Here is a 60948-nt window from a genome sequence, read left to right on the forward strand (position 1 = left end):
ACACATGTTTCTTGCCTGCAATATAAAAATTGGTTGTTTGCAATGAAAGACGCGTAAAAGAACAAGGAATTTATAAGCTCCATAAATAAATAAATAAATAAATAAAAATCAAGCTATATGTCTGAATTTTTCTTATAATCAGTGAACGTAAGAATTTACCGTGGTTGATCTTGTGATTTAAAGCCAAGACATGTAAAGCTGTTTCATTATTCTGATCATCACGTGCAAAAGCTAGCTCTTTCCACCGTTCTGCCATCATTAAGGCCATGCCTGAAAAATATTTGGATCAATGTCTAGTCTACTTCATCTTAAAATATATAAAAAGAAGCGTTACTATAGGTAACACAATTTTCAATACATTTTTAAAAAATGAATGAAAATTATAAAATTATTATTAATATCATTAAATAAGAAATAAAATCCATATAATTTAGTAATTTTTAATAAATTTAAACTAATACTTAAAAGTATATTGAACAGTGTATTATTAGTATTTATCAAATAAATATATAACTCATATAAACATGCTAAAATAATTTTAGAAGATAAGTATTAGCAACATAGAGTTTCTAACATACTCTCAATATTGAGGACCAACTCCATTAGGTGGCTCACTTCATCCGATGCTAAGTAGAGCCTAATTCTTATTAATGTTATATATCGTACTTTTCTCTTGTAAGAAAAAAAATAACATACCCCTTTCCGTGTTTCATTTAAAAAAAAAAAAATCCAAAATAAGTATCTTACTAGATGTTCAATACAGAGGACAAACTTTTTTTTTCTTCACTAACTTTCCAAACTCCCTTCGTGTGAAGGATAAGTGGAATGTTTCTTTTCTCCAAATTTTGCCAACTGATTAAGGCTTACATCCCAAACAGAGGGATCGTTTTGGCCATAGATTTGGGTTTGTTAGATGTTGGAGCGTATCTGATATTCGTATGTTAGGGATGAAGTTAGACAACATTTTTATTGGAGATTGGAAATTGAACGTTCATGTTACCAAAATTGTTCAAGGGGAGGTGAAAGTGCAACGACAGGTCAGTGGATATGGAAAGAAGGTGTGTCCTCCTAATGAAATGGATCTCGAGAAGGTTGGATCTATGGTTAATGGCGCTAAGAAGGATAAGGCTTTGTCAAAATAGCAGAGAGGCGATCAGTTTATTAACACAGCGATTGTGAAAGGAAATCTCAGGTTCAGCATTTGATAGCAATATCGGACCCATCCCTCCAGCGCCAGGCACCATTGAACCAGCAACTTGCAGACCCACACGTGCCACTAACAAACCGAAGTATCTAGAAGACTATGCATGAGCACAGGGACCCATTTTGGAGATATTCTGTTAGTTGTGTCGCTGCTTAGGGGACCGGCATAGAATTATATACTCTCTGTTATATGAGACTATTATATTTGAAAATTATATAGCTTTTGTAATCCCTATAAAAGGGATATTCATGTAAGAAATAAAAGCAGCGCATTACTTCTTCCTTTAGCTTTCTTCTATTTTATCTTTACGTAGTCAGTAGTTAACATTTTGGTTCGACCTGCATCTTCCGGCCACCATGCCCGAACATACCACACGACAAACCACCCTCGAATGTCTCGAGGAAGCCTTAGCATGGTTAACCCAAGCCCAGGCCACCCTCACCCATAACCACGTAGCCCTCGCTCAAACCCAATCCTCTATGACCACGAAGATGGACACTATGCTGGAACATCTAGCAACCCTTACCGTCCACTCTTCCTCTTAACCACCACCTCCCCCCCCCCCCCCCCACCCTCCACCCACACCTCAGAACCCCAAACCTCACATGAAGTTGGACGTACCACGTTTCAATGGCCAGGATCCAGTTGGTTGGATCTTCAAAATTTTCCAGATCTTCAAAATTTGCCAGTTCTTCGATTACTAGGGCCCCCCAGATCATGAGCGCATCACGGTGGCATCGTTTTATATGGACGGACCCGCACTCTCATGGTACTAGTGGATGACTTGTAATGGGTTCATCTCGTCTTAGTCGGCATTGTTAGAGGCCTTGGAGTCCCGTTTCGCCCCAACGTTTTACGACGACCCGCAGGGCACCCTCTTCAAACTCCAACAGCGGGGGTCCATGAACGAGTACCTCACCAAATTCAAACGGCTGGCAAATCGTATCATCGGTCTCGCTCCACCGGCATTGCTCAGCTGCTTCATTTCGGGTCTCCATCCAGAATTACGTCGGGAAGTACAGGCGCTTCAACCCCACTCACTCCTTCAAGCTGTTGCTCTGGCCAAGCTTCAAGAGGAGAAACTCCATGACCGGTGTCGCTACGTCCGACCTCCAGCTCCAGTTGCCATTCTTGCACCTTCCTTAGGGCCACCAACAACTAATCCTCGTTCCCCTGTCAAAAGACTATCCCCGGAGGAACTGGCCACACGCCGCGACAAAGGATTGTGTTATCACTGCGAAGACAAGTGGGTTGTCAGTCATAGGTGTCGTCCCCTCCTCCATCTCCTCATCGCTGATGATGAGACAGACAACCCGGACACCTCGGCCCCGCCTTCTTCGCCAATTGTGCGTGAACATCTTTCTCCTGACGATCCACCCAATGTCTCCCACATCAGGCTCAACGCACTATCAGGCATGCCAGTGCCGAAAACATTCCGCATCTATGGCACGATAGCTCACCATCAGGTGGTAATTCTCGTCGACGGCGGCAGTACACACAATTTTATTCAACCTAGACTTTCCACATTCCTTCACCTGACCCATCTCCCTGCCTCGGCGATGCGCGTTATGATTGGTAATGGCAGTACCATCGCTTGCGATATCAAATGCCCAGACGTCCCTCTCCTTCTTCAGGGTCATTTCTTCTCTGTTGACCTTTACCAATTTCCCATAGGTGGCGCCGACATCGTTCTTGGAGTTCAGTGGTTGAAGCTCATTGGCCCCGTTACCATAGACTACACATCTCTAACCATGTGTTTCACTTATTTGGGTCAGCCCATCACACTGAATGTCGATGTTCCTCTTTGCCCGAGCCCCGCTTCAACCCAACAACTAAAGCGAATCGCCCAAACCCTCGGTATCGCGGCTTTATACCAACTAACCCACACCCCAACCCGAACCACAATTACCCTTTGGACACCTCCCCAACTATAGCTCACCCCCACCCTAACTTAACCCAGCTTCTTCTCCGTTACGAGCCACTCTTCCAGGACCCACAACAACTGCCACCTCCTCACCATATCTCCCACCGCATCCACTTTCTCCCAAACACCAACCCTGTGAATGTTAAGCCGTATCAATACCCATTCTCACAGAAGAACGAGCTTAAACGTCAAGTCAGCCTCATGTTGGAATCCGACATGATCCGCGCCGGTGTTGCTTGTCAAAAAGAAGGACGACAGTTGGCGTTATTATGCTGATTATAGGGCCCTGAATGTCGTAACTGTCAAAGATCGTTTTGCCATGCCAAGGATAGATGATTTACTGGACAAAATCGGCGGGGCTTCCTGGTTTTTGAAGCTTGATCTCCGGCAAGGCTTTCACCAGATTCGCATGCATGAGGACGATATACCAAAAACCGCTTTTCGCACACATCAATGCCATTATGAGTTCACGGTGATGCCTTTCGGGTTGTCTAATGCCCCCTCTACTTTCCAAGCCACCATGAATGATCTTCTCTGGTCGTTCTTGCGACGGTTTGTGGCTGTCTTCTTTGATGATATACTCGTCTATAGTCCCACCTGGAACACTCACCTCGAGCACTTGGAATAGGTATTCTCCATTCTAATGTCTGGTTTTTATTCTTACGTCGTTCCAAGTGCATCTTTGCAGAGCAACGTTTGAACTATCTCGGGCACATCATTTCCCCACAAGGGGTAGCACCAGACCCCGACAAGATACAGGCCACGACTGCCTGGCCAATCCCCGCCACCGCGTCTGATCTTTGCAGCTTCTTGGGTCTTACAGGCTTTTATCGAAAGTTCATCAAGAATTACGCTGCCATTGCCGCCCCCTTAACGACACTATTATGCAAGGATAAGTTTGTTTGGAGCCCGACAGCACAAGCCGCCTTCGAGCAACTGAAAATTATGATGACTCAGGCTCCTATTCTTGCCATCCCTGATTTTCCATGTCTTTCACCTTGGAGACGGATGCTTCCGGCACCGCCATAGGTGCTGTTTTGCTTCAGCAGTCCTGTCCAATTGCCTTTTTCAGCAAACAATTGTGCCCGCAGCTTCAGAAGGCTTCCACTTACGTCCGCGAACTTCATGCGATAACCACGGCCGTGCGCAAGTGGTGCCACTACCTGTTAGGGCACCGCTTTGTCATCATGATAGACCATCGCAGTTTGAAGGAGCTTATGACTCAAGTCATACAAACCCCGGAGCAGTAGATCTACCTCTCTAAGCTACTTGGCTTCGACTACACAATCCAGTATAAGCCTGGACCATCCAATGTCATCGCGGACGCTTTGTCTAGAATTCTGGCACCCACTTCTTCCCTCATAATCCTATCCATCCCGCACAACCTTTTTCTGGACCAATTGACGCAAACACTGACGCGGGATTAGGCTTACCAAACTCTCCTGCACCAAGTCACCACTTCCCCTCAGAACCACCCTGGTTTCACCTGCAACTCACACTTGCTTTTCTTCCACAACAAAATCTGGTTACCTGCCGGCCACGATCTCACCAAGGTACTCATGGATGAGTTTCACCAAACATCTATGGGCGGGCATATGGGTGTCACAAAAACGCTCCATCGTATCCAACAATATTTTTCATGGCCACATATGCGTGCCTATATCCGCCGCTATCTTGCCCAATGCACAACATGCCAACAGATTAAATACGAAACTCGCAAACCCGTCGGCCTCCTCTAGCCACTACCGATACCTTCGTCCATCTGGGTAAACCCATCCATGGACCTCATAACTAGCCTTCCCCCTTCGCACAGGTACACCGCAATCATGGTGGTTGTTGATCGCTTTTCAAAAGCCACTCACCTTGGTCCTTTACCCACACACTATACGACCCATAAGGTTGCCCTCTTATTTTTCGACTTGGTCTGCAAAATCCATGGCTTCCCATGCAGTATTGTATCAGATCGTGATGCTGTTTTCCTCAGTACATTCTGGCGAGAATTGTTTCGGGTCAGTGGCACAAAGCTCCGCTTCAGTATGACGTACCATCCACAGTCCGATGGTCAAACGGAGGCCATTAATAGGGTGTTGGAACAATATTTGAGAGCTTTCGTTCATGATCAACCACGACACTGGTTCAAATACTTATCCCTGGCTAAGTGGTCCTATAATTCCTCTGTCCTCAGTGGCACAGGTTTCTCCCTGTTCGAGGTCATGTTTGGCAAACCTCCCCCAAAATTTCCCTCTTATGCGGCAGGAGACTCCCAGTGGAGGCAGTAGACACGTTGCTCACCTCACGGCACCATATTCATCTCACACTACAACGTCGTTTACCAAAATACCAGACCCTCATGAAACGTATGGCTAATAACCACCGCAGGGATCTTACCTTTGACGTAGGCGATTGGGTATACGTCAAGTTACGCCCTTACCGCCAAACTTCACTCCAACACACTTATTCTAAGTTGTCCAAGTGGTTCTATGGTCCTTTCCGCATTCTAGAGCGCATTGGTGCAGTTGCTTATCGCCTCTAGCTGCCCACCACCTCTAAGATACACAATGTTTTCCATGTTTCCTTGCTTAAATCTCACCATGGGAAGGACCCAACAGATAGCCAGGCACTTTCGCCTTCTAGCTGGGACAACCACCCCGTCCCTCACCCCTTGCACATCCTGGATTGGAAGCTTGATGATAGTGTTACTCCTCCCACCCAATTATTTTTGGTCCAATGGCACGGTTCGCCTCCAGAAGATGCAACATGGGAACGCTGGACTAAGTTACAAGCTGCTTACGACCTTGAGGACAAGGTCTGTTTTCAGGGGGAGGGAATTGATAGCAATATCGGACACATCCCTCCAGCGCTAGGCACCATTGAACCAGCAACTTGTAGACCCACACGTGCCACTAACAGATCGAAGTATCTAGAAGACTATGCATGAGCACAAGGACCCATTTTGGAGATATTCTGTTAGTTGTGTCGCTGCTTAGGGGACAGACATAGAATTATATACTCTTTTTGTTATATCAGAATATTATATCTGAATATTATATAGCTTTTGTAATCCCTATAAAAGGGATATTCATGTAAGAAATAAAAGCAACACATTACTTCTTCCTTTAGCTTTCTTTTATTTTATCTTTACGTAGTCAGTAGTTAGCAACATTATAGAGGAATCATTGACTAGATTGAAAAAATCTAACATGGGGAGGGTTTGCAAGGGCAAGGGATACATATATCACAACAAAAGTTGCACACTGAAGGAATCTTCTTGATTAGGGCTATAGCTAGCTCTTGGGGCAAACCTTGTCCTGCTTGGACCCAGATTCATATGATGTGGAGAACTTGGTTGCTTGCGGAAAACAATGGCTAGAAGATTGGTTTAAGGAGATTTAATTTCTGCTTGGCATCCCAGCTTATGCTTGGTCAGATAATTTTTTTAATTTAGATGCTAATTGTTATGGTGATTTTAAGTATGTGGATGATTCAGCATCGAGTAGGGCACATATGGGTATGGCTCATGTGTCGATTAGAGTCAAAGGGCAAAGTATAATTGATTGTAGAATTACTTGGAAATTAATCAAGATTGAGGATGCACCCCATGAGGTGGATCACTTCATCTTATATGAGGTACAGTCTGATTCTTGTTAATGTTATATCCCACTTCTCTTTTGTAAAAAAAATAATAATAACATTTTTTCATTTCAAAATAAATGTCGCATTAAAAAAAATGTATTTGTCTTCTATATGTAGAAAAAAGATTGTGCATTACTTCAAATTCTAGTTCCTATGGAGAGTCTTCTGATGAGGATTATGGAGAGCCACGACGTGTGGATGGGGTTGTGCCTACGTCGGAGGTGTTTCAAAATGCGATTTTGGAAATGGTTAAAAAACCGAATTTGAATTCTGAATGAGATGAGAGGGAAGATTGGGGGCGAACAAAAGATGGATTAATTTGTTTCAATTTCAATTCCTAAAGATCATGAAAAGGATAAGGATGTGTCTATTGAAGAAATTAATGAGTAGTAATGACGTTGGGGTGGACCCTAATAAAACATACCTTTGCTTCTAAAAAATTAATTATTTTTTCATTAATACTCCTAATAAGTTATTTTTTTAGAATTATATATTACTCTCACTCATTTATCTATTAAATTTTTTTAACTTGTGTAAAACAACATAAAATCTTTTATAAATTTTTTAAAAAAATCTTATATCACTTGTTAAATGTTGTTGAAAATTGAAAAATTATGAGTGAGGCTTGTTACATAAGAAAGAAGTGAGTCAACACAATTATGTAATTTTTAGTTAATTTTAATTTTCAATCAATAATAATATATTAAAATTGTGTAAGAAGAAAAAGTAAATGCTTACGGTAGTTGCCAGCCTTGATAGCAGTGAAGAACAACGAGTTCTTGTCCTGATCATCGAAGTCTACTCTATAATTATTCAGCATTTCGTATAGATACCATGCCACATTGGATTTTCCTTGCATCAAAGCAAACTGTAGAGGGGTATTTCCATTTTTATCCCTGATCATTAGCAAGAGTTGAGTTCTTCTCCTCAACAAATCAACAATCGGCATGTTCCCAGATGCAACAGCCAAGCAGAAGGCAGTCTGGCCCTTGCTATCTTGCAATACAATGTGTTCATCATTGATTTCTTGCAGCAGTTTCTCCACAAAGTCAAATTGGTTTGCACCTGCAGCAATATGCAGCAATGTACTCCACTCTTTTGTTATTGCGGCGTGCTTTAGTCTATGATCTTCATCTTGATTTAATATGCATTTGGCTTCTGGCCAATTGCCTGTTAGAGCATACTTGTGAAGGGGCACGCAAAACTTCAGAAATTTGTCCATCGATTCCCCTGAGACAAAGCTAATATTTGTTACACTTGCAAAAGTCTTTTATTATTTTGTTCAGTATAATACTACCGCTACTTATATATAACTCTCTCTTTATTTAACTAACTCACAATAATTTAAAAATTGGTTAATTTAATTTTTGGTTGAATTTAGGATATTTTTTAAGTAAAAATATTAAGATTCATTTAAGTTATTTCTTTTCTCAATAGATGTTTTTTATTTTGAGAAATCAATAGATGTTTTTTTAATCACATATAAGATTAAACTTTTGATTATATTTTTATGAAATAAAATTATTTATTAATCATCTCACAGTCACTTTCAGAGTTTTAGTAATTGATTGATTTCATTATTTCTAATTATTTTTTATTTAATTAATTGGTATATGCAATGAGAATATAACGTTGTTATGCAATTTTATTTTATTAATTATTTGTAATTAATTATCTTTCTCGGTTCTTCACAAAAGAATTTTTTTATTAATTATCATAATTTAAAATATTTATTATTTATTGAAAATGTAATATAATTAATAATATTTTAATAAAAATTAATGAATGTAAGAGATGATTTAAAAGAACAAATAGTTTTTACCGTACTTGTTTCATCTAAAAAGTAGAGATCTGGATAATTGAATGGAAAGCTTGGATAGTGGCTGATGAGTTCTGGTGAGGGAGTTGGAGAGTTGGCCCTTGTCATTTCCCTATCAAAGCAAAGATTGCAAATGGTGTAAAAATGTAGTAGCTGATTACGGATAGTCCTTTCTATTTTATATGCGGAAATCAAACACTAGGATTTATAATAATTTACTTATTTTTATTCAATCAATTGAAAAAATTCTTTGACTGATATCCCTTTTTGTTATGATGAGAAATATTATATTCATAAAAATATAAACATATACAATAATTCATATAAATAAGAGAGAAAGGAGAAGGAGTAACAATAAAATAAATGAAATGATAAAAAAATATTATATAAATTAGATTAATTTTTTTAATGATTAATAAATTTTACTTAATTTACAATTATTTTAATATTTCCAATAATAACAACTATTAATTAATAATATATAAAAAACATAAATTCATAAAATTAGAGAAACCAAATATTACAAATAAAAATTAAAGGAACCAAAATCATGAATTTGGAAAACAAGAGCAATAAAATTCCAATTGAAGCTGACCTATAAATTATTTAACTCTTTGAAATCCATATTTAATTTCTGCATGAATTACTAAACGTCATAAACTATTTTATGACACCTCAATTACGTAATTATGTAAGTTTAGAAATCTACAAATGAACAATGCGTGCACTAAAATTAAGGAGAAAAACTTCAACGTTAATTAGCATTCAACAATTATCAAATTTCAAAATTTTGAATCTACAAAACTATATACTTAACCTGTCAAGCTCGTCCCAAATTTGTTTGGCTGTTTTGTGGCCCTCTGAAAATATTTTAGGGGCATCTGCATACAAGGTACAATATAAAATATGTCTTGCTTTGGCCTCTAATTCCAAATTCTTCATGTCTTCTTCATTGTATTCATATTCATCGTATTCATCTTCACTTTTCTTGTATATTAGCTTTGTTGGAATGTTTGGTCCATTTTTAATCACAAGCCAAAGCTTGAAGTTAACAGATTGTATGAATGTTCTCATACGCTCCTTCCACTCAGTGAAATTTTTGCCATCAAAACGTGGTGGCCACAAAATAGAATTATGTTCCGTGATGATATTACTCGTCAAATTTGAAGCTGTTGAAGTTGAACCTGCAAGGTTATTTTTCAATCCATCCAAAGAAATAATGAGTATCTATAAACACCTATGAATATTTAATAATTCAAAATAAAATATTAAAATAAAACATAACATAAATGAATAAAATTTAACAATGAATTAACTTAACTAATAATTTAAAAAGTTTAATGTTTATGTATTTATAATATAAAATTATTTTATATTATTATTTAATTATAAATTATTATTTAAATTATTTTAAAAATTAATAAATTTATCATTCTTGATGGATTATGATTGAATGATTTTGTAAAAACAAATTATATTATCAGTATATAACTTTTTTCTAATTTAAAAATGTAATATATATATATATATATATATATATATATATATATATATATATATATATATAAGAATTAAAGGAATGAGACAAAAAAATGTCACATGAAATTTGAAATTTGATTTTAATTTTTTTTTTCAATTTTATATCAGTACGAAATATGAAGTATTAAATTATATTTAAATTGTCAAGATTTAAAAAAATCATACAAATTGTCAAGAATAAAATTTATTTACTGGTCAAATTGTTATGGACTTATGCGTCCTACTCTAAATTTTTTATTGCATAAATTTTCATAGCTTGAGTCTTAGTCAGCTTTTTATTTTTGTTTCGCTTTTCTCTTAATACACCTAAACAAACACACAGTAAATCATTCCGGTGAATTCCCAAAGATGACCAACAATTTTATTTCATATTTAGACCCTGAAAAGAATTGAGTTCTAAATTCATACGCGAAGGAAGAGTTCACTGCGAAATTCACACAAAATGAATACATAAATGACGTTTCTAAATGGACAACTTTATATTACCAAGAAAAAAAAGTGAAATTTATAAGAACCGTAAAATTCACCTCAAAAGAATAGACTTAATGCTATTTTAGTCCATTAAATTTTACTTAAGGTATATTTTAGTATATTAAGTTTAAAATTTTTTATTATGATATTTTATATTTTTAAAAAAATCATTTAAATTTATTTTCCATATTTTAATTAATAACGTTAATAATTCTTGTTAACATAAAAAATTGAAAATTACTAATTTAAATTAGTAAGACTAAAAGTCGCCATTATATTTTATTTCAGTATTTATAAATCACCAACAAAAAATCCTTATTTTCCGTGGCTTTCCATGGCTTGCTTCTTTCTCAGCAACATCCATCCAAGTTTTTTTTTATCATTATTATTATTAATTTGTGCACCTTTCTCTCTCCACCTTACGAAATATGGAAGAGGAAGGAGGGAGGGAGACAATGCTTCTGAGGTTTTCTTTTAAGAAACACGTAAAGATTATTTTTATTTTAATTACCTATTTAAAAATTTAAAGTTAACCAAATATAAGAATATCAAAACTAAACTTTCGAAATTATAAAGGATAAAAGTTAAACTTTTTAAGTTTAATATATAAAAAACGAAATTTTAATAAAACTTAATGGACGAAAAATGAAATTAACCCAAGAGAATATAAAAAGAAGTACGTGCAACACATGTTGGGGGCATAGGGCAAACCCACTCGTAAGAATAATAGTCCAACGTTACCCACTTACCTTTGATTTCTTTTCCCATTTGCCCAATTATCGTACGACAACTCTTGCTTCCTAACCTGTACCTGAAATTTGAACCTAGCTATGAAGAAAATGTTAAGGTAAGTACCCGAAAAAAGAACTTCTAAAATTAAAAGGGAAATATTTAAAAATCGTAAGGGAAAGAGTAATTATTAGTTCAAAGATCTGGATGGGTTGATTGAGTTGTAGTAGAAAAAGACAGAGACCCCGAGAAGTATATACAAAGGGAGTCTATAACTAAAGGAGAAAAAGAGCAGAAAATAAAACCTGAAGAACAAGAAGAAGAGACGGTGGTTGGTGTAGTGGGTAACTCAAGGAGTGGATAAGCCAATGACAAACGCAATACGATAGACTGTACCAATAGACGCCGTGTTAACATTGTATAGTAAACTAATTTTTTAATGGGTAAATAGTTATTTTTTTTTATAAATATCTAATTTGGTGATAAATGTGTATCTTAAAGATAAAAATAAAAAATTTAATCATTAAAAGTATAAAAAGTATGAAAAATATATCAAGTCATTAACTTTCATTTATTATCGTTAATAAAACAACTTACTAACATGATATCTCTAATTGTCTATCATACAAGATATATTTGTTCCATAATATTTTTTTTAATTCTTTGTTTTCCCACAATTTTGAAAAATATGTTCCTCAAAAATGAAAATACAAAATTTAGTCCCTAAAAGTATAAAAAAACATGACAAATATATCTGGACATTAATAATAAATTATAAATCATTATTATAATTTAAAAAAATTTATAATAATTGTGAAAAAAATTTTAACAAATCATAAATTAAATTAAGTCTAAAATAAAAAAGAATACTCATTTTATAAATTAAAAATATTTTTTTATACTCCCATGATGAAAGATTCAAGTAAAATAAATACTTATGGTAAAGCATTATGATAAAATTATATCCATGAATGATTTTTAGGAAAAATTACAATTGTAATGACACTTTTAATTTGTAAAAGACATTTACCTCTTTTAGAATGATTTTTTTAGGTTATATTTTTCTAAATGACCAGTCAATAAAAAAATAATTGTGTACAATTTAAAAAAATAATTTATAAATCAACAAACTTTTATTATTATAATTTGTAATTCAACATGTTGGATCAAGTGACCTCAGAATAATTAAAAAGGGGGTTGAATTAATTATTACTAGACCTTTACTAATTAAAAAATTACCCTTCTTAGGTTTTTACTATGTTGTTAAGAAAATAAAGAATAGAAAAGAAACTTAACCAAAAGTAAAAGCGGGAATTAAAGTGTACAGCAGAAATTAAAAGAGTAGGGAAGAAGACAATTACATAAGAGTTTTATACTGGTTCGGCAACAACCTATGCCTACATCCAGTCCCCAAGTGACCTGCGATCCTTGAGATTTTTTTTCAACCTTGTAAAATTCCTTTACAAACAAAGATCCACAAGGGATGTACCCTCCCTTGTTCTCTTTGAACAACCTAGTGGATGTACCCTCCACTAGAACTGATCCACAAGAGATGTACCATCTCTTGTTCTTAGTCACAACAACCCAAGTAGATGTACCCTCTACTTGTACCACAAAGGATGTACCCTCCAATGTGTTAAGACAAAGTTCTCAGGTGGCTAGTCCTTTGAAATCTTTTGTTTATGTGAAAGGAAAGAATCAAAAGAATTCTTAGACTGTGTCGTTTTGAATTCTTTGATAAGGGAGAAGGAAGACACAAAAGAATTCAGGCGGTTAGTCCTTTGTTCTTTTGGAAAAGGGAGAAGAGAGACACAAAAAGAATTCAGGCGGTTAGTCCTTGATGAATTCTTTTTGGCAAAGAGAGAAGAGAAAGAAAAATGAATAGCACACTTTTGTTTTCAAGATTTGGAAAACCAAAAAACTTTAGAAAGCTTTTTGCAAAGGAAGAAGAATAAGAAGTTCAAAGAGATTCAAGGGTTGTAAAGGATTGTAAGAATGTTTTAAAGGATGTTCAAGATAATTGAAATGCAAATCAAAGTCTTGCTTTTATAGACTCTTCATATCTGGTCAAGAGAACCATTAGAAGAGTTATAACCTTTAGAAAAACTTGAAAACCATTGGAAGAGTTACATCTTTTGATTTTTGTTCAGAACTTATCACTGGTAATCGATTACCAAATCATTGTAATCGATTACACAAAGCATTTTTGTGAAAGGATGCTACTCTTCACAATTGAATTTGAATTTCAACATTCAAACACACTTGTAATCGATTACCAAATCATTGTAATCGATTACACCATTTTGAAATCAATTAGAATATTGTAAATTCAGTTGAAAGCTTTTTGAAAACTAGTATTGGTAATCGATTACAATAAACTAGTAATCGATTACCAGAGAGTAGAAATTCTTTGGTAAAAGATTTTGTGAAAAATTCATGTGCTATTCAAAGTTTTGAAAAACTTTTTAGTACTTATCTTGATTGAGTCTTTTCTTGATTCTTGAATCTTCAACTTGTCTATTCTTGATTTTTTATTCTTGAAACTTAACTTTGAAACTTGATTCTTAAATTCAAATTTTCCTTGATTCTTGAAGTGTTCTTGACTCAATCTTGAACTCATTCTCTTGAGCTTTTTGTCATCATTTTTGTTATCATGAAGTAATCTTGACTTTTGAGCTTTTTGTCATCATCTTTGTTATCATTAAAACTCCTTGAGTCAATCTTGATTCATCATCATGAAGCTTGCTTCTACACAACATAATTGCATATACTAATAGATATTTAATTTTATTATGAAATTTAAAAACAATTAAATAAATAGTGTTTGATTAAATAGAAATAATAGTTTTTTTTATAGTTTTACAGTAATTTCTTTTTTTGAATTGATAACATTTTTTCAAGAATTAAAAATCAAAGGATTTATTTTTTTTGTAATTGAAGAAAAGTAATTAAAATTCGCTAAAATGATAAAAAATTATTTCTAATGATAATATTTTATGCATGTTTCAACCATTGACAAAACTTAAAAATTATATAACGAAAACAGACACTTATCAATGTGATATAGCTCTCTCAAAATTTTGTTGTAAACATTATAAAATTTTTAAAATTATAATAATTAGTCATAATTTATTATTAACATCCGAATATATTTATCGTATTTTTCATATTTTTAGGGATTAAAATTTATACATTTATCTTTCAAAGATGTAATTGTGAGCGGAGTAAAAAAATGAAAAGTAAAAAAATATTATATGACAAATATATTTATATGCTGACAATTATTTTAGTAACAGATTGCACGTAAATTATTTTATTAACGGTGACAGACGAGAATTAACACTCAGAATATATTAGTAACACTTTTTATATTTTTGAAGATTAAATTTTATATTTTTATTTTTTAGAGACATATTTATAAAAAAAATTACGAGACAAAATAATTATTTACCCCTAATTCTTTTTTTAATCCTGCTTTTTCTCACTTCTTTTACATTTTGTATTTATTTTTCTAAGATGAAATTTCACTACCCAGATGCCCAATGCTTTGCACGGGTTCAGTGTTCTAGTTTTTTAATAAAGACGCTCTCGTAATGTAGCGAAGTCTTCGTCAACGGAAATGAAAATAAATACAAACAAGCTTATTAATATATTGGCTCAACGACCAATGAGTACATACATTCAGTATCAGAATATTGCAATTAATGAAATGCAGGTACTTCTTTGTCGCAATATGCGTGGTGATTTTTTTAATATAATTTTGTTGTGTACATTCCTACAAGCTAGTTTCACAAGATCATATCATGGTATTTGATCATTTTGGGTGATTTAAAAAAATATTTTACTAAAATGGATTGTTCTTTAATTTATTTATTTATTATGAGTGATTCTTGTCACATCAAAATTGAATAACTTTAATAAAAAAATTAAAATAATATATCTTTTGTCATGTAATGGGTGATATCACTTTATTTCATGCTTATGCTTCACGTGAGGTTATCAGAATTAGTGACACCGCCCTGCTTCATACTACTGGTTTGTATTTTGTTAATGAGTGATGCCACCTTATTCCAATCATCCTCTTTAGGTGCAAGAAAAATGTTAGTATCATCCTGTTATATGTTACACGAGAGATGTTACTCTAAAGATTATTTCTTTTATTTTATATTTAATAGTTATAATTAAATAATTTTAATAATTAATTTAATTTAAGTGATTTTAGATTTCAATAATTTTAATTTAAGTGACTTTAATTAATTTTAAATATTATTTTTACTTTTAAAAATTATTGGTCTTTAGTTTTTATGTCAGGCTTTCCAATAGTACTATTTGTGCAACTAGAATAACATTAAAATGAGTAAAAAATTAGGCTAAAATAAATAAATAAATCTATTAATTATTACCTCAGGAAAAAAAGTTTCAAGGGGGTATTTTTTTAGTTCAAATGTGTCATTTTTTTTCATATAATAATAGTGATTTAGTTAGTTTTTACTTCAGTCTTTCCAATGGTTTCATCCATACAGCCAAAAAACAATATCAAAATCAATATAAAATGACCCAAAAAATCGAAAGAAGAAAATATTATTTTAAACAATTATTATAAATACATCATATATGAGTTAAACCCCAAAGGTCATTAACCCTAAACCCTACCAATATTTCCAAACCCTAAAGCTCAACAATTTATAAAAGTAAAAACAACATTCAAAATTAAATAAAGTCACTTAAAAAAATTAAATTATCATAACCTAAAATCACTTAAATTATTTAATTATTAAAATAATTTAATTATAATTATTAAATACAAAATAAAAATGACATCTCTTGTATAATATCTAATAAGGTGACACTACATAATTCACAAGCCCACTTAAAGTAGTGGCATGAAATAGGATTACACTATCCACTACATGAAAAAATATGAGTTGATTGTATCATTTTGACTGACATCACCTAAATTTAATGTGACAAAAATTATTTATGATTGATAAATAATTTGAGGACTAACCCTTTTCAATAAGTTATTTTTGAAAATCATCCTAAATGATCAACTTCCCATCATATCATGAGGGTTATATCGCATAGGGGCACCTGTTTAAAGTTGGATACCAACTTTGACAACAATTAATTTTGTTAGTTTCTTTATTTGAAAGAATATAATATCAAAAAATTTATAATAGTTACACATTTTGTTCAATTAATTAAGTTGAATTTTCCTGGTATTAACTCTATTAGCTAGATATGTACAATTCTTGTACTTTTTTTTTATCATTTGAAAATATATATTTGTAAATTATCAATTGAGATAATTTTTTTAACTTTTATCTAAAGATAAGTCGTAAATGTAATTACGATTTTGTGAACAAAAGTCATAAATTTTTATGACTTAAACACAATAGTTGTAAAGTGAAGTCTAATAAAAGTTTACAAAGTCTATTTACAAAGTCATTTGATAATTTGGAAAAAAAAAATTCCCCAAATGGTAAAAAAAAACCCTCCTTGTACAGATGCCATTTTACAAAACTTGATAATCTTTGTTAGCTTGGTTTATACATTAGTGACGTGTATATTTGGTTCTTAGATAGGTAAGAGGAGATGTGTTTGTAACATTTTAGCGGTGTTTGATTTAGAGGAGGAAGAGGAGATAGAAATAGAGAAAAAATAATTTGAAAAAGTAGAAATAAGTGGATATAAAATAATATATTATGTTTTTTGCTTTAGAGAAATAGGTGAAAAATAATATTTTTTGTCAAAAAAATCATTTTTTTAGAAAATTGATTTTTTTAACCTAAAAAGCAGTTATTTTTTGCCTAAAAATCAAGAAATTTGTAACTTTACTTTCTCCAAATTAAATTGTACTAATCCACCCAATTTCCGTCTTTAGTAACTTATTTCTCTCTTTGGAACCAAACAGCTTGTGGGATCATTTGGACAAAACCACAAAATTGGTTTATAAGGGTAGGATATCCCCTGTATCCTAACTCCTCTTTCTTACTGAATTTCTTTAGCAGGTAGAGATTTAATTGAATAACATCAATATATTTTAGTAAAATAAAAAAATACATAAATAATACTACATCATAATCGTAGATCAAAAGAGTCTAACCACTCATAATCATAATAAAACTAAAAATTTTAAGAGAAAGAAACTTTACAAGAAAAATAAAAACTAAGAATAAAATTGCTAAGTTTTCACAAAACCAATTACCTAAGAACTACACAACTAGTCTCCTACAATGATGCCAAAAACTTAATGAGTAAAAATAAAACTAGCACAAAGACAAGTAGGTCTTATGCATAAGTGTGACAATGGACCATAAGTTTAGACATTAAATCCTGATAACTAGTTAGGATGTCAAATAATTAATTTAACAAATAATTAGATAAATTAACTTTTATCAATTAAACAAAGGTTTGTGATCAATTACTCTTGAAAAAAAAAAGAATAATTAAAGCAGAAAAATTTGTGAGAAAACAATTATAATGAGAAGCCTAGGATTATGAAAAGGACGGAACGAAGTAAATGATAAAAAACGAGAAGATATATTTAGTTGAAGAGTAGGACTATGTCATAATCGTACTAAAGGGTCTAGCAACTCGTGTTAATGATAAAGTTATAAATCATAAGAGAAGACATTTAAATTACAAAGAGGAAGGGACTTTACAACAAAGGATCTTAATTGTGATCTTCAAGCTCCTCTGTAGTCAAAGATGCTCTTAGAGTGTTATTCTCCCTTGAAAAACTCCCAAAATCGTGCTCAGAGAAAAATATAGAGATTTCTGTTTTAAAAATCACTATTTATAAGGGAAATTTTAAGTGACTGACAACACTCAAAAATTTTGTAGAATAGTCTCGCTTGGCCGTGGAGAATGGACCGTGGCCATCTCAAAAATTTTGTAACACAACAGCGCTTAGACATGGTCATACATTTTTTCACTTACACATCATTCTAAGACTAATTTTAATTAAGGATAATTTTGTGAAAAACTAATTTGCCTCAAAAAAATAATTTAGATTAAACCTTATAAAATTAAACTGTCAAGTTACACTTTTAACTTGCATTGGACCTTGTAACGAGGATAGGAGGCAGTAGTTTTTTAACTCGAGATAATATATCACAACTTTAACAAATCAAAATATGGTCAGATAATATATTACAACTTTAATAAATCATACGTTTACTTGGCTTAAATAGATTCCTACAATAGACTGTTGAGTAGATGATATCCGACCATAATGAAAATTGCAAACCTATAAAATGACGTCTCTTGTGTAATATCCGACAAGGTGATACCACATGTTCTCACGCCCACTTAAAGTAGTGGCATGAAATAGGATTACATTATCCAATATATGAAAAAATATGAGTTGATTTTATTATTTTAAATGACGTCACCCAAATTTGATGTGACAAAAATTATTTATGACAAATAAATAATTTGAGGATTAACTCTTTTCAACAAATTATTTTTGAAAATCACCCTAAATGTACCAACTTTGACAACAATTAATTTTGTTAATTTCTTTATTCGTAAGAATCAAATACAATATCAAAAGATTTATAATAATTATACATTTTTTTCAATTAATTAAGTTGGATTTCCTTAGTATTAACTCTATTAGCCGGATATATATAATCCTTGTATGTTTCTTTTTATCATTTGGAAATATATATTTGTAAATTATCAATTGAGATCATTTTTTTAACTTTCATTGTAAAAGTAGTTACGATTTTGTAAACAAAAGTCATAAATTTTTATGACTTATACACAATAGTTGTAAAAGTAGTTACAACTTTGTAAAGTGAAGTCGTATAAAAGTTTACAAAGTCTATTTACAAAGTCATTTGATAATTTGGAAAAAAATTTACCCCAGATGGTAAAAAAAAAACCCTCCTTGTACAGATGTCATTCTACAAACAAAACTTGATAATCTTTGTTAGCTTGGTTTATATCTTAGTGACGTGTATATTTGTTTCTTAGATGGGTAAGAGGAGATGTGTTGGTAATATTTTAGTGGTGTTTGATTTAGAGGAGAAAGAGTAGATAGAAATAGAGAAAAAATAATTTGAAAAAGTAGAAATAAGTGGATATAAAATAATATATTATGTTTTTTGGTTAGAGAAATAGGTGTGAAATAATATTTTGTGTCAAAAAAATCAATTTTTTTTCTAGAAAATTAATTTTTTTTATACCTAAAAAGCAGTTTTTTTTTTGCCTAAAAATCAAGAAATTTGAAACTTTACTTTCTCCAAATTAAATTGTACTAATCCACCCAATTGCCTAAAAAGCATTGGACCTTGTAATGAGGATAAGAGGCAGTAGTTTTTTAAGTCAAGATAATATATTACAACTTTAACAAATCAAAATATGGTCAGATAATATATTAATGTCTCATGTGAGAGGTATGTGATTAATGTAGGGACTAATAAATAAATAAATATTAATTAAGGATTAAATTGTAATTGGACTTAATAGAAGAAGTTTTTAGAGTTAACTGCTACTTGATAAGAGTAGGGTTATAAAAGGGTGTTAATACCCACTAACGTGAAATAAAATCCCCTTCCTGACAAAAAAATGTTCTCTCTCACCCATAGCCATCATGAACGGAGAGAGGTAGAAAATAAAGGTCTAAGGAAGTGAAATCTTATTTTTCTCATTTTTCAAGGAAATCAAAGTACACCGGAGAAAAATCTTCCTATGAAGAAAGATACGCATTATTATCTGTTTGTTTATTGATTGTTTGTGAGAATTATGAGTTTCAAGATTCTATTGTTCCCTATAATTGATAGTCTATGAAATCCCTTAAAGAATTTTATATGTGGTATCAGAGCGTGTATGAAATTTATGATTCTCCTAAAATATTTAATTTCTCCTAATTGTGCATGAACCCTAATTATGAAATTTAGGGATTATTTAATTTCTCTCAATTATGTATGAACCCTAATCATGAAATTTAGGGATGATTTAATTTTTCTCAATTATGTATAAACCCTAATTATGAAATTTAGAGATTTTAATTTGTATTACATGTATTTTCAATTAGTTGTTTTGATAATATGCTTTTGGCATTAATTATATTTTTTCGCTGCAAAGTATGAAATTTTGTATGAAAGGAATATTATACAAAAAACTTCAAGAGAAAGCTTCTGTTGTAATTTTTTTTAATGGAGAAAGCTTTTATTTTTTTAATGGAAAAAGCTGCCCAGATTTAATTCCATTAACGTTATCTATATATATTCATGGAGAAAGGTTCGCAGCATGCTTCCTTTGCTACGCCTGCTAGTAAGTTTAATTCCAATGTTTTGAAAAAGCTACGCGTGGTTTTGTTGTAGGAGAATGAATATTTTAGAAATTGCCATTTGCAACCTTTATTTGTTATTTTCAATCCCACTTGCTCTTTTTTTTCCCGGATGTTATTGCTTAATGTTATTGAAGGATTGAAAATTTATGTCTCAGAATTAAACTAATGTGAATGTTTTGAAATTATTGGTAGTATATATATATATATATATTCCTTTGAATGTGTTTGAATGCAAAACACAAATAAATGCAAATATTATTTTATGGTCTGGAATGAAATTAATAAAATGGCTATGAATTGTTGATAGCAATAAATATGTGCAGACCATATATATTTGGTTAGAATTAAATGTATATTGAATTTGTTAGTCACCAAAGTGGTCAAATTTGTAAGGTTATTTAATTCCAAATTAATGATTATTTCAATTACTCATAGAATAATGGATGTTAAATTATATGATTATTGGTTTATGGGTAATTGAAATTCATTGTTATAAGACATTTATGGATCGCCCAAAAATTAGTTGTTCTTATAATTAATAAATATAATTGTAGGCGATTTGTGTGTATCATTAGTTTTATTTATATACCTAAAGGAAATATATACTACTAATTGGTGCATATTTAATTGTCAAATAATGTTAAGAATTTTATTAGTATCATCATGTTTGTATGTTATGTGTTGGTGTATCACTCAAAGAAGAACATCAATATACATTAACCGTTATTTGAATGAATCATATGTATGACATGTATTTTATATCTCAAAACACTTATGTGAATTTTATTATCTAATACATGTTCTGAATTCATTGAATTCTTATGTGTCATATGTGCCAATTTTAATGGGCTTGATTTCTCTTACTGAAATGAGCAAGTCCAATTTCACCTTGATATTTTGGATCATGATCTTGCTATGTTGGAAGAGAAGTTTGTTACTATTAATGGTGCTAGTAGCAATGAAGAGAAATCCATTATAAAGCTTGGGAAAGACCTAGCAGACTCAGCCTAATGTAAATGAGAATGACTATTTCAAATAATATTAAGACAACTCTCCCTAAGATCGATAATGCTAAAGAGTTTATGAGATTAGTGGGAGAGTGCTCTCAAATAGCTGATAAGTCTCTTGCTGGGACATTAATGAGTGCACCAACCACCATGAAGTTTGATAGTTCGCATACTATGCATGAACATGTCATTGAGATGACAAACATTGCAGTAAGACTTAAGACCTTGGGAATGGTTGTAAATAAGAACTTTCTTATTCAGTTTATTCTAAACTCATTATCGTCTGAGTATGCCTTGTTCCAAATGAGCTATAATACCATGAAAGATAAATGAAATGTACATGAATTGCACAGTATGTTAACTCATAAAGAAATGAGACTTAAGAATCAAGGAAGTCACTTAGTTCATTACATAAGCCACCAAGGAAATCAATGAGCTGAAAAGCAATTTATGAAGAAACATGATAAAGGCAAATGGTCATTAAAGATCAATGACTTTGCAAATTCAAAAGAAGGTATCAAAGGACAATAATCGTCAATTTTGTAGAAAATCAAGACATTTCCAGAATGATTGCCTAAAGTGTAAGTCTTGGTTTAAAAAGAAAGATGAGCTTAATGCTCATGTATGTTTTGAATCAAACTTAACTGAAGTTTTCCATAATACATGGTGGATTTATTCTGGATGTACGACTCATGTTTCTAACATTATACAAAGATTCTTTACAATATAAACCATAAGTCCAAATGAGAAGTTCATCTTCACGGGGAATAGAGTGAAAGTTCCAGTGGAAGCAGTTGAGACTTATTGTTTAAAACTCGACATCAGACATCATTTAGATTTACTGGAAACTCTTTATGTACCTAATTTATCTAGGAATTTAGTTTCATTATCTAAACTTGATGTTATTGGATACTCTTTTAATTTTGGTAATGAATGTTTCAATTTATTTAAGCATAATCATTTCATTGGTACTGGTTTGTATGTTGAAACCATTTTAACTTTGCATCATAATGTTGTCACTAAACTTAGTTTAGTGAATGAACGATCCGCTTTCTTGTGACATAAACGTTTTGGTCACATTTCTAGAGAAAGGATGGAAAGATTAATAAAGGATTAAATTCTTCCTTATCTAGATTTTATGGATCTAAATATTTGTGTGGGTTGTATTAAGGGATAACAAATAAAACACACAAAGAAAGGAGCTACAAGAAGCACTTAGCTTCTTGAAATTGTGCATACTAATATTTGTGGACCTTTTGATGTTAATTCTTTCGGAAAGGAATGATACTTTATCACCATTATTGATGATTATTCATGTTACGATTATGCCTACTTACTGCCTTATAGAAATTTACGAGAATGAAGTAAAAAGGCAATTAGACAGAAATGTGAAAATTATTAGATATGATAGAGGTGGTGAGTATTACGGAAGATATGATGAAACTGAGCAATACCCAGGTCCATTTGCTAAGCTTATTCAGAAACGTGGCATTTGTGCGCAATACACAATGCTCGGTATACCACAATAAAATGGTGTATCAGAAAAACGTAATAGAACTTTAATGGATATGGTTACGAGCATGTTAATCAATTTGACTTTACCCATATCTTTGTGGATGTATGCCTTGAAAATTGTCATGTATTTGTTGAATAGGGTTCCTAGTAAGGCAGTTCCAAAGACACATTTTGAACTATGGACAAATAGGACACCTAGTATAAGGCACCTGGATGTTTGGGGTTTCCAAACAGAAATAAGGATTTATAATCCGCAAGAAAGAAAATTGGATGCAAGAACAATCAGTGGATATTTCATTGGTTATCCAGAAAAGTCAAAGGGGTATATGTTTTATTGTCCTAATCATAGTATCAGAATTGTCAAAACTGGAAATGCAAGATTCATTGAAAATGGTGAAATCAGTGGGAGTACAATTCTACAAAAAGTGAAAATTAAAGAAGTTAGAGTACAAGTCCTTTTTGCTTGTGCCTCTAGCAGTAAGGTGATTGCTCCTTTTAGTTATTGTTACAAAATTAATGAAGAAGAGCAACACAATAATGGACCCATGATGCATAATAAACCTATTATGGAAGAACCGCAAGAAGTAGCATTAAGGAGGTCTCAAAGAGAAAAGGAAACCAGCTATTTCGAATGACTATGTGATATACTTACGTGAAACAGAAACAAACTTAAACATTAATAATAATGATTCAATTTCGTTTTCATAAGCTGTAAGTTGTGATAGTTCTGAGAAGTGGTTAAATCCCATGAAAGAAGAGATAAATTCCATGAAACATAATGATGTTTGGGACCTTGTAGAATTACCAAAGGATTATAAGAGAGTTGATTGTAAGTGGGTCTTCAGGATCAAACGTGACTCTCATGGTAACCTTGAATGTTACAAGGCTAGACTTGTTGCTAAGGGATTTACTAAAAAAGATGACATTGATTATAAAGAAATGCTTTCATCGGTCTCACAAAAGGATTCTTTCAGGATTATCATGACATTAGTGGCCCATTATGACTTGGGGCTACATCAAATGGATGTGAAAAATGCCTTGCTTAATGGAGATTTAGAGGAGAATGTTTATATGGACCTACCAACAGGGTTCTCAGTTGAGGGAAAAGAACACATGGTGTGCAAACTAAAGAAATCAATATACAGTCTTAAAGATAGCTTTCTGCCAATGGTATTTGAAGTTTAATAATATCATTGTTTCCTTTAGACTTAAGGAAAATACCGTTGATCAGTGTATGTATCTGAAGGTCAGTAGGAGTAAGGTTATGTTTCTAATTATGTATGTTGAGGATATCTTGCTTGCAACTAACGATCTTTGTCTTCTTCATAAGACTAAGAAGTTTCTTTCTAGTAAATTTGAAATGAATGATATGGGTGAGGCAAGCTATGTGATAGGGATAGAAATATTCCGCATAGATCACAAGAATTGTTAGGCTTACCTCATAAAGCATATATCAATAAAGTACTAGAAAGATTCAAGATGGAAAGGTGTTTAACATCACCTGTTCTAATTTAAAAAGGAGACAAATTTAGTCTCGCCCAATGTCCTAGAAATGATATGGAACTAAAACAAATGGAAGCTATTTTGTATGCATCAGTTGTTGTTGCATCTGAAAGTTGAATTTGTAGTATGTTTTGAGGCTACAATTCAGGTTAATTGGTTGCAGAACTTTATTTTAGGGCTTGGAATTGTTGACAGTATTGTTAGGCCGCTGAAAATGTATTGTGATAACTCCGAAACAATATTTTTATAAGAACAACAAGTACTCTAAAGGTGCTAAGCATATGGATTTGAGGTACTTTGTCGTGAAGGAAGAAGTTCAGAAACAAAGAGTGTCAATGGAACATATTAGCACAAAGCTTATGATAGTTTACCCTTTGAATAAGGGATTACTGCCCAAGACATTATAGAACATGTTGAAAGTATGAACATTATTGTTATTGATGAACATTAAGTGTAATTTATCTTATGCATTTTAGTGACACTCTAAGCTCAATTATGATATGTTTCTGATTACCTGTTCTCTATGTTTTCATGCATGTTTGTGTTAGAGTAATGTTAGCAGGTTTTGTCTTGAATGAAGATATTATGTTAGACCAATTATGTACTCCTAACTAATGATCATATTAAGGAGAAGACTAATTTGTAGTACATGGAAGGGACTATGTCGATTAGATGATGTACAATCGTCATGACTCGAATTAATTCATATTCTTAATCATGAAATTATGATGTACCCAATGTATAGAATAATTTAGTCATTTTTTTAATGCATATTATGTTAGTTAATCTATTTATTTATTTAGTCCATAATGTTTATTAAAGTCACATGAGCCAAGTGGGAGAATGTTATAATTAATGTCTCATGTGAAAGACATGTGACTTATGAAATGACTAATAAATAAATAATTAGTCCATAATATATATTAATGTCACATGAGCCAAGTGAGAGAATGTTAGAATTAATGTCTCATGTAAGAGGCATGTGACTAATGTAGGAACTAATAAATAAATAATTACTAATTAAGGACTAAATTGTAATTGGTCTTAATAAGAAATTTCTAGAGCTAACTGCTACTTGATGGGAGTAGTGATTATAAAAGAGATACCCATTAACGTGGAATAAGGTCCCTTTCCTGACAGAAAAGTGTTTTCTCTCACTCATAGTCATCACGAATGGAGAGAGGCAGAAAAGAAAGGTCTAAGGAAGTAAAATCTTATTTCTCTCCTTTTTCAAGGAAATCAAAGTACACCGGAGAAAAGTCTTCCTATGAAGAAAGGTACGCATTATTATTTGTTTGTGAGAATTATATGTTGCAAGATCCTATTATTTCCTATAATTGATAGTCTAGGAAACCCCTTAAAGAATTTTACAAACCTATCTTTCAAAGATGATCATGATATAAGCAATGACTTTGAAAACACGCATTCTAAGTCGTTGCTGACGTCACCACCATATTCGAAAGTCACATTTTTACATCGATGGTTTGATACCACCGATTTAGAAAACAATGTATTTCTATAACGATTTGTTGTTGTTGACTGTTGTTGAAACTTTTTGCTTTAAACAACGTTACAATAAAAAATGGTTAATCACCGTCTTTGAATATTCATTTTGACTAATGTAAAAAACACGTTTTCTAGTAGTGAAATGAATATCTAAATCACATATTTTTTAGTTAACATAACATTCATACAGAATATCAACCTATGAAGTAAAACTTTTAACACAAATACATGATACGACATAGACATTTAGACTTGGTTAATGTCTAAAATCTATGACATAGGGACACCGCATACACACACAACACAAAGATACTCCAATGAAATGAAATACGAGTAGTATATAACAAAATATCAAGTGATGATATATTTATGTTTTTAAACCAACCTTTTATATTTTTTCAAATTATAAGTTGCCTAAAGGTAACAATTTTAGTGTTCAAGTCAAAAAGAAATAATTTTTAAATTAGACACTTAATAAGAAATGTCAAACAAGTATAAAGTAAGTGTTAAGATATTCAATACAAAAAACGTGTATGACACTGATAATTCGAACAAGAGAAATGTTCATGCTTCAACAAGCATCAACCATGCAGATTTATCAAATACTAATCTTTGTTTAAAAATTTAGCTACCTTTAGTAAAAAAATTATTTTCAATCACATTTTTCTATCAACAACACTTGAATATAAGATCTTGCTTAAAGCATGTATCAAACAAATAAGCATCATTGAACAAAAGAATTGTATACCACAAATAAAACCTCCTTGCTTCCTTAGTTTGTTAAGTACGCAATTTTAGATTTTAACTATGGTTATATAATTGTTCACTTTAGGCTAAACTTTATAGAATTTATTGATATAAAGATACAGGGATAAGTTGAAAAAATGTAAAACTAAAGAAAAGAGTAAAAAATACTTTATCCTAAATGCAACGATAAAAGAATTTTCAAACACATGACAATGCAGATGTGCTGTGAAAGCAGAGTGCCGTGTGAAAATGCAAAGCATTCAAAGTCAATGAAATAAAGGGGTTACCTCAAACCATATGATCTCGAGGCACATTTGGAATGCTGCTCCAGAAACTATTTCAAGTCGATCTGGTGGGGCTAACTTTGCAGCCAAATGCAATAAAGTGTTGTTCTTTGTTTTTTTTCGAAAACACGAAGGGTTGTGTTCTTTGACAATATATGATATTATAATATCCTTAATGAACCCTATTTCATGTACGAGATTGAAGATGCTAGCATGGCGATATGAAACTGCTGTGTGAATTATACTTTGCCCTTTGTCGTCCACTTCCCATATGATATTGTTAGGGTAAGTACTAATAAGCTCTGACAAGAATCCAAAAATACCAACTTCTGCAGCATCGTATAATAGTTGAGAAGGCTCGCTTATGATTCCCATTGCCTGCGAGTGGCCTTTGTGGTGGAGAATCGTTTTCCAGAGAAAATTAACCAATTGAAACATTACATGTTTCGTGTCTGCAATAAAAAATAATTGGTTGCTTGTAATGAAAGAAGTGTAAAAGAGCAAGGTAATCTGGAAAACTCTACAAATGAATAAATAATTCAAGCCACTTGTCTGAATTTACCAGGGTTGATCGGGAGGTAACCGTCCATATCTGGACAATGACAACACGAATCCAAAGGGTTTTGATATTTAGCCAAGAGGTGCAAAGCTGTGGCCTTATTATGATCACGTGCATAAGCTAGCTCTTGCCACTGTAGTGCCATGTCGAAGGCCATGCCTGGAAGATATTCGGATCAATTGAAATTATTTTAAAATTTCAAAGGACCAAAGTAACATCGTTGGAAACTACATCATTTTAATTAAGATGCATGTTATATCAATATTCTAACAATCAGTATTAATAGATATGTCATGTTTTTCTGTCAACATATTTAATGTTGTTGTTGAAAATAATAAAAATAAAATCTATTAAAACATTAAAGATTAAAACTAAACTTTTAAAATGACCAAAACACTAAAACATAAAGATATAAGGTGGATTAACAAATTCTTACAAAATAAAAAGAAATTCTTACAAAATGTGTTAATAAATTCTAGCAAATGTTTAAAACATGGATTAATAATTATATTAAGATGGATTAATAATTATATTAAGATAAGATATAAGGTGGATTAAAGGATGAAAAAATTTGTTAATAAAATTAATATTCTAACCATTAATATTTTCATGGATAAAAAAAAAATGTGTTCATTAAAATAATTAATGCTTACCATAACTGCGGGTCTTGATAAGAGTAAAGAACAACATTATCTTGTCCTTATCATTGAACGCTTCTTTGCTGATGTGGTATAGATAGCGTGTCATGTCGCATTTTGCTTGCATCGCAGCAATCTGAATAGGGATATAATCATTTCCACCCCTTTTTGTTGGCAAGTATGGATCTCTTTCCCGCAATAAGTTAACAATTTTCATGTTCCCAGATGCAACAGCGAAGCAGAAGGCAGTGTTGCCCTGGTAATCTTGCAATGAAATGTATTGATCGTCGTTGAGTTCTTCCAGCAGCTCCTCCATAAAGGGAGCATGGTTTGCACCTGCAGCAACATGCAGAAGTGTAGTCCAACCAGTTGTTATTGCTGCGTGCTTCAGTCTACCATCTTTTTGTAAAATGACTTTGGCTGCTGGCCAATTGCCTTCTAGAGCAAGCTTGTGAAGGGGCACACAAAGCTCCATAAATTTGTCCAACGATTCACCTGAAACAGATCTAATGTTTATGACACCTATAAAGTCTTTCAATACGTTTATATTTGTTTTTTTTAGTGTAAAAGTACTCCCTCAACTTATATAAGACCCAAATATGAATTGGTGTTTGTTGTTTTCTTATAGTAACCAATTTATGATACTTATTGTATAATTAAAGGAAGAGAGAAAATATATTCAGAAGCAATAGTTAGAGTGGTGAGGAATATTAATGAAAATGATAATTTTAAAAAAATTATAAATTTAAGATAAATTTATTATTATCAAATAAACTAATCATTTTTTTTTAATTTTAAAGAATTTGATAACTAGTCTTATATATAGCAATGAAGAAAATATATCTTTTAAAACAATCGGGATTGTTTTAGCTAACTTAATGGTATAAAATTTAAATCTTAGATATTTTGGAAGGAAAATTATTCACCCAAAGTTATCCATAAGGCTTAAACATAATTTTTACAATGAAGAATACACATGTCTATAAAAAAAGAATATATATATTTTTAAACTAATTCAAAAAAATTAAAAAAATTGGTTAATTTTTATTTTGTGTGAATTAAGATTCATTTAAGTGGTTATTTTTTCTTAATTGATGTTTTTTCACACACAACATGATTATTGAATCCTTATGCACATACATAAAATAAGTTATCTATAAATCATATCATGTCGATAATTAATTATTAAGTAATAGCATTTAAGATTGTTGGGACTCATCATCAATTCATAATTTTCACCCAATTATTTTATACACTTAACGAATAATGTATGCAAAGAGAATAATAATAATAATAATTTTTTTATTTTTAATTTGGAGCTAGTTATCTTAATTATAAATAAAGAAAAAAGATAATTTATTTTATTAATAACATTATTTTTTATTGAAAAAAGAAAAATAAGTTTAGAAGTTTTTAACAAAAAAAAAAGATAAATTAAAAGAATAAATAATTTTTTACCGTACGTACTTGTATCCTGTAAAAAGTAAAGATCAGGAGAGTTAAATTGACTTGTATCTGGTGCCGTTGGATCGCTGGAGAATTGTCCTTGTGGAGTTGGGGTGTAGTCACCTGTCCTTTCCCTGTCAAAGCGAAGGTTGCAAATTACGTAATTAATTAATTATTATATACGTTTAGAAATCTATAAACAATATTAGCATTCAGCAATTATCAAAATTCAAAATTTTGAATCTACAAATTAAATATGCTTAACCTGTTGAAAACCCTGTCAAGCTCGTCCCACATTTGCTTGGATGTTTTTGGACCCTCTGAAAATATTTCAAAAACATCTGGATTCAAGGCACAATGTAAAATATTTTTTGCTTTGGCCTCTAATTCCAAATTCTTCATGTCTTCTTCATCATATTCATCTTCACTTTTCTCCACTTCTTCGTTGTCTACTAACTTTGTTGGAACTTTTGGTCCATTTTTTATCAGAAGCCATAGCTTGAAGTCAACGGATTGTATGAATATTTTCATACGCTCCTTCCACTCGATGTAATTTCTTCCATCGAAATATGGTGGCCTCGAAATAGAATGCCCTTCAGTGATGATATTATCCATCAAATTCACAACTGTGGAACCTACAATGATATATTTTCTTATACTATATTATGTCCAGGAATATGTCAAGAATAAAATTTATTTAGCGTCGTCATATAACTAATTAAAAAAATCATGTGTATTTTTCTACTAAATCTTCACCACTCAAATAAGATTTAATTAATAGTTTATCTTTTGTAGTTACACATAAATAAAGTATATGAAATATGATCTTTTGTCCTAACCCTGCTAAAATAATAAATGCATGATTGTCTCCCAAACCTATACTAACAAAGAGTGAAATATTAACAAAGAAATAAATGAGAAAAAATAGGAAGGATGTAAATGGAAAAATATGTTATTTAGATGGATAGGATATGAAAAAAAATATTATTATTTATTAATTTATTTATTTAGATGAGTAAGAAAGAAAAAAGAAGTAAATAAATATTACAAAAAAATATACTAATTAAAATCTTATATTTGATGCAATGTGAATTTTGATTATATTTTTTTTCTTAATACACACACAATCATCATCCTAAAATGCCCCCTTCGTAAGTGTTTTTCTCTTATTCCTTCTCCACTAAATACATTTAAACAAATACACATTAAGAAATTCTTGTGCGAGAATCCCCAGATGAGTGGAAATTTAATTTGATTCATATTTAGACTCTGAAAAGAATTTAGTTCTTATGCTGCATATTAGACTCATAGATGTGGCTGAGAAATCATTACTTCAACATTAAAAAACCGTGAAAGGAACAGTCGAGTACGGAGTTCGTACAAAGTGAATACGTGTTAATTTTGACGTTTCAGACACTTGTATCGTGAATAGGGAAAATGTCTCTAGGAAGATGAGGATTTTCCAAAGAAAATTGAATACCTAATTGAAGTGAGACAGGAGTCATTAAGCTAGTATAATTTTGTATAACAAAATATATAAATATTGAAAAAATCTCGTAACTAATTAATAATTTGTTTTTTTATAGGATTTTTCAGAATATAAAAACTCTGTTAACTGAAGGAAGAACAAGAAAAGATAAAGGTCAAACAAGAATAATTGATGATATATTGGTATGGACGGTTTCTTTTATTTTTTTCTATTAGGACCACTTGCACATCTAAGAAATCAAAAGACATTTAAGTATGATTAACCCTTGACTAGTACTTTTAATCTTACCGAAGTTGGATCACGATCATTGATCTCTTAACATATAAAAATAGCCCTTAACGCACACAAGTAGCTAGCTAGCTAGCTAGACAAGGCCACAAAGGGTTAAATTATTCCTTAAACTTTAAAATTATGGACTAGGAGCCGGGAGGAAGTAAACCTAACGGGACAACTCCACCAGTGAGAATAATCAACAACACCAATAAGTGTATTGTGGGAAAATAAAATTAATAAATGGGAAATATTTCAATAAGGGAAGTTAAGAAATGAATGCATATATAGATCTGGTTGAGTTCTTGATGGAGTAGTACGTAGATGAAAAAAAACCCTGGTAAACTCAAAGGGTGTCCATAATATGTAGGGAAAAGAGAAGAAAATAAAGTTGAAACAAGTGCAGGTTAAAGTTATACACCACAGTTAAAAGGAAAAAGGAATGGAGAAAAGGAGACCTGAAGATGGAATTCGGAGCTTTTGATTAAACAGTCTTGGGGGAACCCCTAAAGAAAATCAAACAAGCACGAAGAAGAAGATGATGGTGGTTGCTGTTGTAGTGTTAAATGAGAAGGAGTGGAGTTGATATTTATAGGATAGAATAGAAAGAAAATGGCTCTAGGGCAATAGAAGAAATGATGAAGAAGTGGTTTTTTTTTTTTTCAAACTACACCTTCTCTCTTATCTTTTCTCAAGATATTCTACTTTTTAAAAAAATTCTCAAATTGCACTACTTTGATGCAAATCTAAGTAACCCTATATTGATTTTTTTTAAATTATTAAAATAATATAAATATTATATTATATTATATAAATATATTTTTAATTAATTTTAAAAATAATTTTTTATTAAAATATTATTAGTTCATAATTTTTTTCTAATTTAAAAATGTGATATATATATATATATATATATATATATATATATATATATATATATATATATATATAACAATTAAAGGACTGCGACAAAAAATGTCACATGAAATTTGAAATTTGATTTTAGTATTTTTTCAATTTTATATCATTATGAAATATGAAGTATTAAATAATTTGCAACGGCACTTTTAATTTGAAGTATTAAATAATTTGCAATGAATCTTTTAATTTGTAAAAGACATTCACCTCCTTTGAAATGGTTTTTTTTAGATTATGATTTTTTAAATAATCAGTCAATAAAAAATAATTGTGTATAATTTTAAAAAATAATTTATAAATCAACAAACGTTTATTATTATAATTTGTAATTCGATATCATTGCATATACTAATAGGCATTCATATTTTATTATGAAATTTAAAAACAATAAAATAAACACTGTTTGATTAAATAGAAACAATAAATTTTTTTATAGTTTTACAATATTTTTTTTTAATTAATAGCATTTATTCAAGAATTAACAATCAAAAGATTGATTTTTTTTTTGTAGTTGAAGAAAAATAAGAAGAATTCGCTAAAACCATAAAAAATTATTTTTATTGATAATATTTTATGTATGTTTCAATCGTTGACAAAACTTGAAAATTATATGTGACATAGCTCTCCCAAAATTTTATTGCAAACATTATAAATTTTTTAAAATTATAATAATTAGTCATAATTTATTATTAACATCTGAATATATTTATCGCATTTTCACACTTTTGGAGACTAAAATTTATATATTTATCTTTCAGAGATGTATTTGTGAGCGGGGTGGACAGACGAAATTTATATATATTTATCATTCAATAACAAATTTATCACTTTATTTCACGTAGATTACTTTATTAACGGTGACGAACTAAAATGAAGTTAATGATTAAATATATTGGTCGCATTTTTTATATTTTTTAGAATTACACCCCCCCCCCCCCCCTTCTTTTTCTCACTTCTTTTAACATTTTGTATTTAAAATATGCTTTGCACGGGTTCAGTGTTCTAGTTTTTTTAATAAAGATGCTGTCGTAATGTAGCGAAGTCTTCGTCAACAGAAATGAAAATAAATACAAACAAGCTTATTAATATATTGGCTCAACCACCAATGAGTACATACATTCAGTATCATAATATTGCAATCAATGAAATACGGGTACTTCTTTGTCGCCATATGCGTGGTGATTATTTTAATATAATTTTGTTGTGTACATTCCAAAAAGCTAGTTTTTCACATGATCATATCATGGTATTTGATCATTTTGGGTGATTTAGAAAAATATTTTACTAAAATGGATTGTTCTTTAATTTATTTATTAATTATGGGTAATTCTTGTCACATTGAAAATTGGATAACGTTAATAAAAAAACAAAAATAATATATTGTTTGTCATGTAGTAGATGATATCATCTTATTTTATGCCTATCCTTCACATGAGGTTGTGAGAACTAGTGACACTACTTCATACTACTCTTCGTATTTTGTTAATGAGTGATACCACCTTATTCCAAACCATCCTCTTTAGGTGGGTGAGAAAAGTTAGTGTCATAGTGTTATCTTTTACACAAGAGACGTTACTCTAAATATTATCTCTTTCATTTTGTATTTAATAGTTATAATTAAATAATTTTAATAATTAATTTAATTTAAATTATTTTAATGATTAAATAATTTAAGTAATTTTAGGTTTTAATAATTTTAATATAAGTGACTTTAATTAATTTTAAATATTATTTTACTTTTAAAAATTATTGATCTTTAGTTTTTATGCCGGCCTTTCCAATAGTACCATTTGTGCAACTAGAATAACATCAAAATGAGTGTAAAATTAGGCTAAAATTAATAAATAAATCTATTAACTATTACTTCAGGAAAAAATGTTTCAAGTGGATATTTTTTAGTTTAAATGTGTCATTTTTTCATATAATAATGATGATTCAGATAATGTTTACTTCAGGCTTTCCAATGGTTCCATTCGTACAGCCAGAAAACAATATCAAAATCAATATAAAATGACCCTAAAAATTGAAAGAAGAAAATATTATTTTAAGAATTTATTATACATACATCATATATGAGTTAAACCCCAAAGATCATTAACCCTAAACCCTACCAATATCTCCAAACCCTAAAGATCAACAATTTATAAAAGTAAAAACAACATTCAAAATTAAATAAAGTCACTTAAACAAAATTAAAATTATCATAACCTAAAATCACTTAATTATTTAATTATAAAAAAAAATTAATTATAATTATTAAATATAAAACAAAAATAACATCTCAGGTAATACTTGATAAGGTGATACCACATGTTTTGACAAACCCACTTAAAGTAGTGGCATGAAATAGGATTACACTATCCATTATATAAAAAAATATAAGTTGATTATGTCATTTTGATTGACGTCACCCAAATTTGATGTAACAAAAATCATTCATGACACATAAATGATTTGAGGACTAACCCTTTTCAATAAATTATTTTTGAAAATCACCCTAAATGATCAAGTTCCCATCATTATGAGGGTTATACGGCATAGGGGCAGGTGTGTAAAGTTGGGCACCAACTATTAATTTTGTTAGTTTCTTTATTTGTAAGAATAGAATATAATATCAAAAGATTTATAATAATTATACATTTTGTTCAATTAATTAAGTTGGATATCCTTAGTATTAACTCTATTAGTCAGATATATACAATTCTTATACATTTTCTTTTTATCATTTTGAAATATATATTTGTAAATTATCAACTGAGATAATTTTGTTAATTTTCATTTAAAGATAAGTCGTAAAAGTAGTTATGATTTTGTAAACAAAAGTCATAAATTTTTATGACTTAAACATAATAGTTGTAAAAGTAGTTACAACTTTGTAAAGTGAAGTTGTATAAAAGTTTACAAATTCGTTTGATAATTTGGAAAAAATTTCACCCCAGATGGTAAAAAAAAAAACCCTCCTTGTACAGATGCCATTTTATAAAACTTGATAATCTTTGTTAGCTTGGTTTATACATTAGTGACGTGTATATTTGTTTCTTAGACGGGTAACAGATGTATTGGTAGCATTTTAGCGGTGTTTGATTAAGAGGAGAAAGAGTAGATAGAAATAGAGAAAAAATAATTTGAAAAAGTAAAAATAAGTGGATATAAAATAATATATTATGTTTTTTGTTAGAGAAATAGGTGAGAAATAATATTGTGTCAAAAAAATCAATTTTTTTTTCTAGAAAATTGATTTTTTTTTTTTACCTAAAAAGCAGTTTTTTTGCCTAAAAATCAAGAAATTTGTAACTTTAGTTTCTCCAAATTAAATTTTACTAATCCACCAAATTTCCGTCTTTAGTAACTTATTTCTCTCTTTGGAACCAAACATAGCTTGTGGGATTATTTGGACAACCACAAAATTGGTTTATAAGGAAAGGATATCCCTTGTATCCTAACTCCTCTAGAGGTTTAATTGAATAACATCAATACATTTATTTCTCTCTTTCTTACCGAATTTCTTTGGCAGGTAGAAATTTAATTGAATAACATCAATACATTTATTAAAATAAAAAAAATACATGAATAAGACTACATCATAATGGTAGACCGAAAGAGTCTAATCACTCATAATTATGATAAAGCTAAAAATCTTAAGAGAAAACATGTAAATTACAAAGAGAAAGGAACTTTACAAGAAAAATAAAAACTAAGAATAAAATTGCTGAGTTTTCACAAAGACAAGTGAGTCTTATGGAAGTGTGACAGTGGACCATAAGTTTAGATATTAAATCCTGAGAACTAGTTAGGTTGTCAAATAATTAATTTAGTAAATAATTAGACAAATTAACTTTTATCAACTAAAGAAAGGTTTGTGATCAATTACTATTTGAACAAAAAGAATAATTAAAGCAGAAAAATTTGTGAGAAAACAATTATAATGAGAAGCCTAGGATTATAAAAAGGACGGGACGAAGTAAATGATAAAAAACGAGAAGATATATATATTTAATTGAAGAGTAGGACTATGTCATAATCGTACTAAAGGGTCTAGCAACTCGTGTTAATGATAAAGTTATAAATCATAAGAGAAGAAATTTAAATTGCAAAGAGGAAGGGACTTTACAACAAAGGATCCTAATTGTGATCTTCAAGCTCCTCTGTAGTCAAGGATGCTCTCAGAGTGTTATTCTCCCTTGAAAACTCCCAAAATCGCGCTCAGAGGAAAATATAGGGATTTCTGTTTTAAAAATCACTATTTATAAGGGAAATTTTAAGTGACTGACAACACTCATGAACCATGACTGTGGTGAACAACTTCGTAGAATAGTCTCGCATGGCCGTGGAGAATGGACCCTGGCCATCTCAAAAATTTGTAACACATCAGCGCTTAGACATGGTCATACCAGTATGGCCACGGTCATACATTTTTTCACTTACACATCATTCTAAGACTAATTTTAATTAAGGATAATTCTGTGAAAAACTAATTTTCCTTAAAAAATATTTTAGATTAAACCTTATAAAATTAAACAGTCCAAGTTACACTTTTAACTTGCATTGGACCTTGTAACGAGGATAATATATTACAACTTCAACAAATCAAAATATGGTCTGATTATATGCCTCCTCTAGTTCTGTAGTGGATAGGTAAATCATACGTTTACTTGGCTTGAATAGATTCCTACAATAGAATGTTGAGTAGATGATATCTGACCATAATGAAAATTGCAAACCTACATATAGAAGCAATGGTAGACACGAAAGTACTGCAACTGAATCAGGAAGCACCTTCAAACCATAGTAGTAGGTTATGAAGAAGGAACTTCCAAATGCAACCATCATGCATGCTATGGAGATGAACAGAGTTATCAGTCCAAATATTAACTTCAAGGGCAGTGACTTGTGAAAGTCGTACACCGCATATCGCGAGATGAGAATAGACAAGAATATCAAAATTGCAGTTGCTGAGAAGATGAATGCAGCTGCATCTGCTATTGCAAATACTTGGAATGATGCTTTGTTCAAATAATTTGGTTTTTTTGTGTCATCATCAATACCACCTGGTATGTTAATTGCCGCAGCAAAAATCGCTGTGGCAATAACGGTTGATATAAGCATACAAAACTCAGCAGTGCGTTTCATCCATTCCTCTCCTTTTCCCCGCAATCCTTCATGCTCCTTTATGAATAATTGTTGAGCAGTTAGACCATCAGAGTTTTTCAAATTTATGAACGATGGTGGCATTATCTTCTTCACCTCCTGTCAAATATATGTAAGAGTTAGTATAGATGACTTTTGTGAATAAACCTCAATAATTACAATTTAGAATTTTAGGCATAATAATTAGAAATAATATATATGGGAACAAATGCATATATGGACGATCAACAAACAGATAGATTGACTAAATTTTGAATAGAATTATAATGGATGAGTAAAAAATAAATGATTAATCCATTTATGATCTGTCCAAAATGTAAATATTTTGATCAACCCATAACTGATTTAATAAAAAACCTATCCTTTTTTGTTTTTTTATGGATAGATATCTAAATAATCTATTTTTTAATTACCATAACATTCATACATAATATCAACCTATGAAGTAAAACTTCTAAGGCAAATACATAATACAAGATAGACATTTTGACTTGGTTAATGTCTAGTATATAACAAAATATCAAGTGATGATATATTTATTTTTTAAAACCAACCTTTTATATTTTTTTCAAATTATGAGTGTGTAAAGATAACAATTTCAATGTTCAAATAAAAAAAATAAATTTTAAATTAGACAATAAAAAGTATTAAATAAGTATCAAGTAAATGTTACAATATGTCGATATTAAAAGCTTGTGTATGACACAATGACAATTTGAATAAGAGATGTGTTTGTACTTTAACGGGTATCAATCATGCAGATTTATCGAAATACTAATCTTTGTTGAAAAATTTAACTATTTTTAGTAAAAAAAATTCTTTTCAATCACATTTTTTTATCAACAAGATTTAAATCTAAGATCTTATTTAAAGCATATATCAAACAAATAAGCACCATTTAACAGAAGAATTGTATACCACAAATTAAACCTCCTTGCTTCTTTAGTTTGTTAAGTACGTAATTTTAGCTTTTAACTATGGTTATATAATTGTTCACTTTAGGCTAAACTTTATAGAATTTATTGATATAAAAGATACAGGGATAAGTTGAAAAAATGTAAAACTAAAGAAAAGAGTAAAAAATACTTTATCCTAAACGCAACGAGAAAAGAATTTTCAAACACATGACAATGCAGATGTGCTGTGAAAGCAGAGTGCGTGTGAAAATGCAAGCATTCAAAGTCAATGAAATAAAGGGGTTACCTCAAACCATATGATCTCGAGGCACATTTGGAATGCAGCTCCAGAAACTATTGCAAGTCGATCTGGTGGGGCTAACTTTGCAGCCAAATGCAATAAAGTGTTGTTTTCTTTGACAATATATGATATTAGAATATCCTTAATGAACCCTATTTCATGTACGAGATTGAAGATGCTAGCATGGCGATATGAAACTGCTGTGTGAATTATACTTTGCCCATTGTTGTCCACTTCCCATATGATCTTGCCAGGGTAAGCACTAATAAGCTCTGACAAGAATCCAAAATTACCAACTTCTGCAGCATCGTATAATAGTTGAGAAGGCTCACTTATGATTCTCATTGCCTCCGAATGGTCTTTGTGCTGGAGAATTTTTTTCCAGAGAAAATTAACCAATTGAAACATCACATGTTTCGTGTCTGCAATAAAAAACAAATTGATTTCTTGTAACTAAAGAAGTGTAAAAGAGCAAGGTAATCTGGAAAACTCTACAAATAAATAAATAACTCAAGCCACTTGTCTGAATTTTCCTTATAACTAGTGAACGTAAGAATTTACCAGGGTTGATCCGGAAGGAACCTTCCATCTCTGGACAATGACAACACGAATCCAAAGGGTTTTGATTTACAGCCAAGAGATGCAAAGCTGTCTCGTTATTATCATCTCGTGCATAAGCTAGCTCTACCCACTCATCTGCCATTTTTAAGGCCATGTCTGGAAGATATTGGATCAATTGAAATTATTTTAAAATTTCAAAGGACCTAAGTTACATCGTTGGAAACTACATCTTTTTACCTAAGATGCATGTTATATCAATATTTTAATAATCAGTTTTAATAGATATGTCATGTTTTTCTGTCAAACATATTTAATATTGTTGTTGAAAATAATAAAAATAAAATCTTTTAAAAAAATAAAAGATTAAAACTAAACTTTTAAAATGACCAAAACACTAAAACATAAAAATCAAAAGTAACATCCAACCTAAATAAAAAGAAATTCTTACAAAATTTGTGTTAACAAATTCTAGCAAATGTATTAAACGTGTATTAATAATTATATTAAGATAAGATATAAGGTGGATTAAATGATGAAAAACCTTCTAACAATTAATATTTTTATTGATAAAAAAATTGTGTCAATTAAAATAATTAATGCTTACGATAGTTGCCGGTCTTGATAAAAGTAAAGAACAACATTATCTTGTCCGTATCCTCGAACGCTTCTTTGCTGATGTCGTATAGATAGCGTGTCATGTCGCAATTTCCTTGCATCGCAGCAAACTGAATAGGGATATAATCACTTCCACCCCTTCTTGTTGGCAAGTGTGGATCTCTTCCCTTCAATAATTCAACAATTTCCATGTTTCCAGATGCAACAGCGAAGCAGAAGGCAGTGTTGCCCCGGTAATCTTGCAACGAGATGTATTGATCGTTGTCGAATTCTTGCAGCAGCTCCTTCACAAAGGAAGCATGGTTAGCACCTACAGCAACATGCAGAAGTGTAGCCCAACCATCTGCTATTGCTGCGTGCTTCAGTCTACTATCTTTTCCTAAGATGACTTTGGCTGCTTGCCAATTGCCTTCTAGAGCAAGCTTGTGAAGGGGCACACAAAGCTCCAGAAATTTGTTCATGGATTCCCCTGAAACAAACCTAATGTTTAGGACACCTACAAAGTCTTTCAGTACGTTTATATTTGGTTTTTTTAGTATAACAGTACTCCCTCAACTTGTATAATACCCAAAGATGAATTGATGTTTGTTGTTTTCATAGTACCCAATTTATGATATTTATTGTATTAATTAAAAGAAGTGAGAAAGTATATTCACAAGTAATTGGAGTAGAGAGGAATATTAATGACAAATTTTTTTTAAAAAAAGTTATAAATTTATTATTATCAAATAAATTAATTATTTTTCTTAATTTTGAAGAATTTGACAATTAAGTGTCTTATATATAAGAAAGAAGAAAATATATCTTTTTTTTTATAAAAAAATGGGGTTGTTCTAGCTAACTTAACGTTTTAAGTTTGAGTATTAAATATATAACCATCCAAAGTTATTTATAAGACTTGAATATGATTGCTACGGTGAAAAGGATATCCATGGTCTATACAAATATATATATATATACATTTTTTAAACTAATTTACAAAAATTAAAAAAATTGGTTAATTTTTATTTTGAGTGAATTAAAATTCATTTAAGTGGTTGTTTTTTCTTAATTGATGTTTTTTTCACACACACAACATGATTATTGAACCCTTAAGCACATACATAAAATAAGCTATCTATTAATCATATCATGTTGACAATTAATTATTAATTAGTAGTATTTAAGATTGTTGGAACGCATCATCAATTCACTATTTTCGCCCAATTACTTTCTACTTAACTAATAATATATGCAAAGAGAATAATAACAATTATATTTTTTTAATTTTTAATTTGGAGCTAGTTATCTTAATTATAAAAAAGAAAATGATAGTTTATTTTATTAATTAACATTATTTGTTTTTTTATTGAAAAAAGGAAAATAAGTTTAGAAGTTTTTAACAAAAAATAGATAAATTAAAAGAATAAATAATTTTTTACCGTACGTACTTGTTTCCTGTAAAAAGTAAAGATCAGGAGAGCTAAATTGACTTGTATCTGGTGCCGTTGGATCGCTGGAGAGTTGTCCTTGTGGAGTTGATGAGTTGTCACCAGTCCTTTCCCTGTCAAAGCGAAGGTTGCAAATTACGTAATTAATTAATTATTATATACGTTTAGAAATCTATAAACAATATTAGCATTCAGCAATTATCAAAATTCAAAATTTTGAATCTACAAATTAAAGATGCTTAACCTGTGGAAAACCCTGTCAAGCTCGTCCCACATTTGCTTGGATGTTTTTGGACCCTCTGAAAATATTTCAAAATCATCTGGATTCAAGGCACAATGTAAAATATTTTTTGCTTTGGCCTCTAATTCCAAATTCTTCATGTCTTCTTCATCATATTCATCTTCACTTTTCTCCACTTCTTCATTGTCTACTAGCTTTGTTGGAACTTTTGGTCCATTTTTTATCAGAAGCCATAGCTTGAAGTCAACGGATTGTATGAATATTTTCATACGCTCCTTCCACTCGATGTAATTTCTTCCATCGAAATATGGTGGCCTCGAAATAGAATGCCCTTCAGTGATGATATTATTCATCAAATTCACAACTGTGGAACCTACAATGATATATTTTCTTATACTATATTATGTCCAGGAATGTCAACAATAAATAAAATTTATTTAGCGTCGTCATATAACTAATTAAAAAAATCATGTGTATTTTTCTTCTAAATCTTCACCACTCAAATAAGATTTCATTAATATTTTATCTTTTGTAGTTACACATAAATAAAGTATATGAAATATGATCTTTTGTCCTAACCCTGCTAAAATAATAAATGCATGATTGTCTCCCAAACCTATACTAACGAAGAGTGAAATATGAACAAAGAAATAAATGAGAAAAAATAGGAAGGATGTAAAGGGAAAAATATTGTGAAAAATATGTTATTTAGATGGATATATAGGATATGAAAAAAATATTATTATTTATTCATTTATTCATTTGGATAATATTATTATTTATTAATTTATTTATTTGGATGAATAAGAAAGAAAAAAGAAGTAAATAAATATTACAAAAAAATATACTAATTAAAATCTTATATTCAATGAAATGTGAATTTTGATTATATTTTTTTTCTTAATACACACACAATCATCAACCTAAGAATAAAATGACCCCTTCGTAAGTGTTTTTCTCTTATTCCTTCTCCACTAAATACATTTAAACAAATACACATTAAGAAATTCTTGTGCGTGAATCCCCAGATGAGTGGAAATTTAATTTCATTCATATTTAGACTCTGAAAAGAATTTAGTTCTTATGCTGCATATTAGACTCATCATACATGTGGTTGAGAAATCATTACTTCAACATTAAAAAACCGTGAAAGGAACAGTCGAGTACGGAGTTCGTACAAAGTGAATACGTGTTAATTTTGACGTTTAGATACTTGTGTCATGAATAGGGAAAATGTCTCTAGGAAGATAAGGATTTTCCAAAGAAAATTGAATACCTAATTGAAGTGAGACAGGAGTAATTAAGCTAGTATAATTTTGTATAACAGAATATATAAATAATGAAAAAATCTCGTAACTAATTAATAATGTGTTTTTTTATAGGATTTTTCAGAATATAAAAACTCTGTTAACTGAAGAAAGAACAAGAAAGGATAAAGGTCAAACAAGAATAATTGATGCATATATTGGTATGGACGGTTTCTTTCATTTTTTACTATTTGGACCACTTGCACATCTAAGAAATCAAAAGACATTTAAGTATGATTAACCCTTTAAGGCACACAAGTAGCTAGCTAGCTAGACAAGGCCACAAGGGTTAAATTACTCCTTAAACTTTCTTTAAAATTATGGAGTAGGAGCCAGGAGGAAGTAAACCTAACGGGACAACCCCACCAGTGAGAATAATCCATGTTTGCTTGTTTGTTCCACTCATAAGTTGTGGTCAATTATTGTACATTTTTTTTCCATAACGTGTGAATGAAATTTCAAATTTCAACCTAATGAAGAAAGTGTTAAAGGTGCGCGTACCTGCAAGTAGAACTTTTGACGGCAACTTTTCCTCCTCCACTTAATTGACTGTACAAAAATTATCAACAACACCAATAAGTGTATTGTGGGAAAATAAAATTAATAAATGGGAAATATTTCAATAAGGGAAGTTAAGAAATTAATGCATATATAGATCTGGTTGAGTTCTTGATGGAGTAGTACGTGGATGAAAAAAACCCACGTAAACTCAAAGGGTGTCCATAATATGTAGGGAAAAGAGAAGAAAATAAAGTTGAAACAAGTGCAGGTTAAAGTTATACACCAAAGTTAAAAGGAAAAAGGAATGGAGAAAAAGAAACCAGAAGATGGAATTCGGAGCTTTTGATTAAACAGTCTTCGGGGAACCCCTAAAGAAAATCAAACAAGCACGAAGAAGATGAAGATGATGGTGGTTGGTGTTGCAGTGTTAAATGAGAAGGAGTGGAGTTGATATTTATAGGATATATAGAATTAGAAAGAAAATGGCTCTACGGCAATAGAAGAAATGATGAAGAACGTTCCTTTCGAATATTCTTTCCTTACTCTCTATGGCTTTGGGATGTATTGCACATTCCAGGGTATTACTCAAACACACGCTTTTTTATAATGATGTTGCAATGCATGTAAACCGGAGACTTAGGTCGTCAACGGTAGCTAGTGAACAATGAAAATGAATGCCAAAAAAAAGATACTGTTACAAGTCAGCTTAATATATTGGATAAACGACTAATAAGTGTGTACAGCATCATAATATTGCACTAATGAAAAGGAAAACTTCTTCTCACCTTCGTCACATCTCTGAGACCCTCAAACAACCCATCCCTCGCCTTTTCCATTCTCAACTTCTCTTTCAGATCTCGAAGACCATGAGTGCGGCGGTGATGACGGTGATGGGTTGTGTGGGGGTGCGAGTCACAGGCTATGGTGGTGCGGTGGTTATGTGCGGACATCTCCAACGACTCGACCTCCCTAATATTGGATAGTGTTCGTGAAATCTGGACTGATGTCACTAACGAGATCTGAGATTTTTGGGTTTCTTGATCTATTTTCCTTATGGGATGGGGCTTGGAAATGACTTTAATTAGACTTGGATTTGTTATGAATGAGTTTGATTTAGATGGATTTGTGTTTAATTTGTAGCGTTTTGAGGTTTGTTGTTTGTTCTTGGGTTTGATTTGGGAAGAACATGAGTTTGTATTATGGTTTGAATAAATTTTGGGAGGTTTTAATAGACAAAAAAGGATTTTTATTAGTAAACATTATTTTGAGGCATTTTTGTGGTTTTTAGCTGAAAAAAATGATTAGTCCCATTAAATAATAAAAAATAACATGTGGCCGTCTCTAAGACCGCCATCTCAACTTTTAACCGACATTCCCTAACGGCAAGGGCTAATAGTTACAACGAAAAAAAAAAAACTTTAGGGACCTTTACCAATCAATATTTTATTTAATAATTAAAAGTCAAAATTTAAAAAATTTTAAGGAATAAAAATTTAGTTAATAATTTTTTTAATATTTATAGTAATTTTTCTTATAGGAAAACACTAAGTAATGAAGTAATGTTTTTTTAAATAATTAAAGAAAGTGTAAGAGTAAATAAAAATAAAGAAAAATTATATAATTTCAAATACCCTTAGGATCTCTACACTCGATCAATTAACACCACTAGCTACATAATCTATACCAAAACCTCCCCTATGTTGTTAGAGAGTACTCTCTACACCACCAACTATCACCCTAAACACTCCCACCACCACCTAGGCTTCACGATGGTCGTCCCTACTCCTTTCTTTCTTAGCTAACATCTCTAGGTGACTTGGGAGTCATGTTCACAAAATCTTCTTTCACAAGAGTTACCTCAACAATAGTAAGAGGTACTTCAGTAGCCCAAGTAGGAGTTACCTCAAGAAGACATCAATGAACCTCCCAGAAAGTCCACAAACCTTTTATCAACATTTTGATAGTATCAGACAAATGCTAATGGCAAGGTATATCACATGTCCTCTAGGTTACGCATATGTTACATTTTTCTTTAACCTAATACAAATTGATTTTTTTGTTTCAGAAAAAAATGATTTTTTATTTTTATTTTTTTAATTATTTTCAAAATTACTAACTTCTCTATAATTTTAACCAGAAAAAAATGAATTTTTATTTTTATCAAAGTTTTATTAAAATATTTATTTTTTTATACTAACAAATATAAGTAAATATCATGCCTGCCAAGCATGAGTCAACACGCTAGTTTTTATATATTTGTTAGTCTTGCACCATATCCATTAAAGTTGGTTTAGTGATGGCGTATGAGTAGTTTGTATGAGATCTCGGTGACTTTTTATATTTGAGTACTTTATGTTATTCTTTCATTATCTACCGATGTCTTTGTCCACTTTCATTCTCCTCTCTAATTTTCAATCTTAATTTACTATACACTGTCCAACGATAAAAATTCATGAGTGTGATATGCTCGGACATGGGAGAAATTGTACTATGATTTGGGACCACACATCAATTGTGATCCGTCTAATAAATGGTTGACATGTGGTCAACTAACTGAACACAAGAATAGTTGTTGTGCATAAGAACATTTATAATAATAATATTTAGAAGAAGCCTAATTATTAGTGTCCACAATGATGTAATCCAATAAAAAGTCTAATCCACTCCTTTTACTTATGTTTGGAGTCATATATAAGAATATGCATGTTTTCACATGGAAAAAAGTTGATAAGAAAAATACCATGACAAGAACTAGACTTTTGTCCTTTTGTGTGATTTAGTGAACGTTTTTTTTTTATGGGTTAACTTCTTTTTATTTTTTAATTACCCATGCAATCATCATCTTGAGCATCAGTAAAAACAAAAGATTATAACACGCGGACAAAAGAAAAAAAAAATAATTATTGAGCTTGTACTCAATGTTTCTAGTGAATCATGCGTTTCTTTGGTCTAAACAAAGAACCACACATGTAGTGAGAATACACTATGTCGTGCCAGAGACGAAACTGTAGATATATAAATAACAATATTGGGAACAACACAAATACAGCAATGGTGATAGGAACAACCCACGTTTTAGCATGGTAATATGTTATGAAGAAAGCACTACTGAATGCTCCCATCATGCTGACTATTGAGAGAAATAGTGACACTAGTCCAAATATCAACTTGAATGGCAATGACCTAAGAAAATCTTCCTCAGCATATCTTGAGATGAGTATGGACAAGAAAATTAGGGTTGAGGCGGTAGAAAGAGTTAATGCCAAGGCATCTGATATTGCAAATACCGTGAACAAATGTTTCTTCAAATAATTGGGAGATCCTGAATCGTCTTTGGTACCACCTGGGACGCTGAAGGCGGCAGAAAACACTCCTGTGGCAATTAGGGTTGAAACAACCATGCAAGAACTTGCTGTTCGCTTCATCCAAGATTCTCCCTTTTTCAACAACTCCTTATGCTTCTCGGTGAATAGTTCTCTAGGAACAATTCCTTCATGATTTGGCCTCTCTATATATGATGGTTGCATGTTCTTTTTTACCTCCTGCCACATCAAGGGTATGAGTGCATGATGTCATATGTATAACTATTTTTTTACTTCATGGAATTGAAGTATACATGCATCTTAAGGTTGTGTTTTTTTTTCAATTTATCACAGGAATGGAGAGTGAAGTTGAGAATATGATGATGTACTAATTAATGTTATGCCTAAATTTTGAGAAAACCATTCCAAAGTATTATTGATTTTCAAGAATATAAAATATTTACATTTGCTTACTTCTTATTCTCAAAATGAAAAATGGTAACCTGTTATATTCCTATGGAAATAAAAGTTAAGAAGATTGGAGTATGGACCATACCTCAAACCATGTCAACTCAAGCATCATTTGAAGAGCTGCTCCAGAAACTACATTAAGTCGATCTGTTGGTGCTATTTCTGCGACAGAATGGAGTAACGTGCTGCCTTCATCATCCCAAAATGTTAACAGGAGATCTTTGCTTGGGCCAATTTCGTGTATCAAATTGAATATGCTAGCGTGGCGGTGCAAGGCAGCAACGTGAATTATACTCTGACCCATCGTATTCAATTCCCAAATCAAATCCGGATAAGTGCTCATAATCACAGATAGAAACTCGAAATTGCCAACTTCTGCGGCAATAAATGTTACTTGAGATGGTTCTCTAATTGCAGTCATCATCTTAGAGTCATCGAGGGTAAGAAATATATCCCACACGCGTCTTGTAAGTTTGAGGACCGGAGGGTCCTTCATGTTCTTGCCTATGGCACACAACTTGACCAGTTAGTTATCTCATGAAAAAGTATTCAACAAAAAGAAAATTGTCTCTCATGAAAAAGTTAACTGTTGTAAAAAAGACCCCTTCAAGGAACAATAAAGCGAATTAATTTAATTAATTAGAGTGGACTATCAATCTATCATTACGTTATCTTCTAATCATAAATTGTGATGTTTAGTAAAATTGTTGAGTTTTGTAATACTTATATCAAAAGTAACAATACTTATGAACATACTTGATTTTTTAGTGTATGCCTGACAGATTTTCAATAAAGCAATAATTAAAGAATATAACGACTACCAACACAATAAAAAATAAATGTCAAAAGACGAATGTAATGACATTTTTTTTATATCCTTTATATTATTGATCGAGATGTATTAGACATTATTAATTTTAGTAAGTCATTTCTTCAATCAGAACTAACAGAGATAGAATCATATTGACTCTCCAAAATACTTTCTGGAATATTTCTCAATGTGCTGACTGTTCGTAGAGAGTGAGAAGCGGCAAAAAATCGAAGAATTTTTTAGAAATCATGCAAGAGCTACTTGTTCTTATTTTCCCGACACAAATGTTCAGAACTTCATCTGAGTTCAAATCCTACTAAGGAGTCTACTAGAGATCAAAAAATGTTGGAGAAAGAACAACAGAAACATGTTCTTTTCAGGCAATTGAAAATAAAGAAATAATAAATTTATACAAACTTACAAAATATCAATCAAGAAAGAAAATTATTAAATAAAAATTGAGATCCATCAAAATTAATATTCTAATTTTCAATAAATTTCAATAGATAAAATATCAGAAAGAGATTACCCAGAGAGAAGAATATCACTAGCATTTATATATGATCAATAGAGTAACAAATTGAAAAGCGTCATGATTTCCTAATAGAAGTGATTATATGACTTACACAAATGCAGGACGTGTTTTGGATATCGTAGCGGACTTCGGCAACCACAATCCAAAGGCTTTCGAGCCAAAACATGCAAAGCTGTCTCATCGTTATCACCCCGAGCAAAAGCTAGCGATTCCTTCTGATTGAGCATTTCCAGGGCCAGTTCTGCAAAAAGATCCAAACTCTGGTGACAACACCATTAATGAGGGTGTTCACCCATGTTCTGTTGTTCTACCAAGATTACACTGCTTAATTTAGTTATGTTTTACGTACTTGATACGGTGATATATTTGTGGTTCGCAATTATAAGAGAAGGAATCAGCCGTTTAAAGAATTAAACTAAAACTATTCTTCTGAAGTCAATTAATCAAACATTAAACAATTTGGACTTTCATCAGCAACTCGAGTATAAGTTTCTTTTCCTTGTTGAAATCACGGCTTAATCCACTTTTGTTTCCTATTATTTTTATGATTACGTAATTATGGTTCCTTAAAAAATCTTATTGATGTATTGTACATAGATAAAAAAAAAAAATACTAGCATACAAGGTTAACACATTACTCAGCATACATGTTAGACTCATGATTGGAACAAAATTACTAAATTTGAAAAACATAAAAACTATGTTCAATAAGTTTTTAGAGGGACCAAAATAACATGTTGAAACCAAACATGGATTTAGTCCTAAAATCTTTCAAAACCACTCAAATGAGAGAAGGTTGAAAATTTCTAAAACTTAAACTAAGATGTTAGGTGCGTAATATGCTTACCATAAAGTCGAGAGTTTACACAAATGAGAAACACTTGAAACCAATCATCATCGTACAGTGTTTCTCTAGTTTTATCAAACAGATACCAAGCCATTTCACTTCTTCCTTGTAACACAGCCAAGTGAAGAGGAGTGACTCCTTCTCCACCCCTTATCATTGGCAATGATGCATTTTTTCTGCGCATTCTCTCAGCAATGTGCACGTTTCCAACCGCTGCAGCAAAGCAGAATGCAGTGTTACCCTTGATATCTTGCAGTTCTAAGTCTTCACGCGACATTAGTTTCAGCAACTCCTCCACGAAGCTTTCGTGGTTTGCTCCGACCGCAATGTGGAGCACTGTTGCCCATCCTTTTGTTATGGCGGAGTTCAGCAGCGCCGGGTCTTGGTCAAGGATTTTCTTGGCCTCTTTCCAGTCTCCTTCCAGTGCTGCTTTGTGAAGGGGAACACATTGGGTGAGGTACCTGTGCCTTGATTCTTCTGCAACAAGTCAATTTAAGTGTTAAAACTTTAGGGTCTAAACATTTGATCCAATCAAATTCTATCCTATTCTCTCTACATATGAATTTTTTAGTGACTAATGCGATCTATGGATCCACTAAGGGATTATAAATTTATAGTTACTCATGGAGTGATGATATTAATAGTTTTGTGTAGATTAGCCATCTGACATATGAAAAGAGTTTTCCAAGGCCCGCATTCAGTAGAATGAGAAGCTTAATGTAGTACTTAACTCATCTAATAGACTAATCTTTTATGTTTGATTTTCTTTTGTGCTTTTAAGTCATAACAATTGGTACTTTCATTCAGTGTTGGGCTATGGAAAGGCTGGATTAATGTGTAATGTACCAAATATTGATAGATGAGTGAAGATATTAATATAAAGGAAAAATTAAAGGGTTATCATTGGGTTAGTGTGCATGGAGTGAAGCCACGTCAACTCTTAATAGAGGTAATAATTTGTATGAATCCTACATTGAGTAGAGTGAGAAATTTAATGTGGTACTTGAATCATGACTCATGAACATTTTAGGTTGGACTCTCCTCATCAATTTAAGTTATAAAATTTTCAATGCTCTAGAGTATGTATACCTTCTATTGAAATTATGACTTGATATTTGGTTATCTTTTCCCGACTTGAAAACTATTCTAATTAAGATGAAAAAATAAGAGGAAATTCTGAAATTAAGGGTACCAACTGTCAAAAGTTACTACAAATGCTTGTGATTCTATCAGTTGTCTTCTATGATTATTCATTAAGCTACCTTACTTAGGCTTATAGAGAACTAGGCTTATGGAGAACTAAATGTTGTTTCAAAAAGAGGTAGGTAGAGGTTGATCTATAGTAACTATAGTAGCCGAAATTGTATATGATCATAAAAATGAGGTGGATTTTGCAATGATTTTGATTGTCCAAGTATTACTGAAATTATTACATATTAATACGAGCAAATGTCCTAATACAGTACTACTTTTATTTTCCTTTTTTTTTATATTTTCCATTGTCAATCTCAGATTGTGCAACCACAGAAAGAAAAAAAAAATCAACATGATACGAAAAGAAGATAACTAATTGGTAGGATTTTAATTAAGAAGGGACAGAGAACTTACGAGTGGACACCAAATGAAGGAGAGGCCTTCTAAACTGAGCTGAACCAGCCCTCTGAAACATTCGTGGGAAAGATGTTGAATGTGTTAAGGCCATTTTTCTGCAAAGACAACATACAATACAATACAATATTACATCTTTCAGTAATTAGTTAAGCATGCACTTTAAAAAGCTCGACAGATATGAGAGCATAAAAGCATCTTCAGTCAGTGGAAGAATCCATTTTAGGTTCTTGGATCACTTTATGAGTCCTATAATGTCACATAAGATGTAAGAATTCTGTTCATTTTTTGCTCTGGTGGTAAACCCCAATTTGAATTCTTGGGTTATTTTTTCTGGGATTCATACTCGAAATTAGTTAGAAAATAGACAAAAAAAAAATAACATTTTTGAAAAAAAAAGGAATTCTTGGGAGTTTTTTCCCTAAAATTCAATCTCCATCATGAAAAACTCTTAAACAAAAGTAGTAGTAGATCTGGTAAACAGTGGTTCTTGAGCTCAATAACTTAGCTCAAAAACCCCTGTTAAGGGATGCTTTGACAATCTTCTAAGTCAGAAATGACTTGTTAGGACTTACCTAAAAGCAAAGAAAAAGAATGTGTCAATAAAAGCAGAGTCCTGTAGTAGCAGAAAAGTGATATAGCTTGATTGAAAGTGAATCACAGTTAAAATTAAAACTAAATTTTGAAGATGCATGCATGTTAAGATGTATACAACATGACTAGCTAAATGACAGTAAATATTTTAAAGAGAATTATATAACGAAAATGTAGAGAAATGTTAACACCAATGCCGCCACAATCTCTAGCATGTTCTTCAATAAATTTTCTACTATTGACTAAAAATTGGTTGGAAATCATAATTTTTTATGGATCTTATTTTTTATTTAATGAATTCCTATTTTGATTTTGTATTTTTTTTAATAAATTTTAACTAATAATAAATAAAAATAATATAAAATAAAATGTATTATTAACATTCCTTAAATATTATATATATATATATATAAACATAATTTGATAGGTAAAACATAAATACCTATAAACTTGACAACTTTATTTTCCCTTGTTTTGCTACAATTATTCTCTTGCTTTTGGGAGGGAGAGGGGCTCAATAAATAACCTTGAGATTTCCACTAGGAAGTAAATTATTAATCTCATTTCAATTACTTTTGGCCCATATCAAGGGGCTGCTCCTTTTTCTTATTCCAAAATTTTCTTCTCACACAATCATAATTCCATTGAACAAAATGCATAACAAAATCAATGAAATCATGATTTGGTTGTATGATATACAAGGAAATCTCAATTCTGTAAATCTTTTTGTCACCCTAGACATAACAAAAAAATCATGATTCCGTTGTTATTTTTTACACTCCCTTAACACAATGAAATTATGATTTTGATTTTGTTGTGTTGTTTTTTTAAAATCACAATGAAATCATGATTATGTTGTGATTTTCTTAACCAAAAAAAAGTAATGAAATCATGATTCCATATATATTTTTTTCAGAAAAAAATACATACGAAATTAAGATTTCATTGTAGATACGTTTATAACAGAATTACAATTCCGTTGAATGTGAATTTGAGAAGGAAATAAAAAGATACCTCAAAGGAGTTGGAGATGGATTGGACGTAGTTGGGAAGTGAAGGAGGAGAGTTAAGGAGAGGAATTGGGAAATAGAAGAAGAGGAAGAGAGAAGAGGTTGGGAGGAGAAGGGAGGCAAAAGAGAGAAGAGGGAGTGAAGTGCCAGGAAGGGATGGGAACATTCAAATGGGGCAGAATAAGCTTTTCTCCTCTAGGTAGGGACCAAGAGCAACTAGAGTAGAGGCCAATAGCAACACTCTTTCCACCATGAGTCTATGACCCATCACCCAACCGACCAAAAGTAAATTGGGATTTCTATATATATTAAGACCCAAATCCCTAAAGTTAGGTTGGAGAAGATCTAATTAATTAAGGAATATCCTGAGATTCCTAGACAGATAAACACTCACACAACTAATTGACATCAACAAAGGAAAAAAGATGGACACTGGTGGGTCCCTGGGTAATGTAACATGTGACAGTACTATATTTCATATACTTACACGCCTATCATTTGAAAACGGTAAAAACTTTATGGTCTGATTATTGGTCTTCTGCACGCCAGAAATTTCAGCACACCTATTCTTGGATAATGTTCTCCCTCTGAAAATATACAAGTTTAGTCAGTTTACATAATTTGTAGTAATCGTTAAAAAGAAATTGTAAGAAACACCATAAAAATGTCAAGGGTATGTATGAATTTTATTTTCTATTTTTAGTTTTCAAAATGTAATTAAACAATAGACTATGAAGAGTAGGGCAAGACAGAGTGTGAAATTAAAGAAGAGATTGAAAAAGAGGAAAAGCAAAGAAAACATGAGGGAGAAAAATAAAACATCTCTTTTTGTTCTTCTTTTCTATAACACTTATTTTGGAAAGAAAATTAAAACCGGATAGATTTTAAACGAGGAATTGACCGGTAAGTGGTATAAAATTATGGTAAAAATTACTTTTTAAAACTAAAAAAATGAGATGAGAAACATTTCTTTAATTTTTGCAAATCTATATCATGTCTTCAAAATTGGAACACCAATGACTCAAATCCAAAAGAATTACTGTATATAAGGCCATTGTGCAGAAAACAGTTGCAAAAGAAAAAAAAAACAATAGAAGTTTTTCATTTTCTTGTGTACCTTCTTCTGCTTTCTGGAATTAATATGAGATTTTTCTTCATAATAATAAACTTGAAAAATATCCTGTCTAGTGTTCTATATTGCTCCATGTTTGAAGGCTAGAAATGTTTAATTAGGGATATTTCAAGAGATGAATAAATACCCAGACCATATAATATAGCAGAGCATTTAGCAACAACATCTTGGAATAAAAGAGAAAGTATCAGATGTCCGAAAAAAGGGTTTTAATTTTAAAAAAATTAAATAATAACTACTCAAAATACCAGAGTTATTTGGTCCAGCTCCAACAAACAAAAACTGCAACAGTAACATAAAGGAAGAGAAGACAGAGAAGAGGAGAAAGAGAAGGGAGTGAGCAATAAGAATCAATTATGGTAGAAGAAAAGTTAAGAAACTTTCCCCTTTTGCAGCATGATGGTTGGTTTTGCTTCCAGAATGACAAATTCATCTGCAGAGGGACACAGATGAAGTGAAGTGTTTTGGTTGGTCAAGAACAGTCCAAGTGAAATAGGTGAGTGCATAAATTGATAGAAGGACCTTCTTTACTTTATTTGATTGGCTGCCAGGCTGTGAGTCAAGTCAATGAAATGATTACAAACAAAGAAAATAAGAAAAGGAAAAGTAACTTGTACCAATATTCCACTCACAAAAGCTAAGTACGGAAATTATGATTTTTCAATTAGAATTACATTTTGATCTCAATAAATCATATAATAAATAAACCACATAATACGTATATGAATTGATACCCAATAATAATTGTTCTAACTACAACAGTGAGACTGAGAGAATGTTGTGTTTGATGGAAGTACAGGACAAGGAACGAAGGAATCAAGGGGCATGCTTATTGTTAATAGATCAATGGATCAATAGATTGGGTATAAAAAGAATTAGATTAGATAGGTAAAATACAAACAAAATGGAGACACGTGTTCTACGACCAATTTTTTGAAATGTAATCTTATCTGAGTAATAAATAATAACATAACCAGCTAGCCGTGGAGGTAGCAATTTCCATATACAAGCAATGAGATCCACAGGATATTAATAAAAAAATGACAGAATAAAAAAATTAACAATATAAAAATATTCGAAAGTTACTGTAAGTTAGATTTTTTTTAAAAAAAAAAATTAATAAGTAATTCAATAATAAAATTATCCAATAAAATATAAACATCGAATAGAAATATTCTTTTTATTATTAGTATAAATTAATGTAATGCTTAATTTTATTTAAGATGAATACTATATCATGTTAAAGAAATTTGATGATAATTGATGTAATTCCCAAATTAATTTTTTTGTCATATTTAATGTTTGTTTATTCTTTTTAAATAATTTAGTTTTTCTTAAATCCTTTAACTTTTAATTAAGAATATTATTAGTTCAGTTAGTTATTATATAAATTTAATATTAATTTTCATTTATTCATAAAAATTATATTATTTAAACCTTAAGCTCTTTATATATAAAAATAATTAAAAAATAATATTCTTTCTTATATTTTTAATGAATATATGATTGCAAAAAAGGTAAAAAAATAAATAGATAATCAGTTTGGTGAGTGAATAATGATAAAGAAAGCAGAAACCTAACTTTTATTCAATCATATTTAATATTTTGTCTCTAGTTTTTTTTCAATTTGATGTAAGAACAAAATCTTTAGTATATTTATCACAAAAGTAAAAATCAGTCAAGAAGGGTAGGCGCATAAACACTTCAAAAAAAAGGGTAGGTGCATAATTGCATACGTTCACTTGATTTTCATTCATATCGTGGGCTATTTTCCTAAAAGATAACTTATACATTTTCAGTACAGACAAAAAATAAAACAAAACAAAAGGGTAGGTGCAAATTTCAATTGATTTATGGGAAGGCCGAAGACAAGTTCCTACGTTAAATTTTCACATGTTCTTGTCAAGTGAAAATTAATATTCACTTCTCTTTATATGAAGTAAGCAAGTGGGGTCATGGAACTTCACATGTTCCTACGTTAAATTTTCACATGTTATTGTCAAGTGTGCATTTATAAAGATAACAGTACAGTCCCACTACAACGTTGTACTCCCACCGTCAGACATCAGAGATGCAGCAGCTGCAGCAGCTGTAGGAACAACACCGGTTGAAATGCCTGGTTTCGACAGGTGGAGAAGCCTGGGAAATTCACACCAAACAGTTACATATGTAAATGATAAATGTGAACGAACATTCTAAAAGCATGATTATTTTTCTGCAAACTCAAAGGGTTGCTAATTTTATCCACCTAAATTGACAACCAGTAACTAATTCTAATATGATGGTAAGACGACCTTAGACAGTCATAAGTGAGCAATACCAAACAAGCAAGACAAAGTTATTCAATCTATGACCCGTTAGCCAAATATGGATGAAGTTCACAATATAGTAAACCTGCCGGTTACTAGTAGCTCCAGGTTCTAGGTGAGTAAAATATTTGCACTTAGTATAGAAAAATGTGCAATTGAGAAAGCAAGAAGAAACTTACGGTGCAAGGTATTCACAAAAGGATGACACAGCAGCCGCAACTTCAGTGTAGGTTTCAGCAGTTGCAGGTGCTGTTACTTCAACCATTTGTATACCAGGTGTTACTGGCACGGCCTCGTCAGTTGCATGCAGCTTCAGCATTTTATTGATTGATGAAACCGTTACAGTGATTTGTGCACCCCTGTGGAAATTGAAGGAAAATCCCACCCTCAACAGCTCATGGTCTAACTTGTACCCCAGTGTATAAAACATGCGCAGTGCATTCTTGCTTGTTTTGCTTTCCACCATTGACCTAACCAGAACAGAAATTTGCTCTGCGCCTGCTCCCCTCATTGCACCACCTACATGTTTAACAGTCCTGAACAACCCATCAAGCATAAATTAAATGTGTATATGATTTATGGAAAAAAGTTGTATTGAGTTTTTGATAGTGAAGTTGCATGGTTTACCACGAAGGTTCAGCTTGCTCTAGGTCACACAACAGTCGAACCTCTGAGGCTACAGTACCTAGAAATAAAGACCATAAAATTGTATGATTAATTGGAGAAAAGTCAAAATATACTCAAGAAAACTGGACATATAGACTAACTAATTCAAAAAGTACACAATAATGTTGAGGACTTCAGGGAATTATTATGGAATTGAAAACATTAAATCTCCATCTTGTAGATGCAATACAGAATAAACCTCCTCTTGGACAAGTATAAATTTCTTCAAAGAACAGATAGAGAAACAACACCATGACATGTAAAACTGAGTCAATACAAAATACCATTATTTGTCAAAAAAGGAGCATGGCACATGGCATTTACATACTAGTCCACTGAAAATGCTTAAGGGTGCACTTGATGCACATTGAAGAACAGTACAAGTTAAAAACAGCTCAAGAAGCCAAGTCACATCAAATTATTTTCCTTTGTCTGCCGTTTGGTGGTCCATACATAGCACAGCTGCAAACAGTTCTAGATATGGAGTAAAGTTCACGTTGGGTATGAGCCTGATTGGTGGCTTGCTGGCTGTTCTCCATTGGGGTTAGTTTTAATGAGGTTTAGCTAAATTGAGGGTATTTTTACTTTTTAATTTTTTGGAACTTTGTACTGTCTAGCCCTTCACTTGATAGCATATCAAATGCATTCTAAATGAAAATGTCACTGCATATACTGAAACGAACATTTAACGGAGATTACACATTATGTGCAAACAGCATACAAAAAATATTAAGTTGTATAATTTTACAGTGGCCAGAAGCTAAGCACACATGCCATTCTGGACTACAAATTCCAGGCTTCCAAGGAATCCTGCGTATTTCCTCATAATTTGAAGCAATTTTCCAAAATTGCATTTGGAGACTTGGGAGGGAGTAAATTGGGTAAGGCTCTGGAGAGAAGCACTATTTTTTTCTGCTTTGGTGGAGTAGGGTGAAGGATAATGCTCTTTTCCTCTATCCTCGGTGCTGTTCATCTCATATGTGCTCTCATATTCTCAGGGGCTTGCTTCTTAGACACATTAAAATTGAAGGCTTCGTTGTATGGGTGTTTGTTTCCCAGGTTCCTAATGTAAGTTATATTATATCATACTTGTCTTTCCCAGGATAATGATATTCTTTTCCCCTTTGTTAGTAATAAAATAAATTTCATAGCAGCAAAAACATATGGAAATTTTGTTGGCCACAAAATAGCAAAATATTTAAACAAAACACTCACCTAGATGTTGACCACTCTTGAGGCATATTTCATGGATCCTCAATCGTTCTCTCTGAACGCCACATAGTCCTTGAAGAAGAATCTCCAAGGCCTCAACATGCTGCAAAAGATAACAAAATATTAACCGCCAAGGTTGTCTCACACAGCCAAAAACATGAAAGTTTCCTTCTGAAAAAATGCAATACTAACATAACATACTAACAAAATATCTTAAAACATTTGTATGCATTTTATTTGAGAAAGGGGTCCATTCAGGTGGCTACTCAATCTTTTCCTTACTGCCTAGAGCCTCGGGCATTTGGGTTACTAGAGCATTAAGTTACTTTTCATGGGTAGAATTCAAATATTAAATGCAAGTAACACGCAAGCAATCACATTCAGCATTCTTAAAACACGAGTGGGAAAATAGAGATTATGGCATTAACATGAAACAGGATGATTTATAATAGCCAAATCCTGCATCTAAAATTTCTAACATCAAGAGATGGCTAAGCCAGATCAATTTAATTCCAATACATCTCCCATATTCTTGAAAGAAAAAGCAATTTCCAATTAACTATTCAACAAAAACATAAACTCACCTGTGTCTCTATAATTCCCTGAACCACGCATTCCATATCCACCTTGCACAGCTGCATTGCACAAGAGATGTATGTATTATTTATGCAATCTAACACTTTCGATAAATCCATCCAATATTTATACAGATAAAACAGAGAAAAAAGCTTGTTGCTCCAACTGTACTACATAGTCTGCATTGGCATAAAATGCCAACAGTTGCTTGTGACTGTTTGAGTTGTGAGTGAGATAGAGAGAGTGGTGTCGAGATGAGTTTCTACTTCTAGAGTTCTAGATGCATACTACTACACTGGGAATCACCAACAAAGCAACACTGCTCAATATTAGACTTGAAATCAAAAGATGACCTTACTGTTTATAACATGCTAAACCAACAATAGAACCCCAAATGTCAAAGAAATGCAGAGAACCTCATCGATAAAAAGGAAAACACAACTTGAAAAGATAAGAGGGAGTAGCGAACAATGGGCAAAGGCATTTCTAGCTCACATGAAGGCAAAGTGAGAAAGATGTGCAAAAACAGTTGGCATGCAAATTTAAATTGAACAATTACACATTTGGTACAAGTGTTTAACTGCTTCACTCCCCTCTCCTCATCTTTTCCTTCTCTTAACCTATTATCTGAGCAGAGTGAGCTTCATCCTAGTTAACAAGAAAGGGAATAGATATGAATGGGGGTGGGGTCGGATTAATAAATGATCCTAAGGAAAACTAAAAAGTATATGATCATTGAGCAGAGATGAGAGAATGCATATTTACATTTTGATCACAGATCGTAAAATATCCTGCTCTTTAATTTTGCCTAAAATTTTCTGTTTCACCCTCTGTGTTACTGTGTACAAGCAGGGTGAATAGACCAGAACACAATGCTTATATCTATAATTAAGAAAATTTGGATTGTACAAGCAGAGGCTTCATTCGAACACAGACTACAGAAAAATCTACACAATATGTGGGAAATTGAAATTCTAGAAACCAAAAACACGTATTTTGGGTTACAATATATACAGCAAAAACTCAAGAATAGTTCTTTTCTTTTCAGCTTTTTCTATTCACGTGCACACAAGGAGTGATAGAAAGCAAGAGGAAGATACAGAACAAAAAGACAAAGAAAAGGTGCAACATACAGATTAAGCCACGAAAAGAAAAGCGGTTGAGCACATATAAAACCAAAACACCCTGCATATTTGTATTTAGCCATGTATTTTTTCAATGCTATGTTAGACACCACAAAAAGAAGAAATTATAAAACTTCATAGTGGGAGATTATGTTTGCTCACGTACCTGTCCCTACAACTTCGAATGAGAGGAACTAAGGAAAGGCGTCAACGGAACTATGGAACCACCGGAAAGAATAGCTGCCAAACAAGAGAGGAGATAACAACCCTAGACGAGGCAGGAAGAAGAGGAAAATGGGGGGTCTAACTAAGTGGTGTAGACAATAGAGGGGTTTAAAGAAGAAAAAAAGGGGTACAAGGGGGTGTACTTTTTAAATAAGAAAAAGGCGCATAACGGGTAATCAACAAAAAAAGGAGTATAGGGGTGTATATAGCAAGTGACTTTTATTTATTGTCTCTTTTTTTTTTTTTTTTTACGGTAAGAGGAATACTTTTATTATCACGTCGTCTCCATATTTAAATCTAAAGATAAAATATAATAATAAATAAGACACTTTTAATAATATAAGAAATTTTATATGAAAATTAATTTAAAATTTTTATAGTTAAATTAGAGTTTAATAGACATGTATGATTTGTGTAAAAGTTTCTGTATTATATTTTTTTTAATATAATTTATATAATAATTATTATAAAAATTAATAATTTTATTATATATAACAAATTTTTATTAAATAAAAATATAATTTATGTATATATTATTTATTTATTAAATTATAATTAAAAAAAAAATTATCAAAATTTATAAGTTATTTTTATTCATTTTATGACTCTAATTATTCACTAGCATTATGGTGTCCAATGGCTTCTGTAACTTCGCGACTGAAAGTGTCGGCTACCACGTCAAGAACAATAAAAAGAAAAATATTAATGAAAAATTAAATATTTGATAACAAATTAAAAATGAAAAGTTTTGAAAAAAAAATTATATATTTTATGTGTTAGGTGTGTGGTGAGGGGTAGAGACGAGAGAGAGAAAGTAAAGGGAAATTCCTTCTTCGAGGGAAGGGCCTCCTAGACTGGGTAGAAGCTTGTAATATTGCATGCCTTTATTTGATATAACGCAGTCATATATATACTGCTTAGTGGTACATGCAGGTGGTTACAACTGCCCTAACGGACTTAACAACTTGTAACGATATTACACATGTGCCTATTAGTAACCATTCGCACGTGCTGCATGTGC

General features: G+C 31.4%; 5 protein-coding genes across 20 annotated transcripts in view; all 5 read right to left on the reverse strand.

Annotated features, from left to right (window-relative positions):
* The window catches only part of LOC100810512 (uncharacterized), an 18266-nt gene extending 6541 nt beyond the window's left edge, over positions 1–11725 (reverse strand). Inside the window, exons 1-7 of one of the 3 annotated variants that reach the window (XM_003534829.5) lie at positions 11625–11725; positions 11340–11414; positions 9398–9764; positions 8589–8692; positions 7500–7991; positions 160–270; positions 1–15 (exon numbers count right to left, since the gene is read on the reverse strand). The exon at positions 1–15 is cut by the window's left edge and continues 114 nt beyond it. In XM_003534829.5, coding sequence (XP_003534877.3) covers positions 1–15; positions 160–270; positions 7500–7991; positions 8589–8692; positions 9398–9764; positions 11340–11358 — 1108 coding nt within the window. In that variant the 5' untranslated portion in view covers positions 11359–11414; positions 11625–11725. Of the gene's footprint in view, positions 16–159; positions 271–7499; positions 7992–8588; positions 8693–9397; positions 9765–11339; positions 11419–11624 lie in introns of all 3 variants that reach the window. The other 2 variants (XM_041005377.1, XM_041005376.1) reach the window with 2 other exon arrangements.
* Positions 11726–26231: 14506 nt separating this feature from the next.
* LOC121172816 (uncharacterized) lies at positions 26232–32153 on the reverse strand. 2 transcript variants are annotated; one of them, XM_041005386.1, is made up of 6 exons: positions 32046–32153; positions 30094–30463; positions 29850–29962; positions 28398–28877; positions 27748–27903; positions 26232–27637 (listed from the first exon to the last, which is right to left on the reverse strand). In XM_041005386.1, the coding sequence occupies exons 2-6, from the start codon at positions 30441–30443 to the stop codon at positions 27168–27170; spliced, it is 1569 nt and encodes a 522-aa protein (XP_040861320.1). In that variant the 5' UTR covers positions 30444–30463; positions 32046–32153; the 3' UTR covers positions 26232–27167. The 2 variants fall into 2 exon arrangements, with proteins under 2 accessions (XP_040861320.1, XP_040861321.1); XM_041005387.1 differs by having other exon boundaries at positions 30094–30421; positions 32046–32142.
* Positions 32154–36980: 4827 nt separating this feature from the next.
* Positions 36981–44886, reverse strand: LOC100811044 (uncharacterized). 6 transcript variants are annotated; one of them, XM_014761938.3, is made up of 8 exons: positions 43826–44886; positions 43506–43553; positions 41701–42028; positions 41457–41569; positions 40016–40495; positions 39412–39567; positions 38857–39272; positions 36981–37752 (listed from the first exon to the last, which is right to left on the reverse strand). In XM_014761938.3, the coding sequence occupies exons 3-8, from the start codon at positions 41964–41966 to the stop codon at positions 37093–37095; spliced, it is 2091 nt and encodes a 696-aa protein (XP_014617424.1). In that variant the 5' UTR covers positions 41967–42028; positions 43506–43553; positions 43826–44886; the 3' UTR covers positions 36981–37092. The 6 variants fall into 6 exon arrangements, with proteins under 6 accessions (XP_014617424.1, XP_014617422.1, XP_014617423.1 ...); XM_014761936.3 differs by having other exon boundaries at positions 41701–42070; XM_014761937.3 differs by having other exon boundaries at positions 41701–42070; positions 44291–44823.
* A 1502-nt stretch (positions 44887–46388) lies between these two features.
* LOC100812112 (ankyrin repeat-containing protein ITN1) lies at positions 46389–54394 on the reverse strand. Of its 4 annotated transcripts, none has more exons than XM_014761941.3 (7): positions 54064–54340; positions 53171–53270; positions 51080–51177; positions 49472–49948; positions 48716–48865; positions 47364–47782; positions 46389–47047 (listed from the first exon to the last, which is right to left on the reverse strand). In XM_014761941.3, exons 2-7 carry the CDS (start codon positions 53179–53181, stop codon positions 46430–46432), a joined length of 1773 nt encoding a protein of 590 aa, XP_014617427.1. In that variant the 5' UTR covers positions 53182–53270; positions 54064–54340; the 3' UTR covers positions 46389–46429. The 4 variants fall into 4 exon arrangements, with proteins under 4 accessions (XP_014617427.1, XP_014617428.1, XP_040861319.1 ...); XM_014761942.2 differs by having other exon boundaries at positions 54200–54316; XM_041005385.1 differs by having other exon boundaries at positions 53171–54394.
* Positions 54395–55645: 1251 nt separating this feature from the next.
* On the reverse strand, positions 55646–60100 carry LOC100803031 (mediator of RNA polymerase II transcription subunit 18-like). 5 transcript variants are annotated; one of them, XM_014761535.3, is made up of 7 exons: positions 59869–60026; positions 59712–59763; positions 58587–58637; positions 58006–58105; positions 56752–56809; positions 56304–56660; positions 55646–55954 (listed from the first exon to the last, which is right to left on the reverse strand). In XM_014761535.3, the coding sequence occupies exons 3-7, from the start codon at positions 58620–58622 to the stop codon at positions 55852–55854; spliced, it is 654 nt and encodes a 217-aa protein (XP_014617021.1). In that variant the 5' UTR covers positions 58623–58637; positions 59712–59763; positions 59869–60026; the 3' UTR covers positions 55646–55851. The 5 variants fall into 5 exon arrangements, with proteins under 5 accessions (XP_014617021.1, XP_006586690.1, XP_040860749.1 ...); XM_006586627.4 differs by lacking the exon at positions 59712–59763 and having other exon boundaries at positions 59869–60100; XM_041004815.1 differs by lacking the exons at positions 59712–59763; positions 59869–60026 and adding an exon at positions 59138–59221.
* Positions 60101–60948: the final 848 nt, after the last annotated feature.

Source organism: Glycine max, chromosome 9, assembly GCF_000004515.6.
Source record: "Glycine max cultivar Williams 82 chromosome 9, Glycine_max_v4.0, whole genome shotgun sequence".
Classification (NCBI taxonomy): domain Eukaryota; kingdom Viridiplantae; phylum Streptophyta; class Magnoliopsida; order Fabales; family Fabaceae; genus Glycine; species Glycine max.

Bases quoted from the DNA above. Each gene is read 5' to 3' on its own strand.
- LOC100811044 (XM_014761936.3), bottom strand. From the start codon at position 42,050: ATGAATAATATCATCACTGAAGGGCATTCTATTTCGAGGCCACCATAT. The intron at 39,568-40,015 runs GTAAGCATTAAT...AATATCTTCCAG, and splicing joins TATCAAGACCGGCAACTATC to ACATGGCCTTAAAAATGGCA. The intron at 37,753-38,856 runs GTAACCCCTTTA...TATATTTGACAG, and splicing joins TCGAGATCATATGGTTTGAG to GAGGTGAAGAAGATAATGCC.
- LOC100803031 (XM_026129858.2), bottom strand. From the start codon at position 58,697: ATGGATTTATCGAAAGTGTTAGATTGCATAAATAATACATACATCTCT. The intron at 56,810-58,005 runs GTGAGTGTTTTG...CTTTATTTCTAG, and splicing joins CAAGAGTGGTCAACATCTAG to GTACTGTAGCCTCAGAGGTT. The intron at 56,661-56,751 runs GTAAACCATGCA...TGGGTTGTTCAG, and splicing joins GAGCAAGCTGAACCTTCGTG to GACTGTTAAACATGTAGGTG.
- LOC121172816 (XM_041005386.1), bottom strand. From the start codon at position 30,443: ATGGATAATATCATCACTGAAGGGCATTCTATTTCGAGGCCACCATAT. The intron at 28,878-29,849 runs GTACGTACGGTA...GATCTGTTTCAG, and splicing joins TTACTTTTTACAGGATACAA to GTGAATCGTTGGACAAATTT. The intron at 27,904-28,397 runs GTAAGCATTAAT...AATATCTTCCAG, and splicing joins TATCAAGACCCGCAGTTATG to GCATGGCCTTCGACATGGCA.
- LOC100812112 (XM_041005385.1), bottom strand. The intron at 47,783-48,715 runs GTAAGTCATATA...TGTGTGCCATAG, and splicing joins AAAACACGTCCTGCATTTGT to GCAAGAACATGAAGGACCCT. The intron at 47,048-47,363 runs GTATGGTCCATA...TTGATGTGGCAG, and splicing joins TTGAGTTGACATGGTTTGAG to GAGGTAAAAAAGAACATGCA.